Here is a 72,089-nt window from a genome sequence, read left to right on the forward strand (position 1 = left end):
AAGACTCAGGCTCTACTAGGAATACAGTGTTCAAACAGCGAGACGTGATCAGTGATCGGCCTTACTGCTTTCGAACAATGTACGGTGCCCTTCCCGACGCACCGCCCCTAAAACAGAAAAAGACACAGCATAAACTTACTCATATCAACAAGTTATTTGCAAGTCAAGTCAAGAAAGATGAATTAATCGGGAACATCTTTTTCCGTCAACAGCCTTCCAGTGTTTGACAACAGACAACTATTTTTGGTTTATTTATTCATTCGCATATACAATTTTTGCTTCTTTTATTTTTATTGAAACGTCTGTTCTCTTTTCATCTTATACATGAATAGGAGTACATTTTATTAAAACTGTAAGGACAAATGGAAAAAGTCATTATTTTATTTCTTATGCTGGAGCTTTCTCAGGGTATTGTGAACTATTTCATTGAATTTAACAAAAGGGATTTAATGATCTGCATTTAACGATTTTGTTACTCAAATTTCGTAAATGATTTTATTACTGGGTTATTACAATATGGGAGTGATTTTCTGTAGGACAAAAATATAATTCTCTGGGAGACCAAGGGAACTGAAGTTGTTGCAACTACAGCTAATAAAGCTAAATACTCAGCTTGAAATTCTGCAGTCAAAGAAGCAATGTACTGGAAAGGGCTGGTAGGAGAACTGTAAAACAACAAGCATAAAAATCCCACAATCAGAATCAAAATAGACAACGGACAGTCTAGGTTGAAATTTCAACAATAATATTATGAAAAGGATTGACTGCTACTCACCGTGTAGATGAGACGTTGAGTTGCACATAAGCATGACGAAAGAGCTGTTGCATATGAGCTTTCACCCAAAGCCTTCATCAGAAAAGAAAACAGCACACATATTCACACAAGCAAGCACACACACCTTTCTCTCCCTGTCACCACACACACACACACACACACACACACACAGACACACACACACACGTATAGGACCACAATCTCCAGCCGTGTTGGCCAGAATCCAACAGAAACGCGTGAAATGAGAGCAACAAACCTGAATGGGGCTAGGAGTGTGAAATATTAGTATGGTATAGGTAGGAGAAGAGGGGTCAGCGGCGCAGAGATGCCTGGAGGAGCATGCACGTCTAGAGGTTGCAGCACAGAGCTCCAAGGTGCCTGGTAGGTCAGTAGGAACATTCACAACACGGATGCCAACACGGTACATGTAAGCAGACGCCAAGTGTATTTCCGTACGGATGTGGCCCTCGTGAGATATCATCAACGGAAAATTTGAAACGCAGATTGAAAACGCATGCATTTCAAATCCCATAGCCAACATGTATGATTTCTACGTCACTAATGGAGCCAACAAAATCTTTGAATTTTCGAATGCCACTAGCAACATATACAAAATTTGGTAGATTTCCGCCTTATAAAAAGAGAGTTGGAAATGGAGGCCAACTGAAAACCGATATCTTCATGAGCAACCCTTAGTTGGAGCACCCATCCGGGAATGTCTAAAGCATTAATACGAGGACAGTTCTGTTAGAAAACGCAGTTTATTTCAACTGTTCTATTTAAGTTCCACGTGTTACTTAACGAACGTCGTTACGGCACTCACGAAATCGTGACTCATACGCGATACGAAAACACACAACGGCCGCTGTGCTCTACGAGACACCGCTGACGCACGTCCGTCCCCTGTAATAGCTGCTACTCGACTTAGGCCCAAAATGTGTATACAGGATGAATGCAATTGACTTTCGTTACTGGAGTCAGTGTAGCCGGAAAACTGTTTAGCGTATGGATGCCCAACTGCACAGTGATGGTGTAGTAATGTTAGTCTAGTTATCTTCCTCGAGGAGCGTGGTATGCAGTCAACGACTGTGGTATGACTTCCGAAATGATAGAGGACACCAATCAGTCGTCCTTTCCGTTTAGACTTTATTGAAGCAAATCTGGATATCCACTAGTGCTGAGCCACTATCAATGCACTGTTTCATGGTTTCTGTACATGTCAGTAAGTCAGTCCCCTATTGTTCGGGCTTCTCCCACAATTCGTTAGGACTTCAAGTCTTGTATGATCTGTGACAGAATCCCGGACAACAGGGGACAATCGTACTAGTACATGCACTAAAACCATGAAATAGTGTATTGTTAATGGCTAGGCACTAGCCGAAAACTGGATTGCTTTAATAAAGGCTAAAAGAAAAGGAGGACTGATTGCTGTGCTCCATTATTGCGGAAGTAGTGTTAGTGTCTCGACCGGTACTGGTACGGCGACATAGGGGTGATGTAGGGTTGAAACACAAGCATCAGTTTAATTACAGTTGCAGACAGTCTGTATGAGTCAGGATAAGGTTAGCAGGGCTACACTCGTTAACGGTCAAATGGCTCTGAGCACTACGCGACTTAACTTCTGAGGTCATCAGTCGCCTAGAACTTAAAACTAATTAAACCTAACTAACCTAAGGACATCACACACATCCATGCCCTAGGCAGGATTCGAACCTGCGACCGTAGCGGTCACTCGGTTCCAGACTGTAGCGCCTAGAACCGCACGGCCACCCCGGCCGGCCACTCGTTAAGCTGTTTCATCAAATGAACAGCAATATTGCTGTTGCTCTTCGGGACTGTCAACGCGGTAAAAGAATACGAAGCGATCCTCCAGAGAGAAGAACTGACAAAGAATGGTAAAACAAGATTTTTATGTGACATAATTAAAAAATAATAATGAAAGGAATTTTTTATTTTAGGTGTTCTATGAAACCTTGTTTCTTGCCAAATTTTGGGATTCTAAGTTAAAAAAATGGTTCAAATGGCTGTAAACTGTGGGACTTAACATCTGAGGTCATCAGTCACCTAGACTTTGAACTACTTAAAAATAAATAACCTAAGGTCATCACACACACCCATGCCCAAGGCAGGAATCGAGCCTGCGACCGTAGCATCATTCTAAGTCACTGGGAAGTAGCCTATAGGTCTGGATGGGTGTTTGCGAATAACAAAATACGTGTCACAAACAGCCGTATCTTTTGTTTGCGCTTACTTATAAGCTTAAATGTTTCACACTGCCAAGAGACCGTAGACTGTAGCATCTGACATAAATTTTAATTTGGTATTTGTAGCCGCTCTTAAGAAATATGAGTCTAAACAGTCGGATAGCAGACAGACAGACAGATGGAGAACAATGTGATATTATATGGGTTCCGTTTCTGCCGATTGAGGTACTGAACCCTAAAAACAGTAGTAATAATAAAAGGAAGACGAAAAATATTTTATTTCATTTCACTAGTCGACATTATGTAGAGATATGTGTAACGATTAGGTAATATAAATATACGTGGATACTCGCACGCTCTTTTTCGTAGAAGTAGTTCTGGTATTAAATAAGTCTCAGTCAAACCATTCTCACTACAGTCTTATGGTGCAACAGAGGGAAGGCGAATGTAACATCTCCAAAGACTTCCAATATCTAAATGCACGGCCACTCGGATGATAATCTCTGCATTGTCAGATGCCCGACCGCTACGGTCGCAGCTTCGAATCCTGCCTCTGGCATGGATGTGTGTGATGTCCTTAGGTTAGTTAGGTTTAAGTAGTTCTAAGTTGTAGAGGACTCATGACCTCACCAGTTAAGTCCCATAGTGCTCAAAGCCTTTTGAACCATTGTCAGATGCCAAATATACGATCCTCGTAGATATAGTATACTTACATGGTACAGTTCCTCTACTTTTCCCACCCCACCCTTGGATAAAGAAATAGGAAAAATGGTATAGAATCCTCAATGTAATCTGTCGAGCTAGGTAGTGTGTGAGTGTGTGTAATGTTCTCTCGAAGTGTTCTTCAGGTGCGCTGTACGTTTGTATATACGTCTCTGTCTCTCTCTCTCTTTTCTTTTTTTTTCTTTTTTTAACTGCTTTGATATTCAGCCCAAGCGCTTTCCTCTCTTCCGCCAACCTCTTCATCGCTACCCATTCGCCAACCTCTTCATCGTACTCAACATGCTGTATTATTTCTTGTATATATTTCAATCTCTGGTTTGGACTACAGTTTTTGCCCACCGCTATAGTAACTGGGGAGTTATTCGTTGTAGTCCTATCATTCTATCCTTTCTTCCTGCCAATGTTTCCCGAATGTTGTTTCATTGGCCGTTTCTGTCAAGCAATTCTTAATTTCTTATCTGTCTACCGTATTTTCCACATAATTCTTTAACATCACTCGTCAAGGGAATCGATTATTTTCTTTTCCAGTTTCCTAACAATCTGTGGTTGAAATTCTGGCAAATTTGTCCTCCTAACGTACATTCTAAGAACGTTTTGCTCAAATTGTGGCCCATATCTGATATCAGTATTCTTTTGGCCCAGACGTATCTCTTTGCTAGTGCTATTTCTGTCACGTATTTCCTTCTTGCCGGCCGGAGTGGCTGAGCGGTTCTAGGCGCTGTAGTCAGGAACCGCGCTACCGCTGCGGTCGCAGGTTCGAATCCTGCCTCGGGCACGGATGTGTGTGATGTCCTTAGGTTAGTTAGGTTTAAGTAGTTCTGAATTCTAGGGGACTGATAACCTCAGAAGTTTAGTCCCATAGTGCTCAGAGCCATTTTTTATATCCTTCTTGCTTCGACTGTCATGAGTTATATTGCTTCCAAGGCAGCAAAATTCCTTCAGTCCGTCTTCTTTGTGGTCCTCGCTAATCTCATTATTTACATATCAGTCCGGCTTACTTTCAGTCAAAACTCTGTACTCATTAGGCTGTTCTGTCTTGTAATTTTTCCGTGCTTTCACTGAGTTTATCAGTACCGTTAGCGAACCTTATCATTAGCATACTGTAACCCTGAAATTTAATCTGTCTCATGACGCTGTCGTTTATTTGTGTCAACTCTTCTGTGAAGCGTAGATTGAACGATACGGGGAAGGACTGCTTCCCAGTCTTACACCTTTTCAATTCGAGTTATCTTCCTTTTCCAGTTAACTGACCGATTGTTAATCTTTAACTTACTGTGTACTGTTATATTTTCCTTATAGCTTACAATTAGTTTTCTGAGAAGTACCCTATTTTATACCGTCGACTGCGTTCCTCCATCCACAAATCCTTTATACGCGTCTTAATTTTTCCATAAGTTTGGGTTCCATTAACAAGCTCAACGTCACAGTGGTTTCCTAAGGAAATAAACCATAGAACCCTAACAGAAACTCTACATGCTGTCCTGTGGTCCTGGATGCTATTCTTTCCAGCGACGTGGATGAAAATCTGTCATTCTGATTTTGCTATTGATCTCGTTCCTTTTTAATTTCACGGGCGATTATTTCGCGAAACTTTGATGGTACGGCTCCAGACTCATAGATTCTACAAACCAACTTGTACAATCGTTAGGTAGTCACTATTCATAATGAAGAAATTGCATATGGGTATCACTACGTCTTCTGCCTTATGCTAAGCTGTGACTTTAATGCTGAATCCTCTACGTCACCCAAACCGATTCAGTTTTATTCCTCCATCACGTCTTAATAGGATTCATTTCCTTCATAGAAGCCTTCAGTGTACTGTTCCCACCTATTCGCTGTCTCCTCTGCTTTAAACAGTGGAATTTCTCTTGCACATTTAATGTTGAGGCATTTGCTGTTAATTTCACGGAAGGCTGTTTTAATAATTCTGTATAATGAACCTGATCTTCCGACAATCTTTTCTTAAAGTATTACTTCTGTTACCCAAACTTTTTTATGGTCTACTTTCCTTTTACTTACATTCGTTTATCCAAAATCTGTGATTTCCGTTTTTTGAGACGCTCTTTCTTCTTCAAATAAGGAGCATATTGTGTTATTCATGATTATAGTATCACCAGTCTTAAAAGCTTTGAATGCACCTCAACGTTTCACAGTTCTTCAGTATCCGACTACTTTCCAGTTTGGTTCTTTCTGATGATTCCGTAGTACTTTATCCTTGACCAGTATTATGTCGTGCTCTGAGTCTAAAACTGTTCGTGGTTATGCCTTACAGCCCTCCTAGCCCTTTCCTGGGATCACATCCTGTTAAACATGGGGTAAGGAAAACAGTCAGATTCCATATTTCCAGAAAGCATTTGATACAGTGTACACTGCAGAGTGTTAATGAAGGTCTGAGCATGCGGAATAGGTTCCCAGATATGCGAGTGGCTCGAATCCAATACGTTTTCCTGGACGTGGAATGTTCATCAGGTACAACACATCGTGAGGAGTGCCACATGAATGTGTAATGGGACCGCTCTTGCTCTCTGTAAACATAAAGTGACGGGTAAGGTGAGCAGCTGTCTGTAACCCGACGACGCTGTACAGTAAGGGAATAACTGTTGTAGGATACAGGGTGACTTCGACAGAATTTCTGTTGATTGCTCTAAATTTAATCAAATGTAAGTTAAAGCAGATGTATAGGAAAATCAATCCCGCAATAGTCGAATACAGCATTTGCGTTGCACTGCTTGACGCAGCCACGCCAATAAAATATCAAGAAGATACGTTGCAAAGCGATATGAAATGTAACTATCACGTAAGGTCGATAGTGGGTAAAGTGAATGGTTAACTTCATTTGGTGGGAGAGGTCTAGGAAAAAGAAGCTCATTTACGAAGGAAACCACGTATAGAATACTGGTGAATCACATTCTTAAGTACTGTTCGAGTGTTTCGGATCTTCACCGTGTCTTTTTTAAAGAAGATATCGAACCAACTCAGAGGCGTGGTGCTAGATTTTCTGTTGGTAGTTTTTCTGTCTGTAGGTATCACAGGGATAGATGGTTAACGAAAACTGGGTTTCCTGGAGTGAAAACGAAGTTCTATTCGTGATAAACAGTTGATAAAACTTCGAGAATCGGCATCTTCAACCAAATGCAGAAAGATTCACCTGCCATCAATTTACATTTCGTATAGTAACAACTAAGACCAGCTAAGAGACACTAGGATTCGTATGGAGGCGCGTAGACAGTAGGTCTTTCCTTGCTCCCTTCGCAAGTGGCACAGTATGGGGACTGGTTAGTGTGGTACAAGGTATCGTGCACCACATGATGGATTCCAGAGACTGTAAGTAGATGTCGATCTAACTTCCAAACATCTCACTGGCCATACACAAACCTGGTTGAATCTCCCCGTGTCTCCAGGCATTTCCCTAGTGTACCTTCTTCTCCTGTAAATCAGGAACAGCGTATTCCGCATTACAACCTCAGGTTAACAGTGAAACGCAATCAACATCTGTTCTCCTCATTCTAGGTACCAAGCATATATTCATTCTCAACAATGAATTGTATAGTTTCACCTTGCGAGAGAGTTCGAATTCCCAGCATGATTCTTTTTTCATCTCGCTTTACAAACAGAATTACCTTTGCAATGTCATTATATGCTTTATCTCGTGTTATGTATGTGACGTCGACATGCATGTCTGAAATATTGTTATTAGTGCTAGTTGGCGTGGGTTATGGTGGGATAGGCCTAATACCAAACTGTTATCAACAACTCTCTGTGCCACATCCTCCGGTTCATGACGAATCCCAGACTAGCTGCATTTTCTACTGTTGTTGATATTACTGCATCGTTGTTGGACCAGATATCTCTGCGTACCTTCCGTTCCCATTCACTGCTTTTGCATTTCCCTTTTCAGATTTTATAGCTTGTCTGCGCTCTGTCTCGTTGGTTGTACTTTCGTTGGATAAACAATCTTTCTCTCTTAGTTAGCTCTGCTCTTCCACAATACGAATAGTTTTTAACTTATGCGAATTGAGAGATCATTATGACACTGTTCCATTTACAGACCATACGTCTTGTACATACTTACCGTGTCTGTTCATTTCAGTGGATTCCATTGCCTCCCGCACCCACATTCAAATATTATTGATTGTTCTGCCTTTGTAGGCAGTTTAATACCCTCTGTGTTAACACCGTAGGCAGAACACGCTTGACTCCTTATACTCGATGTTTTCGGCGTTCTTTGCTGATGATGTTTTTTCTACATTTGGTCAGTGGATGAAATAGAACCCGTACACTCAAATACAAAGAAGGCACCTGCCTAGTGGAAGACTTATCAGCAGAAGTATACTACTACGTAATTTACATGGAAGGCGCACAGGCTATTATGTTGACTGCAGTCAAATGGTCCTTACATCCTGAAGATGACTCACAGCAATGATAGAGACTTAGGACTGTCATTTCATATTATGGGTCCCAAATCACATCCGTAATATTCCCACAATTCGTAAAATAAACATTAATAAACACATCCGGTCTACACAAATCTACGGAGATTCTACACTCCTGGAAATTGAAATAAGAACACCGTGAATTCATTGTCCCAGGAAGGGGAAACTTTATTGACACATTCCTGGGGTCAGATACATCACATGATCACACTGACAGAACCACAGGCACATAGACACAGGCAACAGAGCATGCACAATGTCGGCACTAGTACAGTGTATATCCACCTTTCGCAGCAATGCAGGCGGCTATTCTCCCATGGAGACGATCGTAGAGATGCTGGATGTAGTCCTGTGGAACGGCTTGCCATGCCATTTCCACCTGGCGCCTCAGTTGGACCAGCGTTCGTGCTGGACGTGCAGACCGCGTGAGACGACGCTTCATCCAGTCCCAAACATGCTCAATGGGGGACAGATCCGGAGATCTTGCTGGCCAGGGTAGTTGACTTACACCTTCTAGAGCACGTTGGGTGGCACGGGATACATGCGGACGTGCATTGTCCTGTTGGTACAGCAAGTTTCCTTGCCGGTCTAGGAATGGTAGAACGATGGGTTCGATGACGGTTTGGATGTACCGTGCACTATTCAGTGTCCCCTCGACGATCACCAGTGGTGTACGGCCAGTGTAGGAGATCGCTCCCCACACCATGATGCCGGGTGTTGGCCCTGTGTGCCTCGGTCGTATGCAGTCCCGATTGTGGCGCTCACCTGCACGGCGCCAAACACGCATACGACCATCATTGGCACCAAGGCAGAAGCGACTCTCATCGCCGAAGACGACACGTCTCCATTCGTCCCTCCATTCACGCCTGTCGCGACACCACTGGAGGCGGGCTGCACGATGTTGGGGCGTGAGCGGAAGACGGCCTAACGGTGTGCGGGACCGTAGCCCAGCTTCATGGAGACGGTTGCGAATGGTCCTCGCCGATACCCCAGGAGCAACAGTGTCCCTAATTTGCTGGGAAGTGGCGGTGCGGTCCCCTACGGCACTGCGTAGGATCCTACGGTCTTGGCGTGCATCCGTGCGTCGCTGCGGTCCGGTCCCAGGTCGACGGGCACGTGCACCTTCCGCCGATCACTGGCGACAACATCGATGTACTGTGGAGACCTCACGCCCCACGTGTTGAGCAATTCGGCGGTACGTCCACTCGGCCTCCCGCATGCCCACTATACGCCCTCGCTCAAAGTCCGTCAACTGCACATACGGTTCACGTCCACGCTGTCGCGGCATGCTACCAGTGTTAAAGACTGCGATGGAGCTCCGTATGCCACGGCAAACTGGCTGACACTGACGGCGGCGGTGCACAAATGCTGCGCAGCTAGCGCCATTCGACGGCCAACACCGCGGTTCCTGGTGTGTCTGCTGTGCCGTGCGTGTGATCATTGCAGTGTCCGGAGCAAGTATGGTGGGTCTAACACACCGGTGTCAATGTGTTCTTTTTTCCATTTCCAGGAGTGTATTTTTGAATGTAAATTTCGATAAAAGCCTATCATCGCACCCGCGTTCATCCTCTAGATAATTAATGGTAATCTTTTATTTTTAAATGAAAATGCAGTTGTTGTTGTATTTTCTAATGTAAAACATTGTATATAATAGTAAACAAGAGAGGAATCAAATCAAATAATAAGTAAAGTGCATTGAAATAAAATGAATGGAATGAAATCTGTATTTGAGCGGAACTGTTGTGCCACAGTCAAGAAGAAATACGAGAGAGCCATTGGTCATCCGTGCAGCTACGATGAAGTTCTGATGACGATTTATTTCACGTCTTCAGAAGTTAGCATCAGAAACATAACAAGGGATCAGAGGTATTTCACTCCCCTGTAATTTTCCTCATATTGGTGCAGCTGGAAGTATGGAATATGACTTCATTAACAACTTTAACAAATCCGCGTAGGAACAGCTTCTTGCGACAACAGGGACCTCGCTTTCTACAGCATCGATTACCAGGAAAGATACACTATATATTGTGAAGTCTGTAAGGGCCCGTACAGGTACGAGAAAAGAGAATAGGAGTGATTAATGATATCATATTAGTAACTGATCTAAGTTATCAGAAGTGGATGACTGTTGTGCTAAATGGCTCTGCCTGAAAACGGAGAAAAAGTATTGATAAGATAGTTCGAGGAGACATAGAAATGACCAGGTAGATCAATAGCAGTACCTTGTTATTCGTTAAAATTACGAAATGTCTTATGATACTTACTAGCTACTGAAGGAAGGTGTTTATGGCGTTTTGCTATGAATGATTTTTATAATCAACGAAGCCATAATTTTACTAGACAGCGATTCTACGAATGCCGGAAGATGAACAAGAGAAATGCTGCCTCTCTGAATAAATGATAAACAGGTTACTACAGTTACTATACTGTATGAATGAGGGGACGGAGAACATGTTGTACAGTAACTGTCTCTGAGCACTATGGGACTTAACTTCTAAGGTCATCAGTCCCCTATAACTTAGGACTACTTAAACCTAACTAACCTAAGGACATAACACACATCCATGTCTGAGGCAGGATTCGAACCTGCGACCATAGCGGTCGCGCGGTTCCAGACTGTAGCGCCTAGAACCGCTCGGCCACCCAGGCCAGCTTGTACAGTAACTACTAAAAAAATTTGAATCTTCTGATTAAAACGAAAATGTCCAAAGTTTTGACCCACAATTCCTCTTCATTAAACGGTTTACTCATTTATGAATGTCCTGACATAATTTTCTTAATAATTTTTTAAGTACAGTAATCTTCGACTAGATATCTTCATCCACACGGGCCTTCATCACTTGTTACTACGATGTGAACAGTGTGCCCGTGATCGCTCGGTACAGAAGAGGCAAACAAACTGGTCCACCTGCCTAATATCGTGTAGGGCCCCCGCAAGCACTCAGAAGTGCTGCAACACGACGTGGTACGCACTCGATTTATGTCTGAAGTAGTGCTGGAGGGAATTGACACCATGAATCCTGCAGGGCTGTCAATAAATTGTCCATATATCCGTATGAGTACGATGGGGGGATCTCTTCTGAACAGAGCGTTGCAAGGCCTCCCAGATATGCTCAATAACGGTCACGTCTGGGGAGTCTGGTGGCCAGCGGAAGTGTTTAAACTGAGGAGAGTGTTCCTGGAGTCACTCTGCAGCAATTCTGGTCTTGTGGGGTGTCGCATTGTTCTGCTGGAATTGCCCAATTCCGTCGGAATGCACAATGGACATGACTGGATGTAGGTGATCAGACAGGACGCTTATGTACGTGTTACCTGTCAGAGTCGTATGTAGACGTATCAGGGGTAAGGGGTTCCATATCATTCCAACTGTACACGCCCCATCCCATTACAGAACATCCACCAGCTTCAATAGTCCCCTGCTGACATGCAGGGTCCATGGATTCATGGTTTTCTTCACACCCATACACGTCCATCCGTTCGATACAATTTGAAACGAGACTCATCCGACGAGGCAACATGTTTATAGTCATCAATAGTCCAGTGTCGGTTTTGTCGGTTTTGACAGGCCCAGGAGAGGTGTAAAGCTTTTGTGTCGTGCAGTCAGCAAGGGTACACGAGTGGGCTTTCGGCCCCGAAACCCCATGTCGATGAGGTTTCGTTGAATGGTTCACACACTAACACTTGTTGATGACCCAACACTGAAATATCCAGCAATATGCGGAAGGGTTGTTCTGTCATGTTGAACGATTCTTTCCAGTCATCGTTGGTCCCGTTCTTGCAGGATATTTTAACGAAGATTTGATGTTTTATGGGATTTCTCATATTCGCAGTATACTTGTGTCATGGTTCTCCGCAAAAATTCCGATTTCATCGCTACCTCGGAGATGCTGCGTCTCATCGATCGTGCTCCTACTATAACACCAAGTTTAAACTAACTTAAATTTTGATTACCTGTCATTGTAGCAGGGTCCTCCATCGGACAAGAGTGTGTGTGTTGTTCTTAGCATTAGATAGTTTAAGTTAGTTTAAGTAGTGTGTAAGTCTAGGTTCCTTAGAAATTTACAAACATTTGAACTCCGCCAGACACTTGTCTTATATAGGTGTTGCCGACCACATCGTCGTATTCTTCCTGTTTACATATCTCTGTATTTGAATGGGGATGCCTATACTAGTTTTTTTTGGCTGTTATGTGTAGTCCCTGCGCTTCCTCGTAGTGTTCTGCCTTCGATCTTGTCTTCCAAGATTGTCTTTTCTAAATTATCCCCTTCTCACAATGTTTTCCAGGAACTGGAAGGATCTTCAGCTGATAGGTAAAGAGGAAATTCTTGTGATGCTACGGAAGCACTGGAAGCATGGAAGCATTGCCTTATTTTTTCTGTCGATGGTACGTGTAATATTTTCCACTAACTCTACATCTCGACGGCATCAGTTTGGCTCTTCTCACTAGCTTTCGCGGCACCCGTCTAACAGCTGTGTGAGAACAAAGGGAACACCTATAATTCCACACAAGCACATCTATGTGGTTTTGCATATTGTCCGATTCTGACAAATCTTAGTAAGTTTAACAAATATGGCTCGCTGTACGACGTCATTTTTTTATTTCTTTATCACAGTTTCTTATGTCACTGATCAGAGATACTAGATATATACACTCATTCATCGATAAAATGTATTTTTAAAATTAAATGGGTAGACTAAAAGACAAGTTGATGGACTATCAGTAATCAAGGAAAGGACTGTTATGTCGAATTATGGAGCAACAATCATTTGTCCTGAGTATGCTTTGATTCATAAAACAAATCCTACAGAGACAGCATTTGACAGCCTAATAATAGCTTATAGGCCGTATCTACTTATGAAAATAGTAAAATTTTTGTGCACCGGTGTTACTATTTAATCAAAGTCCATAGAGGTAAAAGAATAAAGAATTGAGTTTTAAAATTATGCGACAGTGATACGAAAATCGAGTGGCTGTGTGTTAGTCCTGTTTATTTGTGAGTTCTCACGGAACGCAAGAAAAAATTATATTACACAGCTCTGCAAAACTTAAGGACGAGATAAAGAAAGTAACATAAAATATTAACAAATCCGTGGAAATGAACGAAAGTTAGAGAGATTGTGGCCAGAGATCTCCCAGTCGTGCACAGAAAGCAGAATGTCACACTGCGTGAGGCCAGGGCGAATAGCACCAAATGGGGCTGGCCCTGCGACACGAGGCAGTTGAAGGAACGGACAAAGACCGTGCATGTCAATCAGCGATCAGTTTCGGTGGACTGTGGTAGCATTCTTCATTACAGCATAACCCTGTGCTCAGCTCGTGGTCTTGTGGCTGGCGTAGCTATCTCTGTATCACGGGGTTCCGGGATCGATTCCCGCTCAGGTTGGGGATTTTCTGCACTAGGAGACTGGTTGTGCTACCCTCATCATTTCGTCATCATTCATGAAAGTAGCGAGATTGGACTGAGTAAATATTGGGACTTTGTACGGGCGCTGATAACCACGCAGTTGAGCGCCCCACAAACCTAACATCATCATCATCAGCAGCAGCAAGAGCCTGTTACAACTGTGGATGACATCAGGCGGGGAAGAATCCTCAAGAAACTGGAAGAACGACGAAATGTGACGAGTGTATATGACTCTGGTATTAATTACTGCATCATTTCAAGTGCTTGAGGAGCGTTTCGAACCACCCGCACTGCTGCCCAAAGGAGGGGAGGTGGTCGATCATAGTCGACTAAAAAAGCAGATGACCACTACATTGTAGAGCAGGCAACAAGGGACACACGTCAAACCACATATAACAAAAATGCAAGGCAAGGAAGGACATTCTCCGAACTGGCATGGCGACTGCATGGGTGTTGTTTATTTCCCCGATGACCAGTACGTTGTGTTTCATTGACGTCCGCAGATCCGTGGAACGGCCTGTGGTTCCAAGAGCATAGGGACTGGATCACCGAGGAGTGGTGTCGCGTGACCTTCGCTGATGGGAGCAGATTCAGTCTGACGTAGATTCATATGGCCAGAGGTGGACACACGTAATGCATCAAGGAATATTGTCGACCATCATCCAGGTATTATGGTGTGGGCAGGCGTAATGTCCAATGGGGGTACTGACCATTGAACGCGATGCCCTCACCAGTGAACGTTATTGTAACACTGTACACTTTCCCATTGTGTGTCTTTTCAGAGGTGCTTTTGGCTCTGACTTCATATTAACTGATGAAAATGCGTGACCGCATCGAACAGCGGCGGTGGAGGATCTCTTGGAAGGAGAGGATATCAAGCAAGTGGACTGCCCAGACCGTTCCCCCATACCTATGAGCTCGTGAGGTTTACTTATGGGAGACGTATTACAGCGCGGTCCACATGAACCAACGACCGTCCAACATCAGTCTGCCACACTGGTACAGGAAAGAAAAGCCCTACCTCAAGAACTCTTTACAAACCTAGTGATCAGCTTAAACTATATTGCAGAGCACGCATTACCGAATGTGGAGCTCGTATACTCTGTTAAGAACCATGTCTCGCCTTTTGTAATGTCCAGTGACAATCCGAAATATTAACGATATGGGTGTAATCATTGTCTTTGAATAAAAGTGTCACTTCTGCTCCTCTCATTGTGTATTTGTTTCAGTTACCTTACGTACGAAGTTTAACTTAAAAGTAATGCCTCCTCCTTCGTGACAGTTCAACAGATAGCACCACTGGTATGCGGCACGTACTGGTTTGTTCCGTAGCCTCTTCTCTACAGCTCCAGTTCGCGGGAAGCCTTAGCATTGAAATGTTGTGTTGTTACAGTGTTAAGTATGGAACTCTGGGCAGACGGTAGGTCAATGCGATCTGAGCAACGTGCAGTCATTGAATTCTTGACAGCAGAAGGTGTCACTCCAAAAGAGATTCATTAGAGAATGAAAGCAATTTACGGTGACTGTATCGATGTGAGTACTGTGCGTCGTTGGGCGAGTAAGTTTAGAGATGTTGAGGCGGAGACATCTGACCTGCGTGACAAACGAAGAGTTGGACGTCTTGTGACAGCAACCACCGATTTTCACTAGGAAATGTTGACAGACTGATTCAGGACGGTCGTCGTTCACTCAGAGAGCAACTCCAAGCACAGTCGGCATTTCACAAGAACGTGTGGAGCACATTATTGCTTTCCTTGGCTAACGGACGTTGACTCCTGAAATGAAAGCGCACAGACTTGACATTTTCCGGGGACTGCTCTCGCGTTACGAGATTGAAGGTGACGCCTTTCTACATTTAATTGTGACAGGAGATGAAACGTGGGTGTACCATTACGACTCGGAGGCGAAACGTCAGTCTATGGAATTTCGACATAAAGACATGCCCCAGAAAAAGAAATTCAAGACCCAACCCTCAACTGGAAAAATCATGGCCAAACTGTTCTGGGGCGCAGATAGTGTTATCCAGGTTGATGTCCTTGATTGTGGAACAGCAATAAATTCAGAGAGTGACATCACAACGCTGTGAACTCTGAAACGACGGCTAACAAGGGTCCGAAAGGAAAAGGGAAATATTTTCCTGCAGCATGACAATGCCAAACCACAAACTTCACGTCCCACCCAGCACAACTTCAGAGACTGAATCTCACCAACATTACATTTATTAAAATTTTCCCATCCAAACTCAATTACTGATGGTGGAGGCATTACTTTTCATTGAACCCTTGTAGTATACTGTGAGATTTCACTCTACGTATGGTACAACTCTCATCAGAGTTGTTTACTTTGCAGTGACACGTCATGTGTAAGTTTTGAACATCAGTGTAGTTAAAGTTTTGAACACTGAATAATATCTCAGTACACCCTTTTTACTAAAGTTGCAGTGATAAACAAACCGAGGGAGACGTTAAGTAAACGGCAGTAGCAACAAGTGTCCGCCACAAATCACCCGCGAGTAGTGTTTATATAACATGCATGGGCATAAAAGCAGAACAGCCTGGGGAGAAGGCGGAAATTGAGAGCGGCGCTTCTGCTGGCGGCACATCCGCAAATACAGTCTGGTGCGCGAAACGCGGGCCCCACCTCGATAACATCCGCCAAAGCAGTAATGTCGGTGTTGGATGGCAACTGCTGCTCTGGGATCATCAACAGCTTTGGCGACGCGATGCGAACGGCGCGGTGTGACGTCAGCGCCGGGACGCACCCTAGCTGCCTGCAGAAATGAAATTACCCAGTCTGATGTCTGCAATCGCGCTTTCGTTAGCACACGTTTCGCTTTAATTACCCAATTAGGGAGACGGCGGCGCCGCGCTGTCCTCTGTTTGTGCCCGCTCACGCCGCGCGGGGCCAATTGCCGCAGTACGAGTAGGAGGGCGCGTTCCGTCGTGTTGCACAGCAGGGCGGAGCGGCGAGCAGCGGTGCTTAGCAACGCAAATTCGCACTCATAAACGCGGCGGCCGCCACACGGCTCGTGCGGATTCCGAGACTCCAGACGCGTCGTCTTTGACATCGCTGCTCAAAGTTTGGAGTCGCTGTGAGGAGACAGACTGATGTACGGTACGAGGCAGGTACTCAAGGAGGTCCAGTGTGCGTTTTAATTTAGAGAATACTGGCATATGCTAATAGTTTAATGCAGAACGGAAGTAAGTTGGAAAAAAGTTGGTTCCAATTTGGCTACCAGGTGCAAAATCTGCCGCTGTTCAGCTCCATATCGGCATATCCGTTGCTCGTACAGAACAAATAATAAAGTCAACGTAATGCCTTTCTCAATTTATTGTTTGAGATTTCTGCCCAAGTCCCGTCCTAATCCGTTACACATCGAAATATTTCTACATGTCTTTCCTGCATTCACAGCTCCTGATTTGCCTCTGGTGACCAAAATTGCAACTAATACTTTTCCTGCATAAATCGATTCCGCGTTAACGCGTAAGAGCATCTACCAAGTTTCGCTGTCATACGATACTTAAAGCCCACGGTGTACCTCTATCAGTTGCTGCACTTTAGTTGTAACCACTCGGTCTGTATGGCGTGTCTTAAAATTTTAGCGTCACTAAACTGAGTATTTGGGGAACTAATGCTTGATCCATTGTGAGGATAAAGGGAACACCAGTTCTTCGGCGCCGCGAGCCTCGATGTCAGTGGGTAATTACTGATGAAAAATGGAACTATACAGCCTATATAGATGCCGTTGCCCAACGACATTTAGACGTTTTAAATAATCCAGTTAACATAGGGCACAGAAGGTTCCCTTTCCCAGATTTCACCACAACAGCATATTAATCTCTATAGTAGGATACGAGGCTAGAGATTGGGCGCACAATCTCACTAGTGTGGTGTCTGTCATAGCTGTGAAGAGGGCGCAGCGGTATATGGTGTCACGCTCTGTTGGGGCGTACAGAAGAACTATTGGATGGCTTTGCTGGGGCTGATGGGGCTTAGAATGCGTGAACGGGCATCATGTTACTGGGTAACCAAGGGAAAAGTTGAAAAGACTGGAGCTTATGTGGGTAGGGGTGGGAGACAAATTTGCAGTCATAAGAAGAGGGAAGGAGCTATGTCAAGACTCATAGGAAAATGAGGAAACAGGGCGGAGGGTTCATCAACTATTTTCCTGAAGTTAGATCAAGGTTACAGGCGGGGTACTTTAAGCCGAGTAGGGGTCTGCGGCACTTTATTACAGGACATGGACCATATCCGATAAATTTATGTCGTTTTGGGAAACGGGCTATACCCGCGTGTTACTGTGGCGCTAAAGAAGGTACTCATGATCACGTGATCTACGACTGCCTGACATACAACGATGTGGCAACCGAACTAATACTCATCCGTGACATCTAAGATGCGACGATACCTTCCAGATATTTAACACTTTGGCAAACGAGGTATCACAAAAGAATCTGACGGACTTTATAAGGGAACATAATGGTCGCTGAATGAAAAGAACTGACCAAGACCGAGATGCACCTGCCCCTTACCGCCGGGAGTGGAATGGCCGATCGCCGTTACTGCTGAGATCCACCGCGCTCCCATAACAGGGAGGCAGATGTGTCCCCAACACCGAACTGACAATAGCACTTACTTAGTAGGTACTAGATTCTAGTAGTTTTAGAACAGAATGTAGGTATCAATTATCAACGACTAACGCGATAGGGACTGCGGCGAGTTTAAGTAATTTGGGCCAGTCCAGTGACAGGGGAACCCCCACTGGGATTAGCTCGGTGGGCAGGCCAGTAACCGTAGGTTTATAAGGTATGCTGGCACACCCGTAACGCTGCGGTGATTACAGCTTTTTGAATATTTCTGGAGTAGAATAGTTAAAAATACCAACTTTATCCATAGTAAAAGCCTCTTAAGAAAATATGTAGCTGCAACTCTAAATGTACTAATTATAAGACCCACTAATTAGCTTAGGAATTATGTAATAATGCATAATTATTGTATTGTGTTTGGAATAAAGATTTTTTTAAAGAAAACTAATGGTTGAAGGTCTGCACGGCCGCGCTTGTGCACATATCCACCCTAACAATAATTACTCTGTAGGTAAAATTGTATGCCACTGGAATTGTGCGGCTGATACGTGACGTCTTTTCAGAAGGGTTACAGTTCTAAATGATCTCTAGTGACACTGAAGTTACGTCTGAGGTTTCCCAAGGAAGCGTTTTGGTCCCTCTGCTATTCTTAATCGAAATAAATGATTTAAAATACAACAGTAAAATACCTGAAGCTTTCTTCTGCTTTTTAGTTATTTACGCAGCCAGTTTCGGTGTTCCAGCACACTATCTTCGGACCCCTTGACCATCACAAATCGGGAGGAATCCAGTCTCGGGTGCAGTCTAACATGAAATGATATTAAATGATTAGTGTCCACAGATATCTGGTTTACACGATACTGTCACGTCTTCCATGAACTAACGATTCGTCAGCGATGTAGCTTATTACCCCTACATTTTATTATACAAGCTGACGATATGATTGAAATAAAATTATCCAGGCTGAGATTATCACATGGCACATTTTTGAATGCAATGCTTTTTGCAAACGACCTCCATCATCTTCCATAGGTTTAAGCTAACCACGCTCATTATTCTGGAACCTGTAACTACATTAACCTTGTCTATACAACCATTCTGTAGGTACTAGGATGTAGCAATTAGATTGATGAGACAAGAGTTTATAACCACTGCTCATCGCGGTAATGAATGGCCTTATGGTGACGTTTCAGGTGCTTGACGTAGTAATGAAATAGTATAAGCGGTGCAGAGACGAATAGAGAATCATTTTGTCTGCGATGCAGGCCGTAAATTAGGAAATCCTCGATATGTGTAACTCTGGCATGAGACCAGATAGTTACGGTCCTCCATTTACGAACACTCATCTTGGAAATCCGCAGATAGTTTGCTGTTCTCGTACCAATCCCGTGGACATAAATGGAAAGTGGTTGCATGGCGGCGAAACGACGAGTGGATGACAAAATGTTCGACATCTACATTTCCTTACCAAAACATCGAGTCCGGAGGCGATCTTCCTCTGTACTGTAGGATAGGCACCGCTCTGCGACATATCTACTGGAAGAGTAGAACGTTTGTTGAGGCACAAGTATTTCGGAGAACAACTTCCAGCGTACAATATTGGAGATTGTTGCCTTTTTGACTCTACGTCATGAGTGATCACAGTAGTAGGCACGAGTTCATAGAGAATGGACTGTGCACAATTGGAAACATGAATCACGTTTCTCATTACACCAGGTCAATGATCATCTCAGGTTATGCCATCATCTAACTGAACAATTGCCGAAGCATGCCCCGACCTCGAACACATGCCGCTAGGGACTGCATTGTGCTACGCCGGACATTCACCTGTGCTTCCATGGGTCCTGTAGTGGTAATCTATGCCACCACGATAGTTGTGAACTACGTAAACAGTATTGTGGAATATCAGTATATCTTCACGTTTGAGTCTTCCCCGATAGTGACAGCATATACCGATGCGTCTTGGTCCCTGTGACAGTATCTTCGACAGGATAACTTTTCACGGCACACAGATGGTGGTACAACAACTTGAGGAGCATGTTAGTGAACTCATGTTGATGTCTTAGTCATCAAATTCGCGTGGCCCGAACTCGAATCAACTGTGGGATGTTATCGGGAGTCAGCTCTGTGTCCAAGAACAATCGCTCCGAAATAGGTAGGTGATCATGTTTTGGTCCATCATTGTATCTGAATATTATATCGACCGAGAATGCGCTAAGAAACACTCACAGGCTGTCAATCGTAGTAGTTCTGAAAGTCGGGAGAGTCTTACGAATACACTTTGTTGCGCTGGTCTCATTGTCGTTCTATAGCCTTGCAGTCGCAACCGATGTGGACAGTCACTCCAAAACTGACTTTATAGGTGGCACCATGATAAATACGAACAGTGTGAATGTATGCCAGTACTCGTAGATTCATACGTTTAAATCCTGTTCAATAAGATTTCGGGCTTGCAGCCGGTCGTCGTAAATTCATTGCACGATATTTCTGCTGAACAACTGCCAGCCATCTTCAGGTGAACCGAACGAGGACTGACGAAGACGTTCTCCGTTCCGTCTTATATAGTGCGCTGTCAGTAATGCCGCGCATGCATTTCAGTCGCGGAGACAGAAGTGTAACACCGCCTAGCGACAACGCCCTCGCCGGTGTAACTGCAATACTCAGGTGCCGTCAGTATTGTTGCTGGCCGCAGCTATCGAAGTCTTCTGGCGTCTTCATCTCGAGGAAATTTCGGAGACGACGGGAATCCATGCGTTATTCAATTGGTAACCACTTTCACGGTTCATCAGATTTCCCGCAATGCGTATTTCAACGGATTCTTTGATAATGGAATCCCAAAAAGTTGTTTCTGTGGCCAAAATCGAAGTTTTGTCGTACTCCATTGAATGTCCATTAGAAATACGTTCCGCAACTGAACACTTACTGGGTTGCAGTAGGCGAGCGCAACGTTGATGTTCTTTACAACACTCTTCCACTGTACGCGTTGTCTGTCCTATTTAAGCCGTACCACATTGACACGGTATTTTGTAAATTCTCTCCTTCCGCAGTAACAAATCATCCTTCACCAATCCCAGCAAATCCGAAATCTAGGAAGGTGGACGAAAAACCACTTTCAAATGAAAATTATTAAGAATCCTCGCTATCTTGAAGGAGATATTTCGAACGAAGGGAAGAAAAGCTAGGGACTTGGCTGCCGCGTTCAAATTTTACGTTTAAATCCTGTTTTTACTACCTTGACTACATTTAAACTGAGCAATTCATTCTAGAAGGGATTCAGTCACATACCCCACAGCGAGACCTTTAACTAAGGAACATTCTGTGAATTGCTAGGTATGACCGAGTAACCTTGTTGTAAAGTGTATTTCGTGTAGAGATGGTATCAAATGCAGGTTTATATTTCTGTTTTGAATCGCACAGTATCGTCAGTGGAGCTCAGGTTGGGAATTATAACACTACTAAACTAAAACGTTCGTGCTACGAGATGTTTCAGTAACTTATTTTAATACACTGGCGTTAGTTACTTTAGTATTATTTAAGAATTATAGAAATGACGTCTCGTAAGACTCAGTCCGAATTTTCAAGAGACAAGCAACGGAGAAACAAATACACGGTTTATTTCTCATATTTGTTGGGAGAACGTAGAATAAAATGAATGAACTGTAAGTATAGACTCTCAAATTTCCTAGCCTTGAAATTTTCTTATGTGTTCACTGCTGAAACCAAATCTCCAGGTTCTTTCTATTCATTCACAGTTGATATCTTTATTCCACTAAGTTAAGTTATTTTACTTTTATGCATAATACAATACCTTGCCTGTCAACATTGCCAATGACGTTTAGATAATTTATACGTCAAATTGTATCACTCACTCTCACAACACTACCATGTATCGAATTACTGAGCTTTCTGAATCATCAGTCCTCAAGTGCACGTTATTATTCATAATACCACTGTCTGTTGTAAGACACCTGTCTGGAATTGTTTCTTTAATTTGCTTGACACTCACGTACTCGAAACTAAAGGTTTTTTCCTGTTACATTGGATCGACCCGTTTCTTGGGTGATTTTGAAGTGATTAATGAAATAACAGTACGCTGGGAAACGATTTTTTATTGCTGTGCTTGCTTTTTTCTTGCTGTTCACAACGCCTGGAATTTTTGTTGAAAGAAATAAATTCCGAGATTGTTTATTTATTATAAAACAATTTTTATGTCTCATGTATAGACTAATCCAGATTCTGAGTTAAGAATATTTTGGGAGTTTTGTTACATGTTATTCATTCTGCACACTAGTAGACGTTTCAGTGTCGGTCTATTTATGAACTGCATACTTTATCTGCATATGCTGTGTCATAACTGAAATTAGATAAAACTTTCCTGGCACTTAAGAGTAAAAGTAGAAATAGATTCATTTTATTTAATGGTTTATGTTTCTGCAGTCATCCCTAGTAGTCAAAATGAAAGTAGATATTTGCCAGACAGACAGACAGACAAAAAATTTTAGGTCGGTTCCTGTAGGGTTTACATACCAATTATTATTCTCCCATTCTTTGTACAGTTTGCTAAAAAGCTACCAAACGAGGTCAGAAACCCGAAAACTGGAAGTGTCTTTTATTCCGAGGCAGTATATTTTAGAACGGAACTTTCGTTGAGAAACTTGTAGAACTACGATCACAGTAAGAGCAAAAGGAAAATATTGCAAAAATAAAACATCGAAAGAAGTTAGCCAAGTAAAAATTATGAAGTAGCTGCGTCAGGTAGCTAAACCATCAAAAATAATTCTTCCTTTCTGATGGAAACTAAATTTTTCGTCTCACCTGAACTAACACAGCCCCGTGAATATCCTGACTCCCTCTGTGTGTAAAAGAACGTCGTGTATGTGTATGCCTTTGTGTAACCTTCTTGTTACTGTGACCGCTGTTTATCCTTTCATGCATAAAAGAAATACGTTCATAACATTGTAAGACGTAAGACATAACTCTTATATTATAATGTGATATAACACGGTTATCACAAGTTGAAACAAAGTGACGCGTTTCATATTGACGCAACTGGCACAATATAAAATACTGACAAAGACTGTTACTTTATTATCAACTGAAGACGACGCAAAATACTGCTAATATTATATCTAAGCGATATCTGTTCTTTCGGAACACACACAAACACAGAATTTCTCTCGTGTACCAACTACACAGTACTTTAGTAGTGTGTGGATAACCTGAGACTTTAGGTCTGACGCGAGACGTGCTATGATAGTCGCTGCTGTAGCGATAACTACTGCGTCGAGTTAGCTAACCGGTCAGAGCAGCTGTCTAGGAAGCAAGAGACCCGGGTTCGAATATTGACTCGGCACAAACTTTCAGTTCTACTCATTGTTTTCAATCGGTGCCCGGTCGTAGCCAATGCCTATCATTCCTTTGTGTCTCACTTTTAATATTGTTCTCGAGCATTAAATATATTCCATCCTTCATTCCGTTAATAACATATACATCCAAATTAACGGGTTTGTTTAACTGATTTACAAAAAAAAAATTGTAGAATCCCAACATTATAATCAGTAAGATCAGCACATCCGATTATTTCTTTATTTTTCCTTCTCAGTTACAATAAAAATTTGTATTAATTGTGACAAGTCTCGAAAGCGTCCATTCATTATCGAACCGTTAACTAAACGGCTTTCAAGTGATTAATGAAATAACATTTTGAGCTGGCATCAAATTCGAACATTCTGTTTGTGGCGTCGACGTCTCCTTAGAGTTGACACGACTCGGCCGTTGTCCCAGTCGGTATGACGTGGAACGGCGTCCGTCGCTCACGACAACGCCACCCTGTAACTAGAAGAAAAACACAAATTCCTCGCGTGTTTTGGTCATATTTCAAATGCCATCTTTCGTGATTAATGTCAATATTTCGATAGAGCAGCGCGTCAGAATGTGTAGGTGCTCTTGCTTCTTCACTGTTGAACGCGGCAATTGCACCCGTCGGTGACGCGATGACTGGCTTGACCGGAAATTGTGACCACCAGTTCTCTTTTGTTGTGAGTCCGCGACAGACTTTTCGGCTTGCGCGAACTGACTAACTGTAGTTCTTCCTTTTATTATGCCCGGGTAGATAATGGATGTTGAATATTAATAATATAAAGTCTTGAATATTCAATCCTTCACCTAAGTTGTGGTTACATAATGGAATTGCGAGGAGGTAAAGTTGATAAATTGTTATTCCGTCGTCAAGACATCGCTACGTCGCGTGTTCAATAACTACACAACTTAATTCCAGAGATAACATATACTTAAGCAATGTTCAGAATGCGTCGTAATCTTGGGACAAATTGATGACTGTACACTGTTTAATAATCATGAATTCACTTTTCACTTCATAATATTCTAATAGGCAATTAATTTTCACTAATTCACCTGATAATGTCTATTCAATTATCTAGGTGACAGGAAGTTTGAATCCAATTTTATTTTTCCTTGTAATTAATTGTCTCTACACTGAGCTTGCACACCGATTTCTCACTCAAGTAATTTCTTCCGTTTGCATCAGTAATCCTGTCGTTGACGACAACTTCTGACAACTGGGCGCAATTGTACGTTCTTCGTGTTGGCGTTTGTATGTTACCTACTCGAGACTATAACTTTTTTTCTGCCGGCGATCTTTCTTTTTTAATGTCCTTGAATGTTCGTGCTTATTCAGTATCACGAAGGCTTAATCCCATCACAAGTCTCACAAGATTTAACTTTGCCGCGAATCTTCGTATCCCGTTATCTTGCTAACGCTAGAGATGACTTTGCTTTAGTATGACTTCTGAAAAATGCTTCAGTCTATATCACAAAACTTTCAAACTTCCGATTAGCTTAAAACAATCTAGTAATGCTTACGTACATGCTACGATTGCAATAGTACTAGAGAGCGACTAGATAGCAACTGAGCTAACATTTTCCATTTCCGAGTTACATTGTAGTCACATCGCACTTCCTTTTCGATGCGGCTACAACTCTCTTCTATGGTAAACTTTATCTTTGGCAAATTCATCGCTGGGCTTTAACCTCCGTTATTAATTATTTTGCAATTCTTTCTTTGATGTTTTCGTTGCGTATCTTATCACACTATTTCATTCAGTCTCTACTTCATGATAAATATTATTATTCACATGACATTCCTATTGATCAAATTATCACAAGTGTAAAATTTTTCGTCAGTAGCTGCCGTCACTGTCACGTTGATTAATTTTCCTACTTCTTTTACAACAAGGGGTTGTTTATAAGGGTTTCTGTAACTGGGGTGTCACGTGTTTCCTTGATGTATGCGTAGTAGGCACTTAAGTTAGTGCCTCAGAATGTTCGAAGTTAAAGAGCTTACGCTAGTTGATTTGCCTTGCCATTGTATTTAATGCTGTAATTAGATTTAACCCTTGCAAATTCTACAATTTGTCCGGTCTTCTTTGCTTGATGATAAAAAACCACTATGTCGAGTCTATGTTTAGTAGTTTCAATTCATGTAAGTGACTGATTTCAGAAATTTTTTGGAGTCGATGATAATTACCGTCTTAGGGTTCATGAGGAATCTTGACTATTGTACTGCCTACACAACGACAAATGTATGTGTTAGAAATGTGGAAGAATCGCATGTTACTTGAAACTTATTTTCTTCCGCAGTACGTGATCAGAAGAAAGGACAAACCTTATGATCCCCCATACTAATTTTTAAGCCGTAGTTATAGATTTGAGTATATTGTGCACACTTTTTTCCCTCGTACGATGTACGTGGAGGCCCGTATCGTTTTCCTTTGATGGAACAATCGACACATGTTACAGGAATGTTGTGATGAGAGCTGGGGTATTCATACAACAACACTGGAATGACTTCTGTTCGGTGTACTTTATATTTTGCACTTATTCCCAGAGTTCTTACCGGCTGTTGATATGAAACTACTGTGGCTTCCCATTCTGCGAATATGAGGAGACTTCCTCTCTGGAGAAAGGTGTTAGTGTGGCAAGAAAGCATAGCTCCGCGGCAGACGCGTAGGCTTTTGTATTGAATTTTGTCCAGTAGTGCTAAGTACATTTTAGGAGCTTTGTGGTAGACCATGCATTCATAATCTATACAAGAACGTATAAACGCGCTGCATAAAAAAGGGGAATACTGTAGTAGGTCCCCCAGCATGCTTTTATGCATTCTACTGGAGTAAGCCCCCACCATGCTTTTTTGCATGTACTGGCTACAGTTTTGATACAAAGTCCCTAACTCATTCTTGAAACAAACAGAATGCTGAGAAATCTAGCCAGGGATTTTATTTGTATCTTGTGAGCATGGAGTCTTACACTGTTCAAACAGCTTTGTACAGTTCGCTTTATGAAAGGAACAGTTATCGATTATTCTTGATAAATCTTTCAGCCACCGCTGTTTAATGTCTGATACAGTATGTCCACTGCCATTGACAGATCAGACAGAGCGTGAACCAGATCGGTGATCGACACATAAACAGAAATATCTTTTGCATACTGGAGGATGTTCACAGGGGCAGGAATAATTCTCTCAGGCTCGTTAGTGGCCTATAGAGTGCAAACAGCAATGGGCTGAGGGCAGCTCCTTGTGGAAGACCTATAGTAACAAAACGTGGTCTTATTAACTTACTCCGAATGCGAACACATATGCTTAGTTTGGCGAGGTAAGTTTCACTTCCGTAAATCAGCTGTGTTGGGATTCCAGCGGTTTCCATCTTTATTAGCAACACCGTTATATGAATATTATTACAGGCTCTCACAATATCAAGAGAGAAAACTGTAACATTCTCATTATTTCCTTATATACGAGGGCTATTCCGAAAGTAAGGTCCGATAGGTCGCGAAATGGAAACCACGGTAAAAATCAAAAATGTTTTATTTGCAACAGTTAGATACACCTTGCAGCTACTTATCTCCATAGTCGCCGACCCGACGTAGACGTGTATCGTAGCGTTGTACCAACTTTCCCATACCCTCGCTATAGAAGGCAGCCGCCAGTGCTCTCCGCCAATTCTCTACGCTGGCCTACGGCTCGTTGTCTTGTGCCGAAATGTTGTCTTCATAACCAGCGGTTCATGTGACCTGAGCTGAAACTCAGAGGGAGACAATTACGGGCTGTATTGTGGGTAATCTCACATTTCCATTTGAAAACGATGCAGGAGCATCTTCATTGCCCCTGCAGAATGCGGCTGAGAATTGTCTTGAGGACGAAACAGCACGACAGTTATGTAATGTTAGCTGCATAGCTTCAGGGGAAATTTCTCACCAGGCCCCCGTACTTGGCGGCAGACACTATTTTCTAGACATCTTTACGCACTCACTGCGAGCTCAGACATGAGAAGAGCGACGTGATGCTAACTGGGGTTATACTAGAGACACTACCCAACACATCTGTGCAAAGCTTTATCGGATTTTCATAGTCGTTTCCATTTCGTGACCGATCGGACCTTACTTTCGGAATAGCCCTCGTAGTTGCGTAAGGTTCCATCGCCAGAGTCAAAAAACACCGAAGGAAGTCTATCCTTAAGAAGCCCATATTTCGGCCACATTTACAGTGGCCTTGTCTTGGGATCACTGACGTATTTTGACAGTCAAAAATATTTTCTCATTCCTGCTCATTTAAAATGATGTTACGTCACAGTTTTCAAAAACAGGTCGAGAAATGGGGATCTGTTGTTGTCTGTTGCTTCTTTCGTCGTTCGCTATGATTGGTGCTCATCGGCGAATGAGGCGTGAGCTCCGGTTTTCCTCCTGCTGGACCTAGGCAGCGCGGGGGCGTAACTCGCCGGTAGCTCCCGCGTTTCGTGTTTTTGGTGGAGCCTGTTGGACTCAGTGGGCTGGCAGCCAAGATGTGGGAAGCCCGTATCTGTCTTCTCTGTTCATGTTGTTAAGATATTTTACAATTTCTATGGCTTTTCTGATGAAAGCCAGCTGCTTAGCCAGCACGCAGATTTCGTTAAATTGGTTTTCCTTGACGCAGCCTTGTCGGTGTTCGGATAGTGCAGACTTGATGAGCTGTCCCAGACATATGTAGCACTCACGCACTAGTATGCGCGTTGCTATTGGCCTGCCCGTCTTACAGTTGCATACTTCTCAGCACTGACAGTCCACCATGTGCACACCTGCAGTGTGTAAATCATCTGTCTTGTCCTTCGAAGGGCCCAGCACATACTGGATCATGCAGCTGCTGTGGTAGGGAGGCTAGACGTCATTCCGGAGGAGCAGTTTACCATTCCTGTCATTGATATTTGTCGCGTAACGTAACCGCGTGCTAGCTACAGGTGGCAATATCTTGTCTTCTCGCTTCCTTTTATTTGTTTCCATGGCTGCTGGATCGATTTGTGGGAGTAACCATTGGCCACTAATATTCTGCGCAGACTTTTGCGATCATTTGTTACGTTTTGAGCATCGCTTAGGAGCTGCGTACGTATGCCAAAGGACGGATAACTTAGTTCATCTGTGTTGGCTGATGGTTAGATTGGGCATTCACTTCTCTTTTCTTCTTCTGCCGTCATAGATATCAGAGGTTCAGATATTTTAATTAGCCACTCCCTTTCCCAAACGCAAACTGATTTGACCGAACGCTGTCAAGTTCTGCCTATGCAGGAAGAAAGAGAAATAGGTCTTCTATATGCTTTCAGCATAGGGACCACTAATTGAGTTGTCCAGTCCTCTGCTAATCCATCGTTCATCTCTGTTTGGTTAAATATCTGTAGCAATTTTCTGTGGATTACGTCAAGGAGGTTTCTCAGTGGTCTGGTTGGAGAGCTAGCCACCTTTGTTAACCTTCAAATAATTTAACTACCGTCTGCAGTACTGTATCTCATTTATCTGTGATAAAATGTACCGGGTGATCAAAAAGTCAGTATAAAGTTGAAAACTGAATAAATCACGGAATAAAGGAGATAGAGAGTTACAAACTGACAGACATACTTGGAATGATATGGGTTTTTATTAGAACCAACGAAATACAGAAGTTCAAAAAATGTCCGACAGGTGGCGCTTCATCTGATCAGAATAGCAATAATTAGCATAACAAAGTAAGATAAAGCAAAGATGTTCTTTACAGGAAATGCTCAATATGTCCACCATCATTCCTCAACAATAGCTGTAGTCGAGGAATAATGTTGTGAACAGCACTGTAAAGCATGTCCGGAGTTATGGAGTGGCATTGGCGCCGGATGTTGTCTTTCAGCATCCCTAGGGATGTCGGTCTATCACGATACACTTGCGACTTCAGGTAACCCTAAAGCCAATAATCGCACGGACTCAGGCCTGGGGACCTGGGAGGCCAAGCATGACTAAAGTGGCGGCTGAGCACACGATCATCACCAAACGACGCGCGCAAGAGATCTTTCACGCGTCTAGCAATATGGGGTGCAGCGCCATACTGCATAAACATCGTACGTTCCAGCAGGTGTTTATCAGCCAGGCTGGGGATTATGCGATTCTGTAACATATCGGCGTAACACTCACCCGTCACGGTAGCAGTTACTAAACCAGAATCACGCATTTCCTCTAAGAAAAAAGGCCCGATAACGGTAGATGTGGTAAATCCAACCCATACCGTGACTTTCTCGTCATGCAATGGAGTTTCCACGACAGTTCTAGGATTTTCGGTAGCCCAAATTCTGCACTTATGGGCGTTGACAGACCCTCGGGAGTGTGAAAAGAGCTTCGTCGGTCCACAACACGTTACTTAACCAAACGTCATCTTCCGCCATCTTTTCAAACTCCCACACCGCAAATGCCCTCCGCTTCACTAAATTGCCAGGTAACCGTTCATGATACCGATGGATTTTGTACGGATAGCATCGGAGGGTACGCCTAAGTGCCAACCAAACAGTAGTGTATGGAATGCCGGCGATGTGCGACTGCACGAGCACTGACTTCCCCGTGCATAGACGAACCCGCTACAGTCTTCATTTCTTCCTGAACTGTCTCAGCAGCACAACGCCTTGTGCTCGGTCGGCCACTACGGGGTATATCGTCTAAACAACCCGTGGCTTCGAACTTTGAAATCATCCTCGCCACAGCTGCATTTGTCAACGGACCTTTACCCGGTCGAATCCCCTTTATGTGACGATAGGATCGTAACGCTGAACTAGCAAATTCCCCATTCTGACAATACAGGTTCACTAAAAGTGCCTTTTCAGGTAACGTCAACATGCTGCGACTGCTGGCGCATCTGATTCTCTCTCTCATTACAGCTCCTTTTATACACGATTGTCATGCGCAGTCACCGACGTTTTGCTGTCCAGCGCTATCTGTCGGACATTTTGTGAACTTCGTTTTGTTTTTGGTTCTAATAAAACCGCATGTCATTCCAAGCATGTGTGTCAATATTTACCTCTCTATCTACATTATTCCGTGGTTTACTAAGTTTTCAAATTTATACTGACTTTCTTGATCACCCGGTACATAAATAAAAATGAAATAGTTGTTTGAGACGTTTTAATTTTATATTGTGATTTTAATATTAACAACAATTTTAATAAAGAAAGGGGCGAGCAAAAAACGAACTCCAGTTCAAGTAAGACAGTACAAAGGGAATCGTTAAAGAGAAAATAGCTCGGTATGAATGTAAATATAGAAACGTTACCTAAATAAGCAGTTATTGCATCTAACGTTTACAGTGAAAGTCACTAAATCTGTACTGAATATATGTACATTCTCTTCGTAATAAGACGATAAGTTGTAGTACCTACAAGTAAATATAGTAACACCATTTAAAAAAAATATGTAATGAAACAGTAATACTGTAAATGTTCATTGAATATTGTAAAACAGTGCTGAACCATTTTTACGAAGTTCAAGCATGCTCCAACAATTGTAAGTCAGCATCTTCTGTTAATCAGTACAACGAAAAGCCAGCCAAAGTTACAAATTTCACTTTTTTTTATAAACTAGATGACTAGTTTCGGGCCGGGTCACATTTTCAAATCATCGTAGCAGATATTCAAAATAGTATTTCCGAAAATTTAGAAAACGTTTAATACGAAGTGGAAACGAACACTTACAATGCATACGGACAGCGCTATAAGCGCTGTAACTGTTCGTTTGCACTTCATAACACATGGTGTCTGCATTTTCGGAAATATCGTTTTGACTGTCTGTTATGATAATTTGAAAATGGGTCCCGGCCCGAAAGTAGTCACCGAGTAAATAAAAAGAAACTGAAATTTGCAGATTTACCTGGTTTTTCGTTGTACTGAGTGAAACTTGTTTTGGAATCAACTGGCCTGTAGCCTATAGCCTAATGTCTCCGTGCTTTCTAAACACAGTAAATAATTGACCAATTTCTTCATGAATAGTATATATCGGATATAAACAAAGACGCATGCTGCTACCGTTTTTTCGTGTAACTGTGGAGTGCTTATGGCATGACGCGATCGATAGAAATTGCCAATTTAACCTCCAGTAACTCATGTACTATTCAAGTTAAATGCCTCTAATTTATACCAATTTGGGTTTACACTAAAAGCTTTGTAAAGATACGTAGATCGTCGAAATCGGATGAACGGTTTAGATTTTGGAAATTCGTTGCCGGGTGTTACTTGTATAATTTATGGTCAGTTACTAAATTTTAAACAAATAAATATATCGAAAATCTGATTACACCATCACAATCGTAGTGCAAATAGTAGTAATGTATATTTTTCTTTTTGAGGTATTATGATTCATCTGGCTACTATTAATTTCTGTACGAACTGTGAAATGTCTGCCATTAAGGATTCACAAAGTCCGCCATCTGTGGCACTCCCGGCATAGACATCTCCTTCATCGACACAAAGTACCGTCGTCGTCACAGCGGAATATCCAGCCACGCGACCGATGGACCACTTGCTGGGGTACCTCTCTTTGAACGGCCGATGTCCGGCACCACGCGGCCGGCCTGCCGAGCCCCCGCTAGCCGAACGGCGTGAGCGGTGGCCGCCAACTCTGAACTTAGAATATTTTCCGGGCGCCACAACTCGCCCATTACCTTACACGCCTTAGCCACAAGCATTTTCCATGAATCTCGGAAGCAGGGAGTAGTTAAGCCACTACCAAAAAGAGACATTGCACAGCACCCTCTTATTACTGACTCATTTGCATTCTTCCTGCACTGCCTAATGCATTACAATATATAGGCAACGAAAAACTAACGAACTACCTAACTGCTAACAGCCTACTAGGCGAATACCAACGAGGTTTCCGTAAATATTGCAGCGCAACATCTGCCTTATTAACCCTTTGTTGCCTGACGGTACTTAAAAGTACCAGTAAGTTTTGACTCTCATTATTTTCTCGTGGTGCAGTTTCGTGATCTGAGAGCCTGTCGGTATGTAACAGTAACTCTGCTCTACTGTTTCATAGTTGTTATTGTGCAATACATTGACCTCTCTGGCGGTCAGAGCTTGAAATTGTTTTTCGCGCGCTGCTGTGAAAACAGAAGATTGTATGTGCTTGTTTCCATGGTGTTGCCTGAATTTGTGCGCAATTTATTGAAACTTCCGTTGAGTTTTCCATTGTACGTACTTACCTTCTTGTTTTTTATAACAGTTTGAAGCATTACGTTGCAAGTGAATGAGATAAAGTGGAAAATATAATGCGGACTTATTAGTACCGTCAGGTTGAGCGAACACTTTATTGTAGCAACAATGCGTTACCTGTCACTAGTTGTTCTGTCCACTTTTTCTCACACAGAAATCCGTAAATACATTTGCCTCTGGAACAATTAGAAAAAACAGGAAAGGTTTGCCAGGGAATTTACCTAAAGAAAAATGTCTAAATCAAATCACAGAGTGTCATCTTTAGAACTAACAGTATTTCAGTGGAAGGAAAATAAAGTAGTGTATTTTGCGTCAAACTTCCATGGCACTGAACAGACCGCAGTGACAAGAAAACAGAAAGATGGAACTAGTATGACTATACCATGTCCAGTTATTGTATGTGATTACAATAAGAACATGGGTGGTGTGGATCATGCAGACAGATTACGTTCAACTTATGGTCTTGACAAGTGATCAAAGAAATGGTGGCACCGTCTCTTCTGGGGAGCAATAGAAATTGCTTTTGTCAATGCTTACGTCATTTTCAGTGATCTACATGGGGCACTGCCACTGCTGGAATTCAGGCGTGCTGTGGCACTACGGCTAATGAATTAACAGCAAGTGCCAAATCTCAAAAAGAGAAACTCTGGTAAAGATGAAATAACTCTCCCAAAGAGAAGGAAGGATAACTTTTCTGTTCCGAAGGATGTACGTCTTGGCAACAGAGGAAACCATTTTCCAGTGTTCAGTTGTAAAAGAGGACGATGCGAAATGTGTGCAAAAAATAAAATTCAGTCGAGACCACATTCACAATGTAGTACATGTAAAGCGTATTTGTGCTGCAATGAGAAAAAGAACTGTTTCCTACAATTTCATGAGGTATCACTAAATATGTGATATGTATATACTGTCAAAAATGTATAGCCAAGTTACTATGTATTGTAAAGTTGCTCTAGAATAAATTTATGCGAAATTTAAAAAAAAATTCAGAAATATCATATTTCTGTTAATTTTCTAATGTAAAAATATTTAATATTTATGTGGAATAAAGTACAAGTTATAAAAATTGGAGCATTTTTCTGCGCATGTTGTGATTCTGTCCATGGAGTCTGACGGTACTTCTGAGTACCAGGAGAGAAAAAAGTTGCAAAAAATAAAATTTTACAAAAAATCCTACCGTCATTTGAGGCCACAGTAGCATAAATTCTGCAAAGAAAATGTTAAAAAGTAAAAATTTTCTTATGTCAGGAAACAAAGGGTTAAAAGGTAAGAGATGACCTGAAGCTAACCATGGATGTACTACAGGTGACTGTTATGAGGTTCTCAGACTTCAGCAAAGCATTTGAGACCTTCATCTTCGGCATTTTACGTGCCAAACTCGGCAGCCTAAATATTTCGCTCATGGGTGAAGGCTCGCCAGGAACGCGTCATGACCGGCACCATAAAGTCACCATGGAGGCAGATGGTACTGGGGCCTATATTCGTTTCCTTGCACATCAGTGTGGTGTCATCAGTTTAGTCCTACTAAAAATATTACACTAAGATGATGACTTCCAGTAGTATCATAGTGAAAAAGGAATAAAATTAAAGACAGCTATCGAGACTCTGTCGACCGGTGCACACTATCAAACTCGGCATCCGGTATAAAGCTCAAACCATCCAAACTCCAAGCGACTCTGCCATGCTAGACACATTAGCCCGAAATCTCTGGAATTCCAACCATCGTTAAATCTAAATAAAAGAAGTGTAAACTTCTCTTTCGCAGCAAAGGGTCTACGAGTAGGCTAATAATAGAAGAAAACCTAAACTGGGCTGAGAATTTATCTGCATTCTGAGAGAAGACATCAGAATGTCTGCATGTCCTGCAAAAATGTAAATGACTCTTCCCTCATGATCTGAAAACTGTACAACTTGTAAAATCACATACTTCCAATTACTGATTACATAAACGATATACTGATAGGCATTTCTCGGGTAAGCTCCTGAATTCTGGGCCTTCTTATGGATGCGTGTGTTGCTTATATCTCTGAAGTTCGAGACTTTGATCATATTTCACCATTATATGCACAGCTACCCTGCATGTAGACAAGCGCAGAGATTTCGAAACTCTCGGCCTTCTCTACCGTGTTATCAGCGTACATTGTCCCTCACACATCTCTTTGACCTAAACGCTGTTGACTGAACAAGGCAGAGTCACCCCTTCTCATCAGAACCAAATCGTTTCTATCCCAATCCATCGTTAAGCCTTTCTCTCAGTAGCAGGAACGCGACTCGGAAATAACCTCCCTCATTAGAGAATTGAATAACATCTCCAGCTTTAGAAGACAGTTAATAGCATAGCTACTAAATCAACAATAACGCTTATTATTGTCCCTATACACAGTTGTTACGTTAGTACATCCTTCTTTCCAATTAGATCTTCCTCATTTCCCATAAGACTCAGCTGTGCAGTCTCCGCAAATTTTATTTCACCAGAACACGATATGCCATCTAATTAGTACAAAAGCAAATTATTTTTATATCTGCCATTGCCATTATTGATTTTATTGTCATTATTATTATTATTGTTATTATTATTATTATTACTATCACTATTACTGCAGCAGAAACATACTGCCAGTAATTAATAGTATTAGGTCACAGTCAGTATTACTTATTCATATTGTCACTATAGACACTCAAATTACTTTAAAGCATTTTTCATTTCAAAATTGTTATTTCTTAGGTAACTAATATGTTAAAATGGTACTGTATGTGTGAAACATGGACCAACGTCAGCCAGGGCATGATGCTCATAACCATATTAGGTCAGACAAATACATAAACAAATAATTAGGTGCTTTGCGAATGTGGATAATGACATCATAGGGAAACCAATGACAAGGATACAAAAGGATTCAATGTGGAGAAGAAGTTGTCTGGTTTAAGGAATAGAAATAATAGGGTCATATTACCAGGAAAGGTGGTAGAAAGAAAAGATGGAGAAGCACACAGATGGTTTACAAATTGACAAAGATATTATTTCGTCACAGGACTGGCAGAAAACAGATGATATGTCGAGAGGGAAGCGTCACCGTCGGTAAATGGCAAAGTCTTAATCTCCTCTCGAGAGCAGTATGGTTTTGTACCAGACTAAGGTTGCAGGTATTTTTACAAGCATGTGCCTCAAATAGAGAAGGAGACTTAGAAATATTTAGTGTTTTTAAAACTTATTGACAAAATAACGGGCGTACATAATGTTTCATCATACTATCTGGAAAATAATTAGTGTTTGCTTGCTCTAACATTTAGTTTTCGGAATTCGCTATTTGTCTTTTCACTCTGTGGGATGTAACTTTTCTTTGTTTGGTTTTAACACCGTATCTGTGTTAACCACATTCTAATTCTCATTCAAAAGTTTCCTAAGCCTTCCAGTAGGTCGCGACATGCGAAAGTCGTGTGCTTACATTCTCATTGTCATTTGTCCACATGGAACTCTTTTATTTTCCGGGATTTATACTTCACTTCTTTCAACAGTTCTTCAATCTGACAGTTACACACCACTAAAAAGAAGCGGCAATCCATTTTTATAGATTTTTAACACTGATTTTCTTAAACTTGAAACTTCTAACAGTCATTTCTTGTTGACATTGTACAATTAATCTGCTGAGAACGCCGGTGTATAAGAAATATATGAAGTAGATAATGTATAAAAATAAAGAAACGCATCCAGTCGCAGCCAGCGTAACTGAGTAAAGGAAATACAGATGCAAGGAAATAACAGAATGTTGCGTCCGTATCTAGCTTGAGGCGGTTGGAGATATCACTATTTGTACTGTGTTAAACTGCATCACACCAGTAAATCTTTGGCAGGAGTAATATTGACTAATTTTTGTTTAATTTTTCTTAACTTTTGGATTACATGTAAACAGGAGAGAGGTTTCCTGCAATCTACAACAGTTTCTTTTTCCTTGCTTACAAGCTCGTACAAATTTACATTAAGGTCTCTTACTGTTTTTGTCAAAGGTTTGAGTAGAGTGAAAACATGACTCCCTATAAATTACAAACTGAATTTTGTTCGAATTTTCAAAAACCAAACGAGGACTGAGACAAACAAATGGATTATAGAATTAACCTGCATGAGGTCTAGTTTCACGAAGGAATCAGAGTAACAAGAAAAAACGTAATTGGTGATTTCAGGGAAAGTAGAAACATTTCACTTACAGCTGCAGCTGTATATGCAAATAAAGCATCTAAAGGTTCGGCTCTGCAAGAAACAATACTGATATTTGGGAAAATGGTGCTCTAAATGAGGTGCAGATAACGAGGGGCAACAAACGTTGTTTCTGATTTGTTCGATTCTTACTTTTAGGCAGTATATTTCACAAGATATTTGAACGCTTTTGAAAAATTTTAATTTGAAAAAGCAATTGATTGCAATTACAATGTATCATGTTTACGAAAATATGTAAGAAGGTTATGCAAACACACATATTAGCTCTTCATTAATCCTAAATGAAGTGGAATGTGGCGTACTTCCTTCGCCGTAAAGCAGGAAAACGTGCGGAGGAGAATGCGCCCAAATACATAAGGTTTAATAGTTATTGAAGCAGATCACATTACATATATAAGTGAAATGTACCTCTCAGTGACTCTGCTATCTTTCTTATACAAATAGCTTGTTTCCTCCGAGACCTAACGCAGATACTAATAAAAAAGTTTTTGTCACATTCGAAAAGAAATGGAGAGCATCCGGTTACAGCACATAGAGGCAGGGACATGCTTTTCACACTTTCTCTAAGAGTGTGAATGAGTTATTTTCGTACTGGACTCTTTGTCAAAAAAGATTAGAAACATCACGAAGCGAATATGTTATTGGAAATTCTGACACGCCAATACCTTTCCAAAACGTACGTCACACAAATCTGTTAGTGCTCTATCGAACACCTCATCGCATTGCTGCCCGTTATTACCTTCCTCCCACCAAAAGCATGTATTTAGTTGCCTCATTATCTTAGAGATCTAACACTATACTAAGTCGGCTCCTAGCGGACTTCCGTTGTAGTTACTGTTGAACCGAAAAGCTTGTGATAGAACTGAAATCTCCATTATTTCTACAATAAGGAAAGTTTTAATTGGATATCGCCTCCCTTTTGATTCAACGGCTCTATAGCATTGTCAGCGTTGAGGAAACTTCCGCCATCTGTAGACTTTCAACGCAATGTTAAGCAGAAGTTTGTTATGAAGAAGTAAGCAGAGTGCCCCTCGTGAGAACTCAGAGCAGGCTCGCAGACTCTCATAGGAAACCGATAACGAGCACCGAACTCCTGTCAAGGACAAGATCACTTAGAGGAATATGACCGGGTCTGAGACAGAGGTGAAACGAATTCTAGCAAGATATTTGCAAAGGAGAAACTGTGGAATTCGAATGCACTGGCTTAAGGTGGGTACGGAATATTTTGCTGTGAACGGCGGTAACTCTGATTAGAGTCTTAATCTTCTCGTATTGCGTAGAGTCAGGTGGCGCCATGATAGAGGGATTGAAGGATATTTAGGCGGCGGTCCATACTCCAGTCCAACCATCTTGAGTTAGTTTTTCCGTGGTTGCCCTTCATCGCTCGAAGCAAATGATTACTCCGTAAAAGACACGGCTCCCAGATGGAACTTGTGCCCCGTCTGGGAAAATATCATCAGCTAGACTTTAACCTCTCTTTGGGAATATGGAGCTCTGGTTGTAACTGAGGTTGCGTCAGCTATAGCGTATTGTGTTACTGTAGCTGAACTGATCATTGGGAAGCGGCGGTATAGGGTTCAGGGACGTGTACGTACTTTTTAAGATCATCTTTCTTTCACAAGTAGACGTAAAGATGATGTGAACACAGTTCCAATCGTAGACACGGCTGTACCACAATTTGAAATTATCTAGTAACACGATTCATACAACTCAAGAGTGAAGTTAAATTCTGTCTTATACATTGTGTTACTTACACAGACACAGTTTCAACATTTACAATACTTGTAATCAATACAAGGCTTATCCCACTGGGCCAAATGCTCGTCAAAGTGCAGGTTCAGTTATTATTCGAACTATACCACGGCCACTTACCCCTACCAACTGGCGCTTCACGCCGCTAACGGCACGTGGCTAAGCGCACCTGGAGGTCATGAAGACCTGTGGAACGTTTTCACTTAACACCTGCTTTTTTTTAACATTTAAATTTAAAGGGAGTGGAAGGGTTGACCCAATAAAGTGAACATTTCAATTACAATGTGTTTATTAACTACCAAAAACAATCTCACATAACTGACAGACGCCACTCAGGTAATATTATTTACGAAACACTCTTTACACAAAATCATATACAAGTTAAAAATGGTTCAAATGGCTCTGAGCACTATGGGACTCAACTGCTGTGGTTATCAGTCCCCTAGAACTTAGAACTACTTAAACCTAACTAACCTAAGGACATCACACACATCCATGCCCGAGGCAGGATTCGAACCTGCGACCGTAGCAGTCGCACGGTTCCGGACTGCGCGCCTAGAACCGCGAGACCACCGCGGCCGGCATATACAAGTTAATAAATCATTATCCAACGATCTCGAATAAACAATGAGAAACGCCACTAAGGCTGAATTTAACCATAACTTTAATCAAAAGCCGCGCAGGATTAGCCGTGCCGTCCAAGGCGCTGCAGTCATGGACTGTGCGGAGGTTCGAGTCCTCCCCGGGCATGGGTATGTGTGTTTGTCCTTAGGATAGTTTAGGTTGAGTAGTGTGTAAGCTTAAGGACTGATGACCTTAGCAGTTTCATAAGATTTCACACACATTTTTTTAACCAAAACAGCTCTAGTTAAGACACGTTATTTAAGACCCTCTCAATTCTAATACTTTAATATTACATGTAAAATAACAGTGGACACAGGCACCTCCAAACTCATGCTTCAGAAAAAAGGTGGAAAATTTGCATTAACTAATGAAGAGAATTGTCAGGCTCGTTATTTCTCTGATATCTTGTATTTACTGGGCACGAAACGAGATTTCCAACACAAGACTGCACCTTCTCCCAACCAGAATTACTGCATCAAGACTCAGTTTTTACACGAATACTTAGGATATATTTATTAAAACGAAAATTGGGAAATTTTGCAAATTACTAGACTAGACTAGAGTAGACTAGAGACCCTTGCAGAGCGAATCATGAAATTATTCAAATGCCTATTAGTTTGTAAAGTGGGGTTTTAGCTCATGGAAAGTTACAACTTTGTGCAATCATAAATGCGTACAACAGAAGTAAGGCCCAAGCTTGTAACGCCAAAGTTTAACCACAAACGGTGGAGTCGACTGAAGGAAGTAATACTTCGAACCAAGAAGTGGCTCCGTTTGCAACACCACGTCGAGTAGGCCACCGAAACGTGAGCCCAGAAAACGCCAAAAGAGGAACACACGAGCTCAGGCGAAGTCCACCGCCTGTAAGCCAAACTTTTAATCTAAAGGGAAGCTCTGCGATTCGGTTGCCCGCTGCCGCAGCTCAAGCCGGCCGGGGTGGCCGAGCGGTTCTAGGCGCTTCAGTCTGGAACCGCGCGACCACTACTGTCACAGGTTCGAATCTGTGTGTGATGTCGTTAGGTTAGTTAGGTTTAAGTAGATCTAAGTTCTGGGGGACGAATTACCTCAGATGTTAAGTCCCATAGTGCTCAGAGCCATTTGAACCATTGGAACCTCAGCTCACTGAAACACAGACCACACCCGTCAACAGGGAGCCCAAAAAACTTTTCTTAACTTTAACATTCAAGATTGACCAGTAAATTAACACTATAAAATCAAGGCTAAACAACAACTAATTCCACTCGCAAGCCCTTTGCTTAAGTGAAACTACCTGATAAACAAATACTAAGAGTGGAAAATGCTCAGAGCCATTTGAACCATTGGAACCTCAGCTCACTGAAACACAGACCACACCCGTCAACAGGGAGCCCAAAAAACTTTTCTTAACTTTAACATTCAAGATTTACCAGTAAATTAACACTATAAAATCAAGGCTAAACAACAACTAATTCCACTCGCAAGCCCTTTGCTTAAGTGAAACTACCTGATAAACAAATACTAAGAGTGGAAAATGAACTGGCTCACGAGAACCGACACTCACCAGAACTTAATGACACACTTATTGGCCACCTTAAGTGGGCCTGCAAAGCTCAACACGGTAACCTTTAGAAATAAAATCACAGATTGTCCGCAGAGGACATATTGACATCGATTAACCGATATCGTAAACAAATTAAACACTTGCAAAGAATAGTTAATGATAACATTCTGCAAATACGTCAATATTATGCGGAAGCAGAGAAAACGCTTCGTAGGAGGCAACAAATGAAATAGAACGCACATAACATCACGCGTCCGGCAACTCTTACTGTATCAAGAGCGATCACAATCACAGTTAGCAAAGCGGTCTTAGTAATTAGAGTACTTAACTGGGTGTGTTGATGCTGGGGCGATTTTGCGAAGATGTCAGACCATCGCTTCGCAGACCTTAACAGCATGTCCCTCCAAGGAAGCAGGCACTTCCACAGCTCACGAGGTAGCCGGAGAATGCACAGCGCCGGCCAACTCCCGCCGCCTCCAGTATAACCACGTGATAACCGCCGCCCGGCCTCAGGCGCGCCGTCTTCGCATCTGCCGGCCAGCCAATCGCCGACTCGCTCACCGCCGCCTTCCGTTCTCAAAGCGTTGTTTTACTTACTCGCGGTTGGAACTCGCTTATATCCCGAGCGGGCCCAAGCCCCAAGACAAACACCTCTGTACTTGGAAATCGATCGTACTCATGTCAGGCACACTACTGGCGCCGGTCCGGACACGGCTAAATATGGTACACGCTAAAAGGGCCACCGGCAACTATAAATCACAAAAATGGTCCAAATGGCTCTGAGCACTATGCGACTTAACTTCTGAGGTCATCAGTCGTCTAGAACTTAGAACTAATTAAACCTAACTAACCTATGGACGTCACACACATCCATGCCCGAGGCAGGATTCGAACCTGCGACCGTAGCGGTCGCTTGGCTCCAGACTGTAGCGCCTAGAAGCGCGCTATAAATCACAAATTCGGTTGTTTAATATCAAGAATCTGAGAGTATTGGGGGGAGGGAGGGGGGCGTGAGGGACACAAAATTGTTCACTGCGCTCACTACCCCTCGAGCTGAAAACAACAGCTCCGCTTATAGGCCTCAACCTGGCAGTGGCTGCTTGCCATAAGTTACGTTTCCAACCATCCACGACCACAATGCCTTCTCACCACTTGCCATTAGCTGCAGAAGTACGAGGGACGCTCAATAACGAATGCAACACCCTTTTTCATGAAAGTAGTTTGGTTTTATTCACTATTTCAACATAATACCTGTTCAATGCGACCTATACGCCTATAAGCCCGCAGAGTTATCACTCAAATGGTTGACGTCAGAGTCAACGTCTCCCACTGCTTCCAGCGGAATGCATCCTTCGTTAGGCCCAAGAGATGGAAGTCAGACGGTGACAGATCTGTGCTGTACCGTGGATGAGGAAAAACAGACCTATGAAGCTCTTCGGACCTTCACGGGGCGCGTTGTCATGGAGGTGGAGAAGTCCGTTTGCATTTCTGTAGTGACGAAAACTCTGAAATTTACCCACTGCAAGAGTCATAGCTGTGTGCGCCCGGCTGACACGCGAGAGATCGGACTGGTTAGAGTGACCTTGTTGCAATGATGACAGACGCCTCGCCCAATGATTCACCGTGCTTTTGTTCACTATCAAGTCTCCGTAGACATTCTGAAAGCACCTATGAATATCTCCGACACACTGCTTTTCACCAGAAGAAACTAAATGAAGGCATTTTCCTTGGAAAGCATCTCCGTTACAGATGCCATTTTGAAATCTCCATGTAGCGCCGCCACCTGCCGGAACTTCATGAAACTTCAAGGGATGAGGCAGGAACATTCCGCGATATCCCACAACAAATTCTTTATTTTTTTTCAACCTAAATTTGGCAAGATAAATGTATTGTGTTACTTATTGAACGCCACTCATACCTCCCCAGAAACTGTCCACAGGTTAGCAGCACAACAGAACCACACAACTAGTGGAGTCGTCAATGATTAACCACCCCACGAAAGTGCCGGAGACCTAGATGGTCACACACACACACATCACTGATCGCTACTGACTGCCTTGATCGGTAGTAAAGAAGATGGAAGAAACTGCTACATAGGCCTTGTCTCCCACGAATGTGTTCTCCCATATATTAAAAACCTTGGAGATTTTAGAAGGCTCCAGCAGAAAAATAAGCTGCAAGTGGAAACCCATATAAAAATCTTTCATCCTTCGAGGCAACAGAGCATCACATTCATAAGAGGTAAAGATTTTCTACGAGCCAGCTTACTCCATCTTCTCCTCTGGTGATCGTGGCAATCAGTCACAGTTACTGAAAAACAACAGTGGGAGACGTTCCGCCAATGATGCTTCAGTAAACAGAGTCACGTTTCCTGCGAAAGGAGTGGACTAGCGTGAGGCGCTGTCTCCTATAACTTCGACGCCCTTTACAATGTTTTAAATGTTGCACTGACGATTCTTAGACACCCTCTAAATCTTAGGTTATAGTCAAAAATATTTATTCCGCACTTTGGATGGAATTTTTAGAAGCATTTGTAACACACTTTGAATCGAAGATCCATAAATTCTCACTTTCCGAAAGTAAGTGATATTAGCTGTAAAAGGGGCTGCTTGTACCGTCTTTCATTTGTAATAATTAGTTTATCCTGGAGTTAGTGCAGAGTCCTACATTTCTGTTATTTTACTATATTTCTACCTTATGCTTGGAGAAATAATTCATAGGGAGCAAACTGCTTCGTTTTGTGTTTCAGATTAGCAACCTTATATTCTTTCTTGCGCACTTGGGCCAGTAACAACCAGAGCAGATTATTTTCTTTTCTGTTTAGAGTTCTTGGAATTTTCCTTTGTCTCCTGTTCTAACACTCCCTGTGACCTAATGTTCTCTAGAGCAACATATTCCCGCATTTTTTGCATCATGCGATTGGCCAAGCACGTACCGTGCAAAGTCGTACAAATTTTACATTGAATTACTAATTAAACATTTGTCCGATAAAAAGGCGTAGTCCTTACGTACAAATTATACCTACCGATTTCCGTCACATTCAGATGATTCCATTCCGGCACATCCTTATTTATTCATTTTCTTTTTCTTAGAACGTACTTCGTTATGCGCGAAGCAGAAAGCCGTCATTTGCGTATTTTCTGGGCCAGTAGGTAATGTTGAAGGAAGCGTAGAATGAGAAACTCGCCGGAATAACTGCGTGCAGCCGCCAATATATTATGCATGTTACCACCAAGCCAGCAGTTCGTTCACAGCACTGGAAAGCAGCGAGCATATACTAACCTACTGGCGGCTATATAAAAATTACGACCCGGACTGGGCCACAGTAGCAAAACAGAACTCTTGCAGGACGAGGCAAGACATTTCTTTATTGCTAAGCGATTGATTTGTTGTAGCTACCGCGGCTGGAAACAGTGCGTCGGAAAAAACAACTGGGCACCGGCCGCCTGGGGTGGCCGTGCGGTTCTAGGCGCTACAGTAAGGAACCGCACGACCGCTACGGTCACAGGTTCGAATCCTGCCTCGGGCATGGATGTGTGTGATGTCCTTAGGTTAGTTAGGTTTAAGTAGTTCTAAGTTCTAGTGGACTGATGACCTCAGAAGTTAAGTCCCATAGTGCTCAGAGGAATTTGAATTTGAACTGGGCCGCTAACGACTATCAATAGCCCTTATTTCGATCATTGAGATGAGCAGTTCAGCACTGTCGATAGAGACGAGAGGGTCACGCCAGCAAATCGACATGAGACTGTAGGCAGCTACCTACCTCCTGGACCACTCTAGCAGCGGCCAGACTCCAACTCTGGATGGCATCAAGTTGAGAACCGGGCAGTTCTATGCTGGAGCTGGCACTTAGCTGCCACAAGCATCCACTTGCTGGGCGCAGTCCTACCAAGGGAGAGTCTCATCCCCTGTAAGCAACTTGGCCGTCCTCCCCACCACGGGCACCAACCGTGAGCTTTTGGAGTCAGCATTCGTGGGCCCCAGCCTAACAGCGCTGCAACTATCAGCACACTACTGGCATATGCCTAGGTGTCAAGCTCAGTCACTTGCTGGTCGGTATTCTACCACTTGAAAGTGCTGTAAGCAGATAGGCTTCCTTCAGCACCGCTGGCTCCGCCCAAGAGCGGTGTGTCCTGCTAACAGGACCGCATGACGCTGCGTAAGTTTCTGGAGTCAGCATTCGTGGGTGACAGCATCACAGTACGGTAGCCGTCACGGTGCCACTTCCACATGCTTTCCTCATCACGTGCCGCAAAGGGGCATCGTCCCTGCGTCCACCGATATACTACAAAATAGCTCAAAAGGCTCCGAGCACTATAGGACTTAACATCTGAAGTCATCAGTCCCCTAGAACTTAGAACTACCTAAACCTAACTAACCTAAGGACATCACACACATCCATGCCCGAGGCAGGATTCGAACCTGCGAGCGTAGCAGTCGCGCGGTTTCAGACTCAAACGCCTAGAACCGCTCGGCCACCGCGGCCGGCCATATACTAATAGTGTAGTCGGATTAGTATTAATAAAACGATTTGACTGTTGACACGTTTCGTCTAATGTAACTACAGCCTGCTCCACCAGCCTCACTACACGAGCCAACCCCATACGGAACTGCTCCTCCACTTTAGGTGCACCTCATCTGGTGACAGAAGTGCAATAAGAAAAAGGTGACTTTACTACTGTAAGGCGGCAGTTACGTCGAGATATGGATTGCATTTTCTTGTATCATGGAGAGTCAACGGGTCGCTGGCCATACTTTTATTTGGTTTCGATATTTTTTTACTGATAGACTAGAGCTGGCACGACGCCAGAATAGTAGGAAACATTTATTAGTTTGCGCAATTAGCATCTGTGTTCAGCAACGAATATGATTTTTCGCAGTTGCTTGACTTAAAGGAACAGACACTGTGCATTCAAAAGAATATGATTTTGTCTTGTAGTTTGCGTTTGGTTTATGTAACTGATAAAAGCATATCACCTCGTGGATAGTACTGCTGACCGTTTGGAGCGCGGGTTACGAACCCGCAAGGGGCTACTACGGAGGACATACTGAAAATTGTAAAAGACATACTAGTTAGGATTCAAGTGGACAATGTACAGTTGTCTAAAGGACAAGCACTTCAGCCTAGGGAGAAGGAAATAGCTTTCTACAAGTGGCCGGAGTACGGAATGGATTTGTGGCGGACGGAATGATTGGGATGAAAAGAAGCAGAAAGGAGGGGCGCAGGCCTGGTCTAGTTTACCTGTTCCTGTATTAACTTCGTTTGTCGTTGATGTAGTTCGACCCGTCAACTCTGTAAAGAGTTGGCCAGCAATTGACGCTTGGTGCGACAGTCTCATGAGTGAGAAAATTAAGATAACTGGTGAAGCTTTTAATTAAGTGCATAGTTGGTTCAATGTGCAGAATCGTATGCACCGAGTAGTAACATTGTCGGTGCTAAGTGGAGTAAAGTAGAAGTATCAGCTGCGATATTATGTGGAATTTCAAAGTCTAAAGTAGCTATAGTACCGGAAGCAGTAAATTTCAGCTGTTCCAAATGGAAAAAGTGATTACATACCAACTTGAGTGCTTTAAGTGCGGCAGTATCTATTCTACTGAGGCATTATGGATGTTGTTATGAGATCACGGAGCTTGGGCAAGATGTGCGGGAAGATGCATATGCCGGTGATTTTTGGGTAGTGCAGAGTGAAAATGTAGATGATGATGTTATTGCAGATAACGCGGAGAACGCAAAAGAAGCTGCTGTTATTGATTGACAGAGGTGCTGGATGTACTCCTGAGGGATAACGTGCCATATTCTGTTCATATGTTGCACTAAATCGTCAAAATTCCAAGTTGGGTTGGTGCGTCCGGCTCACAATGCCCCGTTCTAGCCATTTTTTTTCCATTAGACCGTCAAAATCATAAGCTGGTTGCAGCGCCCTGCCAATAATGCCCTAAATATACTCAGTCTTGGAGAGATTCGGCGAGCTTAGAGATTTTGATAGTCTTGCGCGCCAATTTAAAGGAATTTGTCACGATATGCTTCAGGACGACATCCAACAGCATTACCAATCAGTATCAAGCTGAATAACTTCTTGCATGTGGACAAGAGGTGGAACAACGCTTTATTGACTTGCTCGATTTGTGAAGCTCTTTCTCGTGAATAGGTTATGCAATTTTTCTGAAACATTAACCATTTATCGGTGTGTAAATGTGCATCACATTTACCGATCACCGTCCTATTCGGATAATTCCCTCATGGTGTCGTCAGGGGGACGCGGTGAAACTTAGTGGAGACTGCTGAGAATTTCGTTCCTGAGGTTCGCAATGTTGCAGTAGTGCGAGCACTGGTTCACAGCCGGCCGCGGTGGTCTAGCGGTTCTAGGCGCTCGGTCCGGAACCGCGCGATTGCTACGGTCGCAGGTTCGAATCCTGCCTCGGGCATGGATATGTGTGATGTTCTTAGGTTAGTTAGGTTTAAGTAGTTCTAAGGGACTGATGACCACAGATGTTAAGTCCCATAGTGCTCAGAGCCATTTGAACCATTTGAATTGGTTCACAGCCTTCAGAGCAATCTGCTGAAGTGTGCTGAGATCTGTTTACAACATAGTCGCAGTGTGGTGTCCTGTACGTGATTGAAGTTGGTGAACAGTACGACACAAAACATAAATTAAAATTTCTGTCTAAATATCATGTCAATTGAACCTTCGGCGACCCATGATAAAACTTGAAGGAACAGATTTCCAGCAAGAATAATCTGTCGATTGCTGTGGAAAATGTTGAGGAACAAATCGATTTAACTATGAACAAAACGTTAAGACTTAATTGGTATGATAGTGGCATTAGTCAACAGGAAGTTGATTTGGTTGAGCAAGGGTAGCAGAAAGCGGAGCACTTCGAGCGGACTTTAGCCTGTGATTGACATTGCTTGAGAGATAAGTGGGACTACCTGTCGATGTAATGTTAGTGGTAGTACAGTATGTGGTCACGTGTGAGGGTAGATTTGGAGATATGTTTTTTAGCAAAGCTTAAAGAGAGCGTTCGTCGTATGGACAAAGCTAGATTAAAAACTACCAGGCAGACAAAATGATACGTCGAGCTTAAAAGCTTATCAGAAGCAGTTAAAGTGATGTATACATGATGATTTGTTAATAGAAATGTATAGTGGTCAGAAACGGATTCCATAATATTTCAGACAATGCAAAACGCTATTGCGTATTTCATGAGCTCCATGCTTGTGCAACTCGAGAAGGGATGCCATGCTTGTATGGCTAAGCGTAAGGTGGAATGGCAGCCGTAAGACATGCTGTAAAAATCTCCATGAGGAACTCTTTGAGATCAGAGGCCGAGAACAAAAAATGGTTCAAATGGCTCTGAGCACTATGGGACTTAACTTATGAGGTCATCAGTCCCCTAGAACTTAGAACTACTTAAACCTAACTAACCTAAGGACATCACAAACATCCACGCCCGAGGCAGGATTCGAACCTGCGACCTAGCGGTCGCGCGGTTCCAGACTGTAGCGCCTAGAACCGCTCGGCCACCCCGGCCGGAGGCCGAGAACAGAAGGTGTAGTCCACCACTGTAGAAGGAAGCCTTGGTATTGTCGTTGAGTATAAATAAATGTGTACCAGAAGTGCTAAATCTGTAGACTAAGGTCGCAGACTCTAAACCTTGTGGTTCAAGTCACCTACTAACTAAAAGAAAATTATTATTGTTGTACATTGTTGTCCACGTATGTTAAGTTCTGTTGCAAACTGCTCTAGGGTAGGGTCTGTGTCCTCCAAAGAGGGGAGGTAATGTAACTAAGCCACTATTTTCAGGTCATTACTGCATAAATTGACAGTTCAGTCCCAGCAGTAGAAGACGGATAGTAACGTGTCAGAATGCTGGTTACAGCATCGGAGCTGGTTAGAAAGCTTGGGGCACATTAGACAAAGCACCGAAATGTTGAAACCATAGCAATAAAACGGAGCTCTTACATTTATGAATTTCCAAGCAAATGAATCGCTGTTACGAGCACTCCTGAAAGCAGCACTTGGGCACAAAACGTGAGCGATGTGTGACCATTAATTGGAGCAAGACGGCGAGCAGCCCAGCCATGCCTACAGAGACGACAGGGCTATTTCGATCGACCATGTGGCGTGAGACGGCAAAATCACTAGTTTCGTGATTCCTCTGCCACACCAATTTGTAATGGTTCTTCTCCGGAGACTGGCTGCCACCAAGCCCTTTCCAGCAACGTCCAGACTTCTGCCCTAGAGGACAGCTGAACGAGACCAGGTAGTACAGCCGCCCGTTTCTCTCTTCTGTTGCGGGCGTCTAGGCACCAAGCTACGTCACTCGCAGAGGAGAGTTCCGCTAGGGGTTTGCACCCCTTGAAAGCAACTTCGCAATCATCAGCACCAACGGTTCCGAACGTAAGCGACTGCGTCCCGCCTCTGCGTAAGCTACTGGAGTCAGCAGTCGTGGCTGCCAACGTCAAGGCACAGCAGCCGTAAGAACGCCACTGACATGCATCGTCCTTACCAACTGGCTCCAGCAAGGTGCTACCAATGCCGATGAATGACTGTCAATAAAATGTCGATGCTGTCTATCTAAGCTACCAATGACCTACTCCCACGAACTCGGCACACGGACACGCGACAGTCACGCACAGAAGCCCCGCATTGCTACGATTGATTCGTCTGTTACAGATGCCATCAATTTCTCTGTAATTGGTGATATCTGCCGGGCGTTTCTAAGTTTTGGAGTCAGACGTCAAGAGTGCACAGACCACGTGATGTGGAAGAACTGTTGTAAGAAGCAAAATGTTCACTGACATGTCCTGCCGAAGACACGTGTCATTTTTTATTGGTAATGACTCTGGGAGGCGGCACTCTGTGGTGTGTGTATGTATTGTGTGCCTTCAATAATCTTGTCATCTGATACACATGAAGCAAATGGCCTTAGAAAAATTTTAGTTCCTAGTTCACTTCTAAAATACTTTTCCCTGCTTAAGGAAACGCGTTGTTAAAGTTTCCTTGTTGCAAATCGTTGTATCAGTTTCTTGGAGTAAGTGGTATGACGAATAACGGATTAGTAGTCTGTGGTACTTATTTGAAACCCCATCGCCTCAGGGCAAGGAATAAGGTGCTGGGAAGCGTCTGAGAACATTTTGCCCGAAAAGGAAGTTTCCACTTGACATGATCAGTCAATCCTAAACTCTTGTTGCAATGTCTGAAATATTTTGTATGATACTCAGTCGAAGAAAATATATTAATTCGACCCCTACCAAGGACTGTTAAACCGAAACCACTATGTGACTACAGGCTGATAAGCATATATACCTGCAACATACAGTGTCAAGAAGTATTGGTTTTCATGACCATATGACCAACTACTTTTAAACATGTAACAACCGCGATAAATATCAACAATATTTTTGAAAACACCACACACTTCCGCTTTAATTAAATTACTGACGACGTCCGATGAAGTGGGCAAGCAGGAAGTGACCATTTTAACACGTCAGCGATGCTTTTTATTTTCATGATTTCAAAATTTAATCATGAGAATGGACTAATTGAATTTCTCAAGCAGTGAAACACCCTGTTGGGTTGTAATACCTGCCTGACATCGTACCTATACGTCACAAAAGTCCTGTAAGTGTATGAACGTCAGCAAACTGCAAAACCTGTTGTATGTACTGTTATTTGCATTTCATATTGTTCTCGTTACGTTGTATTTGTTTGTAGGTGGTTGAAAATGGTACTATGCCGAAAATGCGATAGAAAAATCACTTACACCTAAAGCAAGATGATATAATTCTTAAAAAAAGAAGAAAACTCTTTATCGGCAGCGGCCCTAAAAACAGGAATAAAAAGTTGCATATGGATCTTACAAGTCGTTATGGAAATACACTATGTGATCAAAAGTTTGCGGACACTCCCAAAAGCATGCGCTTTTCATATTAGGTGCATTTTGCTGCCACATACTGCCAGGTACTCCATATCAGTGACCTCAGTAGTCATTAGAAATCGTGACAGAGCAGAATGGGGCGTTCCACGGAACACACGGACTCCGAACGTGGTCAGGTGATTGGGTGTCACTTGTGTCATACGTCCGTACGCGTGATTTCCACACCCCTAAACATCCCAAGATCCACTGTTTCCGATGTGATAGTGAAGTGGAAACGTGAAGGGACATGTACAGCACAAAAGCGTACAGGCCGACCTCGTCTGTTAACTGACAGAGACTGCCGACAGTTGAAGAGGGTCGTAATGCGTAATTGGCAGACATCTACCAGACCATCACACAGGAATTCCAAACTGCATCGGGATGCACTGAAAGTACTATGATAGTTAGCATGGAGATGAGAAAACTAGGATTTCATGGTCGAGCGGCTCCGCATAAGCCGCACATCACGCGTGTGATTGCCAAACGACTCCTCGCTTTGTGTAAGGAGTATAAACATTGGACGATTGAACAGTGGAAAAACGTTGTGTGGAGTGACAAATCACGGTACACAATGTGGCGATCCGATGGATGGCTGGGTGTAGGTATGACGAATGCCCGGCGAACGTCATCTTCCAGTGTGTGTAGTGCCAAAAAACAAATTCGGAGGCGATGGTAGTATTGTATGGTCGTGTTTTTCATGGAGGGGGCTTGCACCACTTGTTTGGCGTGGCACTATCATAGTACAGGCCCACTTTGATATTTTAAGCATCTTCTTGTTTCCCACTGTTGAAGAGCAATTCGGGGATGTCGACTGCATCTTTCAACACGATCGAGCACTTGTTCAAAATGCGCGGCGTGTGGCGGAGTGATTGTACGACAATTACATCCGTGTAATGGACTAGCGTGCACAGAGTCCTGACCTGAATGCTATCGAACACCTTTGCGATGTTTTGGAACGCCGACATCGTGCCAGGCCTCACGGACTGACATCAATACCTCTCCTCAATGCAGCACTCCATGAAGAATGGGCTGCCATTCCCCAAGAAAACTTGCAGCACCTGATTGAACGTATGCCTGCGAGGGTGGAAGCTGTCATCAAAGCTAAGGGTGGGCCAATACAGTACTGATTTCAAGTATTACCGAAGGAGGACGCCAAATTAGTAAGTCATTTTCAGCCAGGTGTCCGGTACTTTTGATTAGATAGTGCACGTCCTCTCAAGAACTCTGCAAAATTCGATCTTCAGTTACTTTCCTTACCCCCTGTATAATAATAATGCTGGATGTTTTCAAATGGTTCAAATGGCCCTGAACACTATGAGACCTAACTGCTGAGGTCATCAGTCCCCTAGAACTTAGGACTACTTAAACCTAAATGACCTAAGGACTTCACACACATCCATGCCCCTGGCAGAATTCGAACCTGCGACCGTAGCGGTCGCGCGGTTCCAGACTGAAGCGCCTAGAACCGCTCGGCCACACTGGCCGGCTGCTGGATGTTTTCAAATGGTTCAAATGGCCCTGAACACTATGAGACTTAGCTGCTGCGGTCATCAGTCCCCTAGAACTTAGGACTACTTAAACCTAAATGACCTAAGGACTTCACACACATCCATGCCCGAGGCAGGATTCGAACCTGTGACCGTAGCGGTCGTGATCTTCCAGAGTGTAGCACCTAGAGCCGCTCGGCCACTCCGGCCGGTGCTGGATATGTATCACATTCTCATACTATCACTTATATACATACGACTTACAGCTGTGTTACGGCACAAAATAGCAAAGCGGTAAAAATTATCAGAAAATCTTATTAAAACTCATTCACATCACCACAGGCAGATTCGAGTCATGCGAGAGAGAATCGGATGCAGCAAACGAAACATTAAGTCCGAAGTGGGTCAGTTCGACGACACATTACGGCACCATCTGCTGGGTGGGGATACGCATTCAGCAGACAGGAGTCTGTGACAGAAAACCAAGGGAAGCGAGAGTAGCATATTCGTTAACTCTCAAAACATGTTGCAAATAACTATCTTTTACACAAGAGCACACAGCGAAGAACTGATACGGCAGTCAACAGCCTGTTAAGTGAATGTAACAGAATAGGGAGAACATAAGTGGTCTCTACGAATTGAGTCTCACGTCAAAGCCTCACGCCAGCTTCCATTAAATATTCCAGGTCTCCAACACTTGTCATGAGTTGATCATTGGGATTGATGCATTCAATTCCAAGATACGATACTGTACTGAAATAAATTTTTAGATGGTCTTTACCTGATGAACTTCATTCTGCTCACTGTCCTCTATTTACTGATAAAACAACTGCCTTCCGACAACACCACATAGCAGGGTGCTGCCAATACCGGACTTGGACACGAAAGTCAGCAGCACGGCCTCTTCGGGTCCACATTCCTGTTCAATGCTCAGGTACCTCCAGGTGCTGACACCTACCAAGGGTAGTGAGGAGATCAACCGACAATACTATTATCGATACAAGATACATCTCAAATGGATCATCAAGGGTCATCGTAGAACAGGGACCGAGTGCTCTCCTGCAGCCGGCCAGGGTAAAATTCGCTTGCGGGCGCTGATAACCTCGTTGTTGTGCGCCCTAAAACACTAATCATCTGGGTAAAATTCATGATGGGCAACCGCCGCGCCTGCTCGTCGGCAGTCCGCCGCAGCACCAGGGTCGCTGACATCACCTCCTATGAAATTTGAATTAATTTAATACACTCAGCTGCTGTCGGGCGTTGGTATATAGCAACGGGGACAGGTGAAAATGTGTGCCCCGACCGGGACTCGAACCCATGATCTCCTGCTTACATGGCACACGCTCTATCCATCTGAGCCGCCGAGGGCACAGATGATATTGCGACTGCGGGGACTATCTCGCGCACGGCTCCCGCGAGACCCACATTCTCACCTAGAATGTCTACACACTACATTCGTAGTGTCCCAACGCAACACACTCATTACTAGTGGAAGACATTCTTACCAAGTCGCGTAAGAGTTCGATGAATATGTGTGCATCCGAACTGAAGAAGAATGTCATGACCGGTATTGCCAGAACTATGTACTTATTTGGATATGGTGTCTGTTCTTTCGGACACCTTACCCATATAAGTATATCACCTCCTATGTGTTCAGACAGATTACTCGATGGACGTCAGCTAAAATCCAACATGTAGCTGAATGAGTGACAACAGTGGCTGCTGCGGAACAACGACGACTTGTAAACAATGAGAATAAAGGATTGAACTCCAACAATGTTTCACTAGCGTTGTTGACGCTTCACAGCTTCACAACAACTATTCAGTCTTCACGCAGAGGCGTCCCTGCTCGGCCTTCTGTAGCTGAATCAAAGTGACAGCCTTCGTCACACGGTTTCTGCATTACCTTGTGTGGGTAATGGTCCATAAACGCTGGATCTTAAGAGAAGGCCTGAGAAATAAAATAGGATCAGTAATGAACTCGACTTTATTTCTAAATTATGATGAACAAAGTTTCACAGTATGTAGAAAATCTATTTCTTCACGACTGACAAATCAATTCTTTTGAATCAACTAAAATAAAGCAAAATACTTCCATCAAACAACCCTTTCCAATCTTTACTAACGTGATGTAGCTCAAAATGGAACAAACGATACACTCTAGACACTTCAGGCGAGACAGAAATGCTTGTATAAGATAAGTGGGCATCACCGTGTTTTGTAACCACGTTTTCATCCTGTCTACATCTACATCTACATTATACTCCGCAAGCCACCCAACGGTGTGTGGCGGAGGGCACTTTACGTGCCACTGTCATTACCTCGCTTTTCTGTTCCAGTCGCGTATGGTTCGCGGGAAGAACGACTGTCTGAAAGCCTCCGTGCGCGCTCGAATCTCTCTAATTTTACATTCGTGATCTCCTCGGGAGGTATAAGCAGGGGGAAGCAATATATTCGATACCTCATCCAGAAACGCACCCTCTCGAAACCTGGCGAGCCAGCTACACCGCGATGCAGAGGGCCTCTCTTGCAGAGTCTGCAGGTAAGGTGGATGCAATCGATCAGACTATGAATATTCCACACATTATGTTTTATTCACCGTTTTATTAGTCACCCGTTTTGCCAAAACCTCTAAATAGTTGACATGCTTCGTTAACTGCAAGAAAACATCTGGTATTTTCAGTTACACCTCTGCATTACGCAACACCTTTCTCCGTTTCATCCATACGATTCTCGAACAAAATGGCCGGTGACTACGTGTGACCTAAAAACAATATTTCTCGTCGGTGGAGCTTCCGATTTAGCGTATACTAATGTTTTCCATCTATTCAAGAACGAGGCAATACTTCCGTCATATTATGAACACTATCCCACTCACACTTAAGTATTTCTCTTTGTTTTACTGCCATCTCCTTACTTTACACTGTTTTTTTTTTTCACTGGTCCCCGGAAAAGTCAATTTTCAGGTTTGATTCAAACTGAACTACTGCTACGCAATTTCCTTTAAAATATCATCACTCTAATTCGTCAGGAAAGTTATATTTTCGGAAAAATAAATTAACGTAAGTCAGATTAACATTACTTCAGTACTTCATTTTCTTTCCTGTAACTATCAGTATTACTTCTACTACTGTGCAAATATACGTTTGTCTGCTTCGAGATAAGAGGCATTCAGAAAGCCCTAACAATACAAAATATAATGAATAAACCAGTACAGTTCCCACAAATAACGCGATCTCTATGCGCTTGTACTTTTTCTCTTTAAACACCTTACTCACCGTCCACATTGCCCTCGTGTCCAGCCACTAATTCGCTGATAGTAAACAAAATTGTGATTTTGTTCATTGTACTATACGGCAGATAACTGAACTGATGGAATTATGGAGTTAAGTGTGGAGTTAGCTCATACCTTCCAGTCGCTTCATGGACAATCATCGTATCATCTGCAACAGTCACTCACTTGGAATGAAATGAAACAACAGTTGCTGGCGTAATGAAAGGCGCTTGTATTCAGGCAATTTTTAACCTGCTATTCGATTACAGATTTTAGAACGATGTTCAGAGAGTGTATCCGATTTACGAGCGGTCTTCAAGCAGTGAAATACATATGCGATCCCACGTTGAAACATACTGTGCAAGGTGAGTGGCGCATTGTCAGAAGAGAGTGCATGTTCTGGGTTCGTTGGAAGTACATTTCTGCTGTGGTCTGGTTAACAGGTACATCACTGTGACACTAACTGTTTCCCCGCAATGAATAAATTTGTCATCAAGGGAAGCCATGCGTTAGTGATGGCCGGCCGCGGTGGTCTAGCGGTTCTGGCGCTGCAGTCCGGAACCGCGGGACTGCTACGGTCGCAGGTTCGAATCCTGCCTCGGGCATGGATGTGTGTGATGTCCTTAGGTTAGTTAGGTTTAAGTAGTTCTAAGTTCTAGGGGACTTATGACCTAAGATGTTGAGTCCCATAGAGCTCAGAGCCATTTGAACCGTTAGTGATGGACGGCAACCGGACGATCCACATACACTATCACAAAAGTTAGCGTCTTCAGAGACGCTGTGGAATTCGTCTGTCTTTACAATTACGGGGTCATTGTAGGTAATTGTTTTAAGTTCTGTCTTGAGGAAACTATCTCACGCTTATAGTCAGTAGTCAGTGTGATCGTTTACAGATTGTCCTTTCTGCGTCCACCCCAGTAACCAGCTCGGCATCAGTGGTAGCTTTTTAGGTACTCACAGATGTTCAAATGGTGGCCTTTGTGGTTAACGAATATCGGTTCCTTATCCTCCACGTAAGTTTTGGCAGGAACCAATATCTGCTAGATTCCAGTACACGCTTATGGAACGATAAGAAAGTTTTTGGAATCAAGTTCCACTTAAATAGAGCTCGAAACATATTACATGTATAATATAGATTTAGAAGATAAGGAAATTAATTAGATATTGCAAAAAAGTGGTGCAGAGAAGATGTTGAACAGACCTCTATATTTTTTTGAGACGCCAAATTTCGGAAGACGTGTACGGTAAGTCGTTTAGCGTTCTAACGAAATTTTATAGTTATTCACCTAAAATGGACCTAATAAAAGACCAGAATCCTTTTATTTGATTTATCCGATGCCGAAAAAGAAAATAATTGGGATATGCTATATTCTACATCTAAAATATCTTTTAATTACTTGATGCAAAATGACTTCGGAGTTCACTTGCAAGATCTACTGTAGGCTGTTTTAATATTGTGCCAGAGAGTGATGATTTGCTTTCCAACAGACTGTATTCTTTACCGTAACAGTGCACAAATTCCGTCTGTGTAGCCAAAAGAACGCCTATCTCCTAAATTCCCACTTTTCATGAATTATACTGCAAATACGGAGGTATTACCAGTTTTAATGTCGTACGAAACGTGTGTTAATGACTTCATCTTTCATTCGTATGCAACGTCATATATCATATACAGGGTGATTCTTATTAACATTTAAATATCTCCGAAGTGACGTAAACGATACTGAGACAAGTAAATTAACATAGGCCACATAGGTCCGCAAATGTCAGGAAATACCCCTTAAGTGGATGACGTGCGCCGCTGTTTTGCGGCGGTGGACCCTTTCGGTCCGTCATATCTGGTCATCCCAAGCCAACTAATTTCGTCATTGTGGCTCCGGGGGGTATGTGTGCAACTTCAGCACGTGGATATCAGGGTTCGAGTCTTGGGTCTGGTCGGGATTGTTTTCTTTTGCACCGCTTCAGACAGTTACGTATTTATATTGAGCTGTCTTTTGGCACTGCTGGTTAGTTTGTCACTACAATATAACAAAAATGTACCGTATTCCGTCACAAGGAAATAATTGTTGGCTTCGGAACTGCGCCGCTACCAGTAAATCACCTGTGTGTTCCTTACCAAAAAATCTGTAAACAAAAAAGGAAGATAAAAAGGAAAATCATAAAATTATAACAGCTTTAGCATTGTTAAAGTGATAGTTTGTAACTTCAACGCTTACAGTCGATCACATTTACAAAAGGTGTTCGAACACAGAGTAGCTTAGTGCACACATGTAAAGCACTGCCCCTACAGGCGAGGGTATGATCGACAAGCCGAACTCCTGCACGTGCGACAAACTACGTTACCTGGTGACGTCACATGTCCAACACTTTTATTCACTTTTGGGGTCCTTCCCGACAAGTTTGCCAATGTACCTTATACTAAATTACTTGTCTCAGCACCATCTACATCGCATCGCGGTTTTAAGCGTCAATGTGAATCACCCGGTGAAGGAATTCTGCCTTGATTCTTCGTGCCGATGTTGTCTGCAGTCAAGACATATTAAAACATTTCTTCTGCAACTTGATAGGTCTGAGTTTCCCAAAACTAATGAACGTTAATTAGTTTTCTAGGTGTGTTTCTTAGAACGATACTTCCATTCAGACCCATACGTAATGAGTGAAGTTTTCGATGAGACTGAATATGTAGTGGCTACCACAATTCGAGCAGCTGAAAGTGTGTCACATGTTCACAAATTGCATAGAGTGCTTGAGAACACGTACACAGGAACTCTATGATCCGCAATTTTTCGCGTCACGGAAGCAAGTTAGTAAGGGACAGTTAGGAATTTCATCTCGATGCTTTGAGTATCTTATAACGGAGTGACTAGTTATATTTTACTAATGCTGCGTTACTTTGTTTGTAGCGCGCTCGTCGGCTATTCTGCAAACTTCCAGCAGGTCTCCCAGGGAACAATGCGGGGCAACTTTAGCAGCGCACGGGTTGACGCGTGTGGTGACCGCCCCCACGCGGCAATTACTTAACGCCCCGTGACCTCTTTCAGCAGCGACCTCAGCGTGGGCGCTCAGTCCCAGCAAGACCACCCACACCCCGTTCCAAAATCTGACTGCTGGTGTGAACTGAGTTGGACGCGTGGGCGTTCTGGCCTCGCAGTCCATTCACGTGATCGTAAAAAGATGAGCAAAAGTGGCCTCGCTTCGTCACCCTGTCTTTAAATAGTCCCTTCATATTTATAAGCCTGCAGACTAGAAATAGTACTGAACGGAAACTGATATTTCCTTGAAAATATGTGAAGTGTATAGAAAGCTACTTCCCCGAGGAATTTCTGTGGTTTACAGTGAACGCCTAACTAATTTTTTCGTGACGGGGCCACGTACTGATTTCAGTCACTTACATTTGTGTAATGCTAGAAACGACTAGTCAACGCGCCAGAGGATGGCGAAAAACGTCGTTTCGACCGATTAACGCGGCAGATATGATATAGCTTTCAAAATGATATTGATGGAATTCGTACCTGTGATCTATGGAACAATTATGAGAACCAAATTAATGCAGTTACATATCTCTAAGTACTCTAGTGGTCTACATTCGATTATACTTGTAACTACAGAAATGTTTATTCTTATTGTTATTTTTTGTACGTGAAGGTGACGAAACTTGCTTGTAATTGTCTCGAAACAAAAGTCGTACAACTTATTCTTCGAAGAGTGAAGCTATAAAGTAAAATAAAGTAAATAACTGGCCACATTAGTACCTAAAGACTCAAATATCACCATCTAAAGAGATTTTCACCGCGGTAGGAAAGAATTATGTTGATTAAAATACCAGATTTTACGTTTCTGAATAGTTTGTTGTATCATTCTTTGATTAGCACTGCTTTGATTTGCACTGCTTAAAAGAAATGGATCGTTTAGTATGACACTGGAGGATAGAAACTTTCCTGACATGTGTAAATTTGTGCGAAAATTAAAATTCGAGTAAACTTTAGTGTTATTAATAACTGAAAAAGAGAACAGCTGACGAGATTGAAGCTTGTAATTGATTTACAAATTCCCGAGAAACTACACATCTACAAAGTTGTTTTCGTTTCACCTCATTGAACTTGAGCATCCACCTTGTATCTCACAGAACAATGAACTTTAACATAATTACTGCTAGCAAATGACACCATCGTGACGCACTGGTCGTCACTGGTTGGACTAAAATTTTATCGTAGTATCACCACAAGGACGTTTTAATCCAGCAATGAAAGCCACTAGGGATGTTGTTGTTATTCAGAAAGTGACTATGGCGACTATTCCTAATACGAATTTTACGTTTAATACAGCTTGGTACAATAACTTGGACGCTTGCCACGTAGCTTATTTCAGGTTTGATCTAGTACTATAAATTATTATCTTCTACAATTATTAATCTGTCTAATCTTACAATAATGATATCAAAGTCTGATAACGTTCATGAAGGTTATACATTCAAGAGGGCAATGTAAGATATAGCTTTTTCTGCATGACAGGTTTCAACCTTCGAAAATATAAGTGACAGCATTTAACAGCAATGTCATCTCTTCTGTAATTAGTCTCCACTGAAAGTGAGATGAAAGTGTAACATGCCATGACTACATTTATACAGTGAAAGCAAATCACTGCCCAGCATTATTAATCCATCGCTCTTAGATGTGTATTACCACTACTACTAATACTACTACTACTACCACTACTACTACTGTTAATTTTGTTGGATACAGAAAGATACTAGGATAAAGACGTTCTCATTTCCTGCAACGTAATTTAGTTCAATAACAGTCCCAAAATAAAATTTAGTCAGTAACAAATACTGGAATATAAATTAAAAGCAAAATATTAAAACTACGTGATGTGAAACACAGAACAATTCGAGCAGTATTAGTTAAGTGTTACCTTTTAATCATGTGAATACCGACAAATCTTGCTATTTCCACAAGCTGCAACATGGTCACGATATGAACGGTGATCCAGAAAGTGGAGAATAAATTTCTCTCATTTCAGTCTATGACCACAAAATTGTTGGGTCCTTAGACTATCAGTTTCCGTCACTGATGACCATCTTCAAATCTGTTTTAAAACATACCTTCATTGTAATAGTACATGTTTTATAGCAGATCACGATGGTCATCACCGAACGAAATACTCTATGCGTCTAACAATTTTTTGATCATAACGGAAATAAAAGGGGTCTCCTCTAAATATTACTATTTTCCTATGAAAATATACCAGATTGTTATTTACTTTAAACACTAAATATGTACTCCAAATTATTAACTTGTAGCTCAAACAGCAAAATCACAGCTGCCGGTTTGTTGTTGTTCAACTTTACATATTCTTTCCGAAAATTGTCAACATGTGGTACATACTTCCAATCACAAGAACATGGAACCTAGTTCTGATTCAAGCGCTCTGCCTGCATAAAACCACACTCGTGGAAATACTTCGTGCAGAAAAGCGTTCATATCTCGAATATCTTTAAACATATCTACATGTTTGTAACCACCATTCACATGCCTACTAATTTTAGTGTGAGTCTCTACGAAGGCGAGGTGTGGAAATCTCGTCGCCATCTAACAGAAGATACAAAAACAGGCTAGAAAAAAGCTACCGACTGTTTGTAAATCAAAATCTCTGTTTTAGGCAAAGTGTGTATCATCATTTACTGAACCCTGCAACCAGCCTAATTCTTATTTCCAGACTGCAGTTTATAGGAAAGACATAAAAGATACATCTCCGGACATGGGTTCCAGTTCAAAATATTGTCTACGCAGCCCCCTCTACAAGTCTTAAAAGTCTGTTAGGTGAATGTTAGAGCACCCTGTAGGAGATGTATATGGAGAGAGATTTATACGGAGATTTACAAAAACTGAAATTGACAGTCAGTGGGAGATTGAACAGGAAGACTTGTTTATTTTGCTTATTTTTATCCCATCATCTACTAGGCGACTGTATTTCGGGGATAGTCCTTGCACTCACCAACAAATTCTTAGTTTAGAATCCAGAGTTCAGGGGGATCCTGGATATAGTTCTGAGAACTTCAAGTAGTCGGTTCTTTAGTTACCTCTGATTGTTACGCTGCATCTCTGTAAATATCCTCCAGCATGGAATATGTTGTGGAGAATACTGAAACAGAAGAAACGGCAACACTCATTAAGGTAACAATAGACAAGAAAACCGTCTGCATTGGATAATATTTTCTTAAGCGTTTTACGCGTCTCTACAGGATTCAGGATCAAACGCTTCCAGAAGAACTGAAAATACTGAGTTATAAACAACAGCTCTGCAATCAGAAGCGCTGAAGTATCTTTGTAGAACCCTCCCTCTACCCCTTGCAGTAATTTAGACCTTTTCTCTGTAATGTAATGTTTCTTCACATACTTTCCCATATATTATTTAGTGTTTTAATTGTTCTTTATTCCCTTTGTTTATTAGTTTTGCAATCGGCGTTCAGTGAACCATGTACTGACCCGTTCCATGATCACTTGGCTTTGGCACATATTGTCCGACAGAACCTAATACATTATCAGACAAACAAAAATAACAAATAAAACAAACTACGGCGTTAACGAAAGTATTTGTAGTGAAACCTTCGGAATTCAAATCAAAAATATCGTGAGCCATGCGTTAGTATTTATTCTTAACACATTCGTGTGACTCAAACGGTAAGCAAGTATCAGATCGCGAATCATAATAGGGTGGTGAAATCCTTAGTCGACTCCGGTATCATTTTTCTAGCACTACATCTGTCACATCTAGTAACGATTTGTGAATGTGAAAAATTCGTAGTTTGGGTTTGCGGTTGCACTGTATACTCTGACAGGTAAGTCATTTAAGTGACCGTGGCAAGGGAATGGCATATCGGGTCTGCTAATATTGTCAAACCTTATGAAAGACTAAGGCGTTCAAACCAGAAAACCAAATTTAAACTGACGTACCATTTGCCTTTACCATTAGTGGAAAAAGAAATAAGCTTAATTTATTCAGAATTTGGTTATCAACGACATAGTGAAACTAAAAATTAAAGAAGAGTACTACATTTCAGGTGATATTACTATCTTAAATTACTGTTTAATGGCTGATTACAATAGGTCCGCAACGTGTAGAGTGACAATATGTCAGGATAGAAGAAAAATCCGGGCTCATAAGGCAGGAAGTTAAACATTTTTGCGTTGAAGCATTGTTTAAAAGAATTGAGGTATACTGGAGTAATTTCAGCAAGAAATTCAGGACCTTAGAAAGCAATGAATATTATATATAGATATTGCTGAATGGGACGCTCATTTAACAAAGGTACTTATGAAGATATAAATATCCTACTATAACTAAAAAGTGAGCCATGATACGCCTTTTCTGGCACACCAGCTCCTTGACGCGACACTATCGGTTACCCGGTTGTACTAGGATCTTTGCCCTTGTTGTGATCTCGCGGGGTTTTGGAGCTCGGGGCCGTTGGTGTTGGAATCACTACGAGGCGCACAGACCTGCTTGCGTGGACGAAAGAAGAAAACACACGGACTCTGCCAGCAGCGACACTGTGGGTCTACCTCGTAAGGCGGTCGCAAGTTTGTGGTGGACTTGCCTGATGTCAACTTCAGACACTGTTCGTCACATTGCCTTGTTGCTTATTTTCTCGGAGAGACCCATCCCTGGTGACCATCTCGAACAACGCTCTCCATCGAAGGTGTAAGTGATTGTGGTGCCTTCGTTTCGTTGAACGATTTGCGTTGCAGCCAGTGTACTTGTTGCTTGGTTGCCGTAATGTGCGTGTTGTTGAAGTGAGTAGCCGGCAGAGTGTGTAACAGCATGGAGACCAGCAGTTACTATGTCTTTATAAAAATCCGCTGGTCGGATAAATATTAGGAAGCTAATTAGTTCATTAGTTCGAAGTTTTTTTTTTTTTTTCTTTTTTTTTTGGGAAGGCGGAGACGATATCCAGAAGTTTATGTATTGTCTGTATGAGATTTTCAGTGTATTTCGATTGTCATCAAATCGACGTCCCTTGCATATTGCTGTAAAATTTGGGTCACTCCTATTGAAACCACTTACTCATTCAATTAGTAAAGGCACAAAGGCACGTACTCTGTAAAGCTAGTAATTTGTACGTAGTTCCTTTATATAAGTGAATTTATTTGAAAGCACTCACTCAGTTATTAGTAAAGCCTCGTATTCTGTAAAATGCAATCATTTGTACGTAGAATTTTACAAGCGTGCATTTATTTGAAAGCACTGAGACAGTATTAGTAATGTTTATTAGTAATTATTTGTTGTTTATTGATCTCTTAACTTATACTAATTGGTGTTTGGTTGGTGTTTGCCGTGTCTTCTGCTGTCTGTTTGTGTTACAGTTTTCTGCGAGTTGGGGCGTGTGGGAGCGGCGCCACGTCCGCTTCGGTATACGGAAGCTGTGACGTTTCGTCTAATGGGAAGGTGTTGTTTTGGACGGATGGTCTGCTGCTTCCGGGATTTTATGTTAAGTCACCTTTTGCCCAGGGCAGCCTCAAAAATGTTTCAAATGGCTCTGAGCACAATGGGACCAAACTTATGAGGTTATCAGTCCCCTAGAACTTAGAACTACTTAAACCTGACTAACCTAAGGACATCACACACATCCATGCCCGAGGCAGGATTCGAACCTGTGACCGTAGCGGTCGCGCGGTTCCAGACTGTAGCGCCTAGAACCGCTCGGCCACTCCGGCCGGCGGCAGCCTCAAGTCACTGTTTGTTTGGTAAACATTTAACGTGTTTCATCTATATTAAAAGAAATATAGGTTTTTTATTTGCTTGGGACTGGATTGTATTAAACTGTAATTTCAGGTACTGTTCGTGTTATTTGAGTTCTTAACGCACTGGTATGCTTTTCACAAACCACTTTCATATTGCAAATTATTGCTCCTTTAAATAAATTATCTGTGACACTTTTCCTTAAATCACTTTCTAATTGTAATTTATTGTTCCTTTATGTATTGAAATCTCTGTGGCTCATCTCTTTAAGTGAGAGTTCGTAATCATAACTTGCTGCCTTGCTTGAGAAACAGGTTATCTGTGATATTTTGGTATTGTCTTAAGATGGCTACGTTTTGATTGTCTATTGGCTGTTTTATAAATATTGTCTTTGAATAAATTGTTCATTTATTGATTTGGTAGTGGTATTGTTTAAGTAGTGACATTATAGGTGCGTTGACGTCCCATGCTAAGTGTACCACCCTCATCTCAACTTCCTCAGTCACGAAAAGGACAGCAAATGGTTCAGGAACTCTAATGACGAAAAGGAAAAAGTTCGAAGGCGACATTAATTAAACAAAACTATTTACTACTCATAAAACCACTCTCTGGCGACTCCTAAAGGCAACAGTGCGAATTCGAACATGTTGTACATGGAATGTGGAGACTCTTTTGGTGTAATGGCAGTCAAATTAAATTTGTACATTACACAATGCTTCTGCGAAATTCCGAGATTGAATACAAGGTTATATCTAACAAAATGGACAGGTTTGTACTACCAATCGTATTATGATTTGTTTCAATTTTCAGTTTCTAGTCCTTAACCTTTCTTTGTATGTGTTATTACTTTGGAAAACACATTTTACATTGTTCTCCGATTTATATGGTTTTGTTTTCATTTTACAGTCCAATCTTAATCACTGCAAACTTCTTTAGTCTGCAGTTGAACTGTTGTAGTATTTACTTACTGTGTAATTGATGTTAAGTGCTGAGAGCAAAGTGTTCACAGCCGTATTGTTTTTACAAAGATTATGGTCAATACATAGAGTCATAAAAATAAATAGAAACGGACTTTTAGAATAAACTAACATCTCCAAAATGGTAATTCGAAGTAAGGAAAATTGTAACTGATAACGAAGATTCAAGAAACTTACGAACTACATGCTTCCCTGATAGATGGAACGAAAGTAAAAGTTACTCCATCTGGTAAAGACGTCAGTTTAGTTGTTTATTCGACACGAATCACTCGAAGGTAAATATGAAGGGTGAAGAATTAAATTCTGTCTTAAAAAATTCTTTATTGAACCAGATCACTTCATAATTCCTACCGTCCATTGTCGAGGTTACAAACAATTAGTAAGCACTGAACTAACAGAGAAGTATAACAAGAAAGACATTAGACGTCGCTGAACCTGATTAGTTGCCCGTTAGCTGGAATGTGAAATAATAAATGGCTCCTCTTCCAGAAACAGTACATCTCAAGCTGCCAAATCTGCTTTCTACAATAATGGAGGAATAGTTAAGTCTTTCAAGCCATGCGGAGTAGCCGAGCAATCAAGAACTGGGCTGCGCATTATATAGCTGAAGTAAGTCGATACATGGAACTTAATGAAAAACATCTCTGGAAGCTTTAGGTAACGACCTGTATATAACAAGGAAGTGATGTGGATTAAAGGGAAGATAAGGGTTTAATATCGATTACGAGAGCTTTAAAGACGAAGCTTACGTACTGGCTTCCTATGAATGAGGAAGGAACTCAGCAATCTACTTTTCAAAGGAAACATTCAGCACTTGCCTCAAACGATTTAGATGTTTTGCACATACATCACAGGTGCTGTCTCCTGCATTTCGAGGGAACCAACAGCTCCATTGGCAGACTTAGGTCAATGCAGGACGTCTCAGCCCTTCGACACTGTTACTTCCACTGCTATATCTACATGATTACTCTGCAATACACGCTTATGTGCCTGGCAGAGGGTGCATCAAACCACGTTCACACTGTTTCTCTACCGTTCCACTCTCAGATAGCGTGCGGGAAAAAAAGTCTTAAATGCATCTGGGTGCGCTCTCATTGCCCTTATTTTATTGCAATGAACATTATCCCTTATGTAGGCCAGTGTCAACAAAATATTTTTGCATTCTGAGGAGAAAGTTGGAGATTAGTATTTTGTGGAGAGATCTCGCCGGAACGAAAAAGCCTCGATGTTAATGATTGCCATCACAACTTGCGTCTCATATCCGAGACACTGTCTGCTCTATTATACGACAATATCAAACGAAGTGCCGTTCTTTGAACTTTTTGTATTTCCTCTTTCAATCCTATGTGGTGATGCTTCCATAATGCACAACAATACTCTAGCTGATAGGGACAAGCGTGGTGTAGACAGTCCCATGGGTGAATTTCTTGCATCTTCTAATTGCACTACCAGTAAAAGGCAGTTTGTGGTTTTCTGAGGAAGTATGGCTGTATTTATCGGGATACGTGAACTCTCTGATTAGTGAAGGTTAAGTTCTGAAACTCCTCATTATTTTAATCACGAGGTTGTGCGTAATGGAAGTACGAGAGTCCGGAGTGTAGACGGTGAAATTACTGGATGAATTCATAGCTTCTGACTGGCCTCCTCCTTCCTCTGGCCTAATCTGTGCGATTGTTATAATTATAATTTACGTAAACAATGCCCATTCGCTTGATGTGCTACAACTCAGCATTTGAATTGTGATTTGAAGAATTTCGGTTGCTGAAATTCAACGATTGTATTCAGTAGGTAAACTACTCATTCTGGCTAAGGACTTATATTTGAACAGTTGCTTTGAGTAAAGGTAAGTTTAATTTACTCATAGTGCGTTTTAGTTTATGCTAAATACTGGGAACCTTCGCTGAGCCATCATTCGGCAGCTGCAGAGGACGCTAGTCGGTGCATAGACCGTGCAAAATGCGGGCATGCGCTTTCGTCATGCGTTGAAAACTTGTTATATATGTGTATACTCTTGACATAAAGAAATGAAGCGAAATGCATCAAATTGATTGAAAGGCGGTACCTGTCTATGATTGGCGATCACTCACTAGTGCATACTATTTAAGGGTGGGTGCCCGCAGTAATGCAGTGTGGGAAGACCACATACATTTAGCAGTGGGTAAGGCAGATACGAGCCAGTTATCGGAAGTGAACCTGCGGAAGTGCAATTGTTCCATGTTTTAGGAGCAGACGATACTTCAGTTTTATGGTCAGTCTGATATCGCTTTGAAACTGGAGTAAGAGAAGAGGTAATAATAAAAGAATGGATGGTTTTCCGAGTCTTCACCAAACTGTTAAATATATGCTCTTGCACATCGTTAGGGAATAGAAGAGGGATTGGGAGAAATAAGGCTGATACACAACGTAGCCTCCGCCAATTAGCGTTCGGTAGCATTTAGAGTACTTATTTCGACATGCAGCCTCGAAAACCATTAACATGTAAGTATCACACCATTTCTATCGCCAGCGACTAATGCGAATGCGATAAGTTAGTATTTACATCACTCCTATAGAGATAGTCCTCTAGAAACTGAATCAGTTTTCAGACGAATTTGAGTGTAAATGTGGATCTGGTGACACATCTGATCAAAGCTTCGTCTTCCATCTACAGCACATCGGCGTACAGCGTTTATCCCCTTTCTGTGATCCCCTTTCAGGCAAGCTTGAGTGACTGGAGCTTTCAGCCGTTTAACCGATGAAACCCGTTCCGTACGTTTGGCCGTGACTAGAGCCAGTGCGACAAGCACGACGCCGGCTCTATGATGGCTTACGTGGTCGCATAAATAACCGTGCAGCCGGAGTTACTCCCACGTAAAGAGGGAGTTAACATGTAAGTAAATTACAATACCACACGTGTTAGATTTTATTTCAAAACGTATGGACAATATTACTATTCAAATTACACCAGTATTAAATTTTAGCAAGCTCCTTCATACCTACAAGGCTGACATATGCTCACTCTTTTGCGAAAACCTATACTTACAAATACAAAAAGAAAACTTCTTAGTACACTAAATACACGTCGTTGAAACGACGTTGCTGCAAGAATGGACTCTCGAGTCCGGTATGACCAGTGAGTAAGTTAGTACACTAGACATTACTGAGGTATTTAATAACAGTAATACCCCTCAATCAGAAACCATTGTATCATTTGATAATACAGCTATGCACTCTCACATCCGTAAACATCAAGAATATCAACTGAAACAACGGAAAGTATTCCAGAAACAATGATAAATGAAATATCGTGCATCTTAAAGCTAATGAACAAAATTGCGTTCCTTTTAACCATTGATGATATCTCTCGTCAAAGGAATTTTGTTGAACTTTTCATGGACCATGTAAAGAACGTAATATTCAACTGTTCCAACTGTCAGTAAGAACGTTGCAAGCACAAAGTATACTACGTAGAATTAATCACAGACTGGGCTCTTGCGTTTCATAATATTATTGAATATTATGAAACGAAAAATATATAGAATAATTAACGTACCAATGATTTGTCACTGAATCATTACAATGTGATGTAAGTGTAAAACAGGTGATCGCCAGACCAACAGTTAAGTTGACACTCTTCTGTCGATGAATTATTAATTGTTCATATATATACTATGCACGCAAATATGTTCTCAAAGCAGTAAACTAGTACATAGGGACCAAGGTGTATAAACCCGAAATAACATCCTCTGAAACCCCGACAAGTCGTCATAGCCCAGCCGTGTTTCTCACTTTCAGACTATAGGTGCTATGAAAGGTCAAAAGTAAATTTCATTAAAAAGAAGGCGCTCGTGCTATATGAAGAAAACGCGACACATCTAATTAGTAGTGACTTGGATTTAACGTAAAACGTAAGAGATGCAGTAGTGAACATAAGCATCAAACTAATGAAACAATATTTAGAAAAAGTTAGATTTCCACTGTTTTAGAGTCTACATTTACTGTTGCAAAGACTCTCAGATGATGGTGCTTGGTCGACTGATGACTCTCAGACGATGGTGCTGGGTCGACTTATTCTTGAGTATTGCTCGTGAAACTATGGCCCTTAGCAGATAGGGAAGTAGAAGGAAGAAAGAAAAGATAGAGAGAGACAGAGAGGGAGAGAGAGATGGTGGCGAGTGACAAGATCCAACAAAGTGTCTCGCGTTTCTTCACGGGATTGTTTAGTCGGCGTGAGAGAAGTTACAGTGATGCTCAGAAAAATCCATTGGCAGACGCTGAGGGGTGTTGTGTGCCACGGAGTGGCTTACTATTCAAATTCGGAGTTAGTACATTACGGGAAGAGTCTAACGAAAATCTCTTCCTCCCAAGTAAGTCTTGCGAAGTGACCACAACGAGATAATTTGAGTAATTAGGGCTAATGCAAAGGTTTGTCGACAACAATTCTTCCCACCCACCATTCACGAATGGAACAGGGAGAGAGGCATCAGTTAGTGGTATTAGTAGTACCCTCTGCCAGACACAGAGAGGTGCCTTGTGGAATGCTGATGGAGAAGTAGATCACTGAAACTAATCTTCGGAGGGTAGGCAAAGCAGGTGACCCAAACACAACGTAGTCTATGTATACTCACTGCTGTGACATTTCGTGTCTGTCGTCAGGTTTATCTGCCTTCAGTTGATACTAGGATAATGTCAGAATTACTTAACTTCTCAATGTAGTGTTCAAAATGGTCAGATGTACTATCTGAGCACAGTTATGATTAATACGATGATGATGATAATAATAATAATAATAATAATTCTTTTATTTAACACAAATGACCAGTTTCGGGCTCTTACACGCCCATCTTTAGGCGTCGTACTGAAATTCGCAAGAGACGGGAAATAATGTTTACACGCAGAAATATACACAAAAAAGAAAGCAAAAAGTCCGTATATTTAAAAACATTTAAAAGCTGTTGATCGAGCTTGGTGCTGTGAAACATAAATCAATAGCAAAGCGACACCAGTCAGTTCAATGGAAGGCATCCTGGGTAAAGAAATATGCATAGAATACCAGGACACTTACACTTGGTGCTGTGACCCCCAGTGCCGCGGTGAACGAGTACAAGACGCGGTGTGCTACCAACGAGCGCAGAGCATGGAATATCGGACGCAAAGGAGGAAGCAAACTAGTGAACCAGAGTGGCAAAAGTACTGCCATATGTTGACGGGAAGAAGAACGCGGGGCCATTAGAATTTGAATAAGAGATTTACATTTAAAATGAAGAAAGAGAAAAAAGAAACATTACAAAGAAAGCTACATCAAAAACGTTAAATGTGCATTATGCGTTGTGACGAAACGTGTTGAACAGAGCAGTAACGAACTATAGTAAACCTGAGTGGAAGATGCGACATAAAATTTATGTATAAGCCACGAATCGCAATGAAAGTTTTCCCTTTACACGAGTGGCATGCAAGTTCGCAATTTAACGGGGATATATATGTGGCGACGTAGAACAGCTGCCACAGTCATCAGTTAAAAGACACACACATGGGCCACTCCCATTTACAACTATCTCGCTACTGACCAAAAAGCCAAAGCAGAGAAATCTTACAGTCAAATGGTTCAAATGGCTCTGAGCACTGTGGGACTGAACTGCTGAGGTCATTAGTCCCCTAGAACTTAGAACTAGTTAAACCTAACTAACCTAAGGACATCACAAACATCCATGCCCGAGGCAGGATTCGAACCTGCGACCGTAGCGGTCTTGCGGTTCCAGACTGCAGCGCCTTTAACCGCACGGCCACTTCGGCCGGTAGAAATCTTACAGTCCACAATATCAGAAGCTATTATGGCATTTAATAGGTATCAGCAACAGCACTAAACGGAAACATTAAAACTGGGGTCAATTTAAAACCTGCTAACGAAAAGTCAACAGCTAATCGAGGATTACATGAGATAACAACTGAGCCGCTGCGTCATTATGTGTGTCCTTGCAAATTCAAAATTTACCTCTCTGTGAAGATGCAAAATGGAGCATCGTACCACATGCAACGCTTTCTCATATTAGATATTCAATATACCCTCCGTGGGCATTGATATATGAATCAACCTGTTGTCGTAGTGAATATCGGATGCAATGTTGTATCCCTGGAGCATTACGTATGGTTGCACAGCCTTCGATAATTCGGGCACGGAGACCGACCGTCTTATACTGGGCTTCCGTACCCAAGAGCTTTCAAATGCCACCTCAAATAAAAATCCAGTGGGTTTAGCTTCGGAGATCGTGCTGGCCAGGCAACTGGACCATCTCTACGCATCCACCTGTCACCGAATCTATTATTTGGAAGCTGACGGACACCAACACTAAAATTAGGAGGTGCTCCAACGTGCATGAAGTACATGTTATGTCGCACAACTAAAGGTACATGTGATGACAGGTCAAGCAGAATGCTCCCTACGAAATTATGACAAGTTCTTCCGTTTACAAATTGATATCGCTGAAACGACGCCTCATCTCTCAACAGCACAGCTGCACTAAAATTATGGTTGTCATTTTGTTGAATAAACCATTTGCAGAAGAGCGCCATTCAGGAAAACTAGCTGCTGATAGTACCCGCACACCCTGTAAGTGGTATGGTTACAGCTGGTTTTCGTGTAACACTGGCCAGGGAGACATGTGGTCGGCATTCAGTGTTGCAGCTAAATGTCTTTCGCTGAAACTGGAGTCGAGGTCAGCTGCATGAAGAACTTGAGACACCCGTTGTCCTCGTCCTTCTAGGTCTCCCCCGGTAACGAGTATCGGGCCTGAATGCCCCATGTTCCCCAAGACGACGACCAATGGCTTGGAAATCTCTCCCGGCAGAAACGTCGAGCGTGGGCGCCATTGACGTCAGCTAATCCATACATCAAAGGGGAATCTGCCATCTCT

The sequence above is a fragment of the Schistocerca nitens genome, chromosome 8, assembly GCF_023898315.1.
Source record: "Schistocerca nitens isolate TAMUIC-IGC-003100 chromosome 8, iqSchNite1.1, whole genome shotgun sequence".
NCBI lineage: Eukaryota > Metazoa > Arthropoda > Insecta > Orthoptera > Acrididae > Schistocerca > Schistocerca nitens.